This window comes from Theropithecus gelada, chromosome 10, assembly GCF_003255815.1.
Source record: "Theropithecus gelada isolate Dixy chromosome 10, Tgel_1.0, whole genome shotgun sequence".
NCBI classification, from domain to species: domain Eukaryota; kingdom Metazoa; phylum Chordata; class Mammalia; order Primates; family Cercopithecidae; genus Theropithecus; species Theropithecus gelada.
The window spans coordinates 74,503,155-74,566,827 of NC_037678.1; the positions used below are offsets into that span (position 1 = coordinate 74,503,155).

At 53.5% G+C, this 63,673-nt stretch overlaps 3 protein-coding genes across 10 annotated transcripts; 1 reads left to right on the forward strand and 2 right to left on the reverse strand.

Annotated features, from left to right (window-relative positions):
- Nucleotides 1-4,918: 4,918 nt before the first annotated feature.
- On the reverse strand, nt 4,919-18,072 carry DDRGK1 (DDRGK domain containing 1). Of its 2 annotated transcripts, XM_025400373.1 has the most exons (9): nt 17,901-18,072; nt 16,583-16,786; nt 14,035-14,147; nt 13,695-13,796; nt 9,807-9,929; nt 9,407-9,445; nt 6,337-6,393; nt 5,753-5,801; nt 4,919-5,382 (listed from the first exon to the last, which is right to left on the reverse strand). In XM_025400373.1, exons 1-9 carry the CDS (start codon nt 17,989-17,991, stop codon nt 5,216-5,218), a joined length of 945 nt encoding a protein of 314 aa, XP_025256158.1. In that variant the 5' UTR covers nt 17,992-18,072; the 3' UTR covers nt 4,919-5,215. The 2 variants fall into 2 exon arrangements, with proteins under 2 accessions (XP_025256158.1, XP_025256157.1); XM_025400372.1 differs by lacking the exons at nt 4,919-5,382; nt 5,753-5,801; nt 6,337-6,393 and having other exon boundaries at nt 7,954-9,445.
- Nucleotides 18,073-22,102: 4,030 nt separating this feature from the next.
- On the forward strand, nt 22,103-42,735 carry ITPA (inosine triphosphatase). Of its 5 annotated transcripts, none has more exons than XM_025398596.1 (8): nt 22,103-23,218; nt 27,073-27,130; nt 27,224-27,288; nt 27,881-27,954; nt 30,017-30,048; nt 33,021-33,140; nt 36,757-36,833; nt 38,275-38,762. In XM_025398596.1, the coding sequence occupies exons 1-7, from the start codon at nt 23,153-23,155 to the stop codon at nt 36,816-36,818; spliced, it is 477 nt and encodes a 158-aa protein (XP_025254381.1). In that variant the 5' UTR covers nt 22,103-23,152; the 3' UTR covers nt 36,819-36,833; nt 38,275-38,762. The 5 variants fall into 5 exon arrangements, with proteins under 5 accessions (XP_025254381.1, XP_025254378.1, XP_025254379.1 ...); XM_025398593.1 differs by having other exon boundaries at nt 33,021-33,136; XM_025398594.1 differs by having other exon boundaries at nt 22,103-23,167; nt 33,021-33,136.
- On the reverse strand, nt 42,672-55,932 carry SLC4A11 (solute carrier family 4 member 11). 3 transcript variants are annotated; one of them, XM_025398590.1, is made up of 20 exons: nt 54,442-55,932; nt 52,873-52,917; nt 50,077-50,250; nt 49,903-49,952; nt 49,432-49,663; nt 49,271-49,352; nt 48,864-48,987; nt 46,533-46,751; nt 46,352-46,445; nt 46,121-46,246; nt 45,920-46,033; nt 45,703-45,835; nt 45,376-45,449; nt 44,723-44,975; nt 44,545-44,651; nt 44,294-44,462; nt 44,037-44,210; nt 43,711-43,906; nt 43,458-43,627; nt 42,672-43,109 (listed from the first exon to the last, which is right to left on the reverse strand). In XM_025398590.1, exons 1-20 carry the CDS (start codon nt 54,482-54,484, stop codon nt 43,040-43,042), a joined length of 2,649 nt encoding a protein of 882 aa, XP_025254375.1. In that variant the 5' UTR covers nt 54,485-55,932; the 3' UTR covers nt 42,672-43,039. The 3 variants fall into 3 exon arrangements, with proteins under 3 accessions (XP_025254375.1, XP_025254374.1, XP_025254376.1); XM_025398589.1 differs by lacking the exon at nt 54,442-55,932 and adding an exon at nt 53,223-53,394; XM_025398591.1 differs by lacking the exon at nt 45,920-46,033.
- Between the last annotated feature and the right edge of the window lie 7,741 nt (nt 55,933-63,673).

The following is a 63,673-nucleotide window of genomic DNA, read 5'->3' on the forward strand; positions in this document are numbered from 1 at the left end:
TACCACTGCACTAACCCCTACTTGTGGCTGGGGCCGTGTTTTGCTCACTACTTCCCTAGGGTGTTCAAAATCATGCCTTGTACTCACTAAGCTCCCCATAAATTACATTATTTTTTTATGACATATTTCAGATGTGTTTAAATAATGTTCTGTTATAAAGATTCTCAGTACAGGCTGGGTGCAGTGGTACATGGCTATAATCCCAGTGCTTTGGGAGGCCGAAGTAGGAGGATCACTTGAGCCCAGGAGTTCAAGACCACCATGAGCATCATAGTGAGATCCTGTCTCTACCAAAATATATATTTATTAGCTGGGCATGGTGGAGTGCTCCTGTAGTCCTAGCTATTAGGGAGGCTGAGGTGGGAGGATCCCTTGAGCCCAGGAGTTTGAGGCAGCAGTGAGCCATGATCATACCACTATACTCCAGCCTGGGCAAAAGAGTGAGACTTTGTCTCAAAAAACAAAAATCCAACATGCATCTGGTATCAGTATCACTGTGGTAGCCTGGGGGAATCACTGAACTGCCACCATATTACTGGTGGCTTCACATAACCCAGCTATTTTAGCCCATTTTCTCAAGGTTTAGCATGAGCCAAGGATACACAAGGCCGTCTAGGGCTCTTTATGTTTTGTTATAGAAAAGTTTAAACATGTATGAAAATAGATGGTTGGCTGCGGTGGCTCACGCCTGTAATCCCAGCACTTTGGGTGGCCAAGGCAGGTGGATTGCTTGAGCTCATGAGTTCGAGACCAGCCTAGGCAACATGGCAAAACCCCATCTCTACAAAAAATTAAAAAATTAGCCGGGCATGGTGGTGCACACCTGTAAGTCCTCAGCTACTCAGGAGGCTGAGTTGAGAGGATGGCTTGAGCCCATTGAGTTGAGGTGCAGTGAACTGACATTGTGCCACTGTACTCCAGCCTGGGCAACAGAGCTAGAGCTTATCTTAAAAACAAAAAAGAGCCTGTAATCCCAGCACTTTGGGAGGCCGAGACGGGTGGATCATGAGGTCAGGAGATCGAGACCATCCTGGCTAACACGGTGAAACCCCATCTCTACTAAAAAGTACAAAAAACTAGCCGGGCGAGGTGGTGGGCGCCTGTAGTCCCAGCTACTTGGGAGGCTGAGGCAGGAGAATGGCGTAAACCCGGGAGGCAGAGCTTGCAGTGAGCTGAGATCTGGCCACTGCACCCCAGCCTGGGCGACAGAGCAAGACTCCGTCTCAAAAAAAAACAAAAACAAAAACAAAACACAAAAAAGAAAGAAGAGAGAAAATGAGTACAACCTCCATGTACCCATTCCCAGTTTTTCAATAATTTTCAGCTCCTGGTTAATCTTATAAATAACTATTTTTTGAAAAACTGTGTAATATAACTCCAATCTAGAACCTGTCAATAATAGGCCTTGAAGATCCAAAAGAAAGAGAAGTTACTGGACTCTATAGGGCACGAGTGGTATCAAAATAGACCTGTGTTGGGCTGGGCTGTGAGTCAAGGGTTCTAAAATCTAACTATGAAAAAGGCACCACCAGGCTGGGCACAGTGGCTCATGCCTGTAGTCCCAGCACTTTGGGAGGTCAACATGGTGAAACCCCCGTCTCTACTAAAAATACAAAAATTAGCTGGGCGTGGTAGCATGCACCTGTGGTCCCAGCTACTCGGGAGGCTGAGGCAGAATCGCTTGAACCCTGGGGATGCAGGTTGCAGTGAGCTGAGATCCCGCCACTGCACTCCAGCTTGGGTGACAGAGTGAGACTCTGTCTCAAAAAAATAACAATACTAATTAAAAAAAAAAAAAGAAAGAAAAGAAAAAGGGACTACCCAACAAGTAAAAGACTCAGGTGAGAATTACAATGACGTTGGCTGGGTGTGGTGGCTCATGGCTGTAATCCCAGCACTTTAGGAGGCCAAGGCGGGCGGATCATGAGGTCAAGAGTTCAAGACCAGCCTGGCCAACATAGTGAAACCCCATCTCTACTAAAAATACAAAAAATTAGCAGGGCGTGGTGGTGGGCATGTGTAATCCCAGCTACTTGGGAGGCTGAGGCAGGAGAATCACTTGAACCCAGAAGATGGAGCTTGCAGTGAGCCAAGATCATGCCATTGCACTCCAGCCTGGGCGACAGTGTGAGACTCCATCTCAAAAAAATAAAAATAAAATAAATAAAAATTTAAAAGAATTACAATGAAGTCTTGAGTCCTTGGTTCTGAATCATCATCCATCAGTCATATCTATGTCCTCAGCTAATACAGTAATCCTGGTGCTCCAGAGTAATTGAAAACTACCCTCAGACAAAAGTAAAAATTAAAAGCCAGGCATAGGGGCTCATGCTTATAATCCCAGCACTTTGGGAGGCCAAGGCGGGCGGATCACCTGAGGTCAGAAGTTTGAGACTAGCCTGGCAACCATGGCAAAACCCTGTCTCTACTGAAAATACAAAAAATTAGCCAGGTGTGGTGGAGGGCGCTAGTAATTTCAGCTACTCAGGAGGCTGAGGCAGGAGAATCACTTGAACCTGGGAGGTGGAGGTTTCAGTGAGCTGAGATCGTGCCACCGCACTCCTGCCTGAGGGACAGAGTGAGACTCCCTCTCAAATAAATAAATAAAATTTAATTAGAGCTAGCAAGGCCGGGCACAGTGGCTCATGCCTGTAATCCAGCACATTGGGGGGCTGAGGCGGGGGGATCACTTGAAGTCACGAGTTTGAGACCAGCCTGCCCAACATGATGAAGCCCCGTCTCTAGTAAAAATACACAAATTAGCCAGGTGTGGTGGTGCATGCCTCTAATCCCAGCTACTCGGGAGGATGAGGCAGGAGAATCACTTGAACGTGGGAGGTGGAGGTTGCAGTTAGCCAAGATTGCGCCAGTGCACTTCTGCCTAAGTGACAGAGTTTTCCATCTCAAGAAAAAAAAAAAGTAGAGCTAGTGAAGTGTTTATAATCAGTTTTAGTGTCACATGTACAGATCAGTAATGTAATCATTATAATACTGTCTGGTCTACAGCCGGGTGCGGTAGCTCACGCCTGTAATCCCAGCACTTTGGGAGGCTGCGGCAGGCGGATCCGTGGATCGCCTGAGGTTAGGAGTTCGAGACCAGCCTGGCCAACAAAGTGAAACCCTGTCTCTACTAAAAATACAAAAATTAGCCGGGAGTGGTGGCATGCTCCTGTAATCCCAGCTACTCAGGAGGCTGAAGCAGGAGAGTCGCTTGAATCTGGGTGGCGGAGGTTGCAGTGAGCCAAGATCACTACAGCCTGGGCGACAGAGCAAGACTCTGCCTCAAAAAAAAAAAAAAAAAAAAGCATTAAATTTCATTTTTTCATTTTTCCCTTTATTTTTTCATTTTTTAGTTGTGAAAGTAGTTTGTATATATTTAGAAAAATGTTTACTTTTATTTAATAAACTATTCATTTAATAAATGTATTAATTGAGCACTAAATAATGCTCAAAGGATCATAAGTTTTTTTCCTCCACACTAAGCCCATGGGACATGAAGAATATCTGGGTGCTTCCAGGATGTGAGGAAGGAATGTGCCTTTTCCCACTCCTGGCCTTCGGGTACTGTCCTAAGCACGGGATGCTGGGGCAGGGGCTACCTTGGCCATCTTGCTATCTGCATGGCAGTGGCAGAGGATGGCTGAGGGAAAGGACTAGACAGCCCTGGAGCTGCCGCCTTGCTCTGTGAGAAACCCCTTCCAATGGAGATTTGAATTACTTGCAACTTGTTGGCCTGCCTCTCCACCCCACCCCCATCTGTTCCCTAGCTCTCAACTTTGGCTGCACATTGGAATCTCCTACTGATGCTCCCTGACTGCGCCCTCGGAGATTGATTTAACTGGTCCTGGGTGCAACAGGGCTGGCATGAGACTACTAAAAACTCCCTAGGTGAAGCCAATGAGCAACCAGGCTAAGGACCAGTGATCTAACTGTAAGTCATCTCTTCTTTTTTTCCCTTTGTAATTTTATGTTTCCACCCCATACTGTGGTTGGCTACATCTGTTTCTTTCCTCTCCTACTAGAATGTAGGCTCCAGATGGCCTTCCAAACAATGCATGTGGCCCTTCACGCTCCAGGTGATGACAAGTACCCGTTGCTGATAGAAGTAGCAGAGTCATACCTTTCTTGGAATTTAGGTTCTACAGTCAACACTTATGGCACCCAATGAGTCAAAAACACCCTTGGCAACTCCTAAGGAAGGCTCTTCCCTGGAACCTGACGTACTGTTTCCCCATCGCCATCCAGGGAGAGTTTCCTCCTGGGCCAGAACAGCAAGCTGCCTCCTCCACCAGGCATCAGAGGAAGTAGGGGGCTTATGTTAGGGATCACTTTGCATAAATACACATTTAAACATGTGCCTCACCCTCAGCACAGCAGGATGCTCATGCCATGAACAGCCCACAGGAACCAGAGTGACCGACCCTCCAGGAGGTACACACCTCCCTCCCATCCCACCCACTCCTGAGCATATGGTTCTCACATCCACCAGTGGGTGGAATCACCCACACCATTTAAACTTTTTGTCAAGGATGTAGAGTTGAATTCATGTGATTTCCCATATGAGCAGTGTCCCTCTGCTGCACAATTATAGCCAGCTCAAGCAGGTCCTCTCCTTCCTTCTACCTGCCCTGCAAATGGCTCTCTCCTTCACTGACCCCCCACCCTGCCTCTTAAAGGCTGATGCTCCCTAGGACTCTATCCTTGATGCTTCTCATTAATTCTTCTCCCCACTGGCTCTCAGCCCTACTTAGGGCTCCTAATCTGTTAAAAAATACCCATAAGACCTCCCTTTCCCAGTTAACAGAGATGTGGCCCAAGAGGTTCCCCACTTCTAATTTGAGTGGGGGCAGAAGAAGAGAAAGACCTTATCTAGGTCTTGGGGGCAGGGCTTCCAGGGCACAAAGGAACAGAGTAAATGTGCAACATGCTATTTTCTTGAATGAATGGATTCATAAGAAGAATAGGACTTCACCAGCTTCCAAGGGACCCTCCCCACCTCTCAGATACATTCTGAGGCCTAAATTTCACGTGCTCATCTAGGATCCCAGGCCAAGCCTTCTGCCACACCAAGCCACACCAAGCTCAGCAGTACTCACAGGCCTTTAATCTATAACTGCCTGGCCACACTCTGTCACTTCCCCAGGATGGTGGGAAGGGATGAAGATGTACAGCCAGGTAGGCCACATCAACTCTGAGTCCGAGGGAAGGACTGGGGTCAGGTTGGGGCTTGGGCAGGGGGCTCCCGGCCCCAGGCGATGAGGGAGTTGCTGGCTTGGGCAAGCTCGGCGATGGACACCCGGCCCCGCTGTCGGATGAAGTTGGCCACGGCGGCCAATTCCTCTGGGGTTATGTAGATGAACTTGCCCCGGTCGTCAATCACACCTGTGGGGATATGCAGGTTGTGGGGCTGAGGCCTCCTGGGCGTTCCCCATCTGGCCTGAGAATGCCCACCTACTCCTTCACAGCTGGCTCAGGGCCCTTCAGGCCTCCTGCCTGCCTGGCCTTTCCCGGCTGCATCCAGTCCTGCTAGGAGAGTCGAATCAGGCTGCCCTGTCTGTCCTCTCCCACTGCCACCATCTCCAGGCCCTGGCACGTCCTCCTTGTAACTGCATCCAACTACTCAGTGCCCCTTGTTGCACACCCCTCCCCCGATCTTGGGTGGTCATCCTGCCTCTGCAGCACATCCCTGCAGCCCGTGTGGCTAGACACTCTCCAAGGCCAGGACTGCAGTGATTGGCTCTTATCCTCTCACCTGTTATAGTCCCCTCAGCCAGCAGGTCCTGGATGCGATTTATGGTGTCCTATGAGGAGAACAATTCTCAGAGTAGAGACAGGCACCAATGTCCCCAGAAAAAGCACTGAAACCTCCCTCCCACTACAGCCAAATCTCTTTATTTCCCTCTCATGCTAGCCCCTAAATGTGACTCTGTGCTTCGCCTTTGGAAGGGCCCTGGGTAGAAGGGGCTCTGGTCTTGGGCCCTGCAAGCCCCCAAAAGAGGATCTCTCCTGTTAGAAGCAGGGCAGTGGTGATGCTTGCAACATAGGCTGGTGCAGTCTGTGCAAGAGAGTTGTCAAGGTAACTGATTTGGGCTGCTTTGGTCACAGGGGCTGGCAGAGTGATGGGGTTTGGATTTTTTTTTTTCTTTCCTGCCTGTTCTTCCATCCATTAAAAATGCAGGATTCCTAGGGTGCCAGGAGACTTCTGTGCACTACTCACTCTTGGTTGGGGACAGGGTAGAGGGTGCATTAAGACTCTGTCTTTAGGGCAGGTCCTCTCTGCTAGCCACACAGACCCCTGGCCACACTGCACACAGCAGGGCACGTTCCAGGGCTTACCTGAGTACGCAGGCCCACCTGGGAAGCCAGGTCTTCCAAGAGCACAACCTTGGACTGCTACAAAAAGGAGGAGGAAAAGAGAGAGAGGCTGAGCTTGGGCAAATCCCTCTAGGCATGGGCACCGTCCAGGTTCGCATTCTGATCTGATCTGGGTGGCTGGATAAACACTGTACACACTCCTGTGGGACAGCCTTGCTCCCCTGACACACACACACACACACACACACACTCTGTCTCTCTCACAACCACCCATTGACAGAGACCTGCACAATCATAAACCCTCTCATTCCCCTTCTTGCGAGGAAGGAATCTACTCAAAACAACCACCTGCCTCACGGGCCCTGTCCTGGACTCCGAGACACGCATGAGTGGAAATCAGAGCACAGCTGCCACCATCCTCTGCATCCAGCCATCTCTTTTTAACATCATGGACAAGTTGAAGGGGATGCACCATAGGGAGGAAGGAGGCGGTGAGAGTCACCAAAAGCTATTTTAAATAACTGTCACCAGGACTTATGTTTGCTGAGGACTTACTAGAACAAGGCCCTAAAAAGGTATGAGGGACACATGCTGAACAAGCCATAGCCCCCGCCCTGGAGCTCGAAGTCTGGCTGGTGAGACAGGTGAGTACATGGACAAGAGGGAGAGCAGATAAAGGCCCGAGCAAGCCAAGGTCTCTCAGTAGAGGCCGTGGGGACCCACTCCTGCCTTGCCTTTGCTTGCCGCCCCACTGGCCTGGTCCCCCATAACCTGACACACCCACACTTTTTATCCATCCTCTTCATACCATCTGAGGCACTGAGCCCACCCTTAAAATCACTGTCACTAACACCGCTGAGTGCTTTCCAGCACAGCCGTGTTCCATGCTCCAAGTGCTTCCTCATGCCCTCAGTAGAAATCTGAGTTCCCAAGGGTGCGGTGAAGGGTCTGCTGCTGTGTCCACACAGGCACCTGCCCCCACTACCCCAACAGACAGCACAGGACTTGAGAAAAGACCGTTCTTTTGCATTTCTGTGAATCCTCCACCTCAAATGAGCTGGGGGAGGACTGACATGGTGACACCTCCCTGACTGCAGATAGCATGTGACTTGTTTGAAATGCCAAGCCGTATTTGCAAGCAGGAAGGCAAGCGAGAGGCAGCTGGGCCAGGATGGGCGAGGACAAGGTGACGTGGTCAGCTGGCCTCTACCTACAAAACAGGGATCAGGCAGTGGGCTCTCAGTGACAGTGTGGTGCAAGAACATGAAGTCACCCCAGGTGCTCCCCGATGACCTGGCCTGAGGTGCTGCTGGGGCCAAAACACGTTTGATAAAACAAGCTAGGTGTGGAGGCACACACCTGCAGTCTCAGCTACTCGGGAGGTGGAGGCGGGAAGATCACCTGAGCCCAGCCATGGTCAGACAGGAGAATGGAATAAGACCGAGTGAACCCTACACCTCTCATAAACAATGCTGGGTGCAGGCATGTTCCTCCAGTTCTGAAATCTTAAGGCAAAAAGGCCCATCCCTTTGGAGCAAGGAGGAGAGCAGACAGACTGAATTTCAGAAGTCCTCCTTTTCCTTGCAAGATAGCAGCTCTAGAAGAATTAGCCAGCACAGGCTGGAAAAACTTTTTTTTTTTTTTTTTTTTGAGATGGAGTTTCACTCTGTTGCGCAGGCTGGAGTGCAGTGGCACCATCTTGCCTCACTGCAACCTCCACCTCCTGGGTTCAAGTGATTCTCCTGCCTCAGCCTCCTGAGTAGCTGGGACTACAGGTGTGCACCACCATGCCTGGCTAATTTTTGTATTTTTAGCAGAGATGGGTTTTCAACATGTTGCCCAGGCTAGTCTCAAACTCCTGACCTCAAGTGATCCGCCTGCCTCAGCCTCCCAAAGTGCTGGGATTGCAGGTGTGAGCCACTGTGCCCGGACAAGCTGGAAAAACTTCTAAGCTCCAAAAGAGTTTGGAGAACTCCCAGAGAATGGTACCTCCAGGGAGCCACCAAAAGTGAGGGCTAGAACTGGGGACCTTTCTTCTGGTTTCTGCAGAGTAAAGAGAGATGCTGAAGCTGACCCCCTCCTCTAATTCCACCTGGGAAGGCTTCCAGGGAAGGGGCTTCAGGACCATCTTACTGCCTACTGGGTAGGCGGGGACAAGTTCCAAACAGCAGTAGGCAAGTGTGAGAGATATTCTGCCCGGTCGCAGCCCCTAATCAAGTGTGCCAGGGTAGAGAAAGGGCTCCATGAGCGGGGAGTGCACACAGCCTGAGCAGACAGGACCCTGTCAAAGCTGCCAGCATTTTCCCCACTTAGGAACCCCAGACTCAAGGCTGTGAGCCCAGTCCCTCACTGTCGGCAGGCGTCTAAACCCTGCTCTCTTTCAGGAGAGGTGGCGGGAGGATTATGCAAGCCCTGGGTCCTTGGCAGCCCCTAGTAGCACCCCCACCACCGCCCCCGCTCCCTCTGCACTCCTTCCCTCAGCCGCCTCTGCACCTCTGAGTTGCACTTGAAAACCTCTCCCCTCATGGCATCCTTCGTGGGAGAGAAGTTGCTTAGCAGCAAAGCAAAGTAGGATGTGCTTATGCAACCTGGAGCAGCATTGAGGCGGCCTGCGCAGTGGCTGCAGACAGAAGGGGACACACTGCCGCCCCACCCTAGACTCCAAAGGAAACACCATCCTGTTTCCTCTGAAAGACCCAAGTTCCCAGTCAGGAGCACATGGCAGAGGATGCTTGTTTCAACTCAGTGGAGCCTCAGTGTGACAGAACTGACAGAAAACACATGTGAAGAGACTTGAAAACACACTGACTCACTGAGCGTGGGGTCTGAAGAGCAGGGAAACTGTCAAACTGAGTGTGAGGAAGTGATCAAAGGCTTGCACCTCCCACACAGACCCAGGTCCTTCTCTACCTTCGGGGTCGGAGCGGGGAGAAACACTCCTGGCCAGGACCCTGCAGCTCTGCCCCTCTAGGCCCCCCTGCCCACTCTTGCATGAGCCTGAATGCACTGCCTGCAGCCCCTGCTGGAGGCAACCGACCTGCACACACCAGGCAGGGAGCTGACATTCAGGCTCTGTTCCGTGGCTGCTTACCTTGATGTAGTTGATGAACTCTGTCAGGAAGCTCTGGGACTAGAGAAGCAGAGAAATCAGGATGAGCACCCCCTATCAAGGCCACAGGGTTCTGTACTCATCCACCCAAGCACCACCTGCTCACTTGAGGGCCACCTGCCTGCAGCCTGCCTTGGGCCCACCCGACCACCTGCATGTACCACTTGCTTACACAAGCAGCAGAGCCTTCCAGGGTAAGGGTTTCGGAGGCACCAGCCTCTGCTGAGGACGAGGCCTCTGGCCGCTAAACCCTGCTGGTACTGACACCCACCCACCTCTCACTGCCTGGCCGGGACATCTGGGATGGGGTGGCTAGCCTTGGGTCTGGCACAGGCTGCACTGATGGGTACAGAGAGGGGCTTCCCAGGGGCAGCAGGCCCACCTGTTCCTCAGTCATGGTCTCTCCCACGCCTTCCTCCTCCACCACAAAGGCCTCCTTCAGTTTCAGGTACTCCTCATGCTCCCGCTGGGCCTGCTCCTCGCGGGCCTTCCTCTCCTCCTCCTCCTGTGGGCACAGGAGGCAAAAGTCAGGAATTGGGGGCAGGTTCCCACCCCATCCCTGTTCTGGTTGCTGCTACCCCTGCAGGACACCAGAGCATACAGCCCAGCGTTTTCCCAGAGACAGAGCTCCTTCAAGACCCCCATTCCTCCATCCCCCAAGCTGAACAATGGGCCGAGACCCCTCTTGTCATCAGTTTCATCATCACCTGGACAAATGCTGCTCAGCCCCTGCTCCTGCCCTTCATGCTCAGGGGATCTTAGCAAAAATCTGTTGAAAACCCCACCATGACCCCACTCTACAATACCCTCCAATCACCTGACCCATCCTTTCCTTGTGTAACTCATTAAGCATACCCCATCATGTCCAAACCTCATGAGCAAATGTGAACCCTGCATTTCCTCACCACCCACTCACCCAGTCAGCCCACTACAGTCTGGCTTCTGTGTTCCCAGTTCTATGAAACAACTCCTGCCACAGTCTCACCCATGCCCTCCACTCACCAAACTCAAGGCACAACCTTCAGGTCTCATATGCCTGTCCTCTCAGTGATCCTTCTTTCCTCCCTTGGCTTCCAGATCCCACCCTCTCCTGGATTTCCTCCTGCTCCTTGGGCCATTCTTCCCGCCTCCTTCATCATTCAGCCCTGCCTCTTCTCTCTCCTCCACATTCTCTGGGCCACCTCGCCCATGCCCAAAGCATCAACCCCTTCCTTGCCAGTGACTACCACACTTGTATCCCCACCCGAATCTCTTCCCCCAAACACACAACGGTCCATGTGACACACCTACTGGGCCATCTCACAGGCAGCAGACAGACCCTAGGACCTGCTCTTCTATGCTTAGACCTCCTCCTGGGTCCCTGGCTCCGTGAATTAACACAGCCAACTGGTCAGAAATGAGGTCCTACTGACCACTTCTTTCTCGAACTTCCAGGAAACTCCCTGGTCTTTTCTTTCTCGAACTTCCAGGAAACTCCCCGGTCTGTCAATGTTGCTCCATCACCACTACTGCCTGGTACAACAGCCTCCCTCAACCCATTTTCCAGAGCACTCAGAAAAATTTTCTTCAAACAGAAAGCTAAAGCTGGGGCAAGTAATATACAAGATGAGTCTGGGGCATCTTGCAGTGCCAGAAACTAAGTACTCAAAAAACAAAACAACGAGTGTGTGTTAAAGGTACACAGGAGCCAAATGAAACGGCTCCCAGTGGTCAAAGCTGGAACAATCTGAACAACACAATAAATAACATGTTGCCAGGCGCAGTGGCTCACGCCTGTAATCCCAGCACTTTGGGAGCCCAAGGTGGGCAGATCACAAGGTCAGGAGATCCGGACCATCCTGGCTAACATGGTGAAACCTCATCTCTACTAAAAATACAAAAAAATCAGCCAGGCATGGCGGGCGCCTGTAGTCCCAGCTACTTGGGAGGCTGAGGCAGGAGAATGGCGTGAACCTGGGAGGCAGAGCTTGCAGTGAGCTGAGATCGCACCACTGCACTCCAGCCTGGGCGACACAGCAAGACTCTGTCTCAAAAAATAAATAAATAAAATAAAGTAAAATAAAATAAATTAAGAAATAACATGTTACTGGATTACAACACAAAGTACAAAATAAATACTCATGAGTCTATACAGATATAAAAAATGGCTGGTCACGCACGATGGCTTATGCTGGTAATCCCAACACTTTGGGAGGCTGAGGCAGGCGCATCACCTGAAGTCAGGAGTTCAAGACCATCCTGGCCAACATGGTGAAACCCCGTCTCTACTAAAAATACAAAAATTAGCTGGGTGTGGTGGCGGGTGCCTGTAATCCCAGCTACTTGGGAGGCTGAGACAGGAGAATCGCTTGAACCTGCAAAGCAGAGGTTGCAGTGAGCCCAGATTGAGCCATTGCACTGTAGCCTGGGTGACAGAGTGGGACTCCATCTCAGGAAAAAAAAAAAGACTGCATTCATATGTAATGAATAGGGAAGAAGAGACATATCTCCTGTAAGAGATTTCCAAATAATTTATGTAAGAACTCCAAGGCCGGGCGCGGTGGCTCAAGCCTGTAATCCCAGCACTTTGGGAGGCCGAGACGGGTGGATCACGAGGTCAGAAGATCGAGACCATCCTGGCGAACACGGTGAAACCCCGTCTCTACTAAAAAATACAAAAAACTAGCCGGGCGAGATGGCGGGCGCCTGTAGTCCCAGTTACTTGGGAGGCTGAGGCAGGAGAATGGCGTAAACCCGGGAAGCGGAGCTTGCAGTGAGCTGAGATCCGGCCACTGCACTCCAGCCCGGGCGACAGAGCGAGACTCCGTCTCAAAAAAAAAAAAAAAAGAACTCCAACCCCCCAACCCTTAAGTGTGGGCTGTGCACAGTGACTTCTTTCCAAAGAAATACGGGAAGAGGGGAAAAAAGCAGTCACATTACAGTGGAGAAAGCTGGCAAACAAAACCGCAGCCAGGCGACCAAGGTTAACAACATTAGGGATAAGTGAAGGGGATAACCTGCGTGCTTAGTATGTTGCATTGAAGATGGAACTTCACTTATTGTCTTCTTCAGTCAGATCCATAACCCCAGTCTAACCATGAGAAAAACAACCAAACTCAAATTAAGGGACCTTCTACAAACTACTTGCCCAGGACTCCTCAAAATTGTTAAGGCTGGGCACAGTGGCTCACACCTGTAATCCCAGCACTTTGGGAGGCCAAGGGAAGAGGATTGCTTGAGTCTAGGAGTTCAAAAGCAGTCTGGGAAACATGGTGAAACCCAATCTCCACACACACACACACAAAATTAGCCAGGCATGGTGGTGCACACCTATAGTCCCAGCTACTCGTGGGGAGGGGGATCTAAGGTGGGAGGATTGCTTGAGCCTGGGAGTCAGAGGTTGCAGTGAGCCAAGATCGTGCCACCGCACTTCAGCCTGGGCAATAGAACAAGACTTGTCCTAATCAATCAATAAACAAAAATCTGAATAATGTTAGAGTTTAGTTACTAATAATGTGTCAATATTAGTTGTGAGGAATGTATTAAAGTGAGGTAAGATGTTAAGGATAAGGGAAACTGGTGACAGGGGAGAAGAGCCAGGATATTTAAGGTACATTAAGTGGGACAAATATTCAGAAAGGTAAAAAACCCTCTCTGCTAATTCCTCCCCTATGCTGTATTCTGGCTTATCAGCCACAGCACCCACATCCAGGATCCTGGGACAACAGGCCAGTCAGAGGTCACAGGTCTTCCCAGCTAGGGCAGCCCTGGCTCTAACCCTACATACCCAACGTTTTTACGCTGTTCCCTTTTTTGGAAACCTGGTTCTCCGAACAAAGGAAGCATCTGGCAAACAAATGTTCATTAGTCACCTTTACTGCAGTGGTCCCCATTCCCTGAGCACCTCCTCTATGTCAGGCCCTCAATGCAGCCACCATCTCTTACAATGATCTTTAACAGCCTCAAGGCCTTCAGGATCCAGACCCCCATCACCTCTCTGCCATCTCTTCCTCCTCTCCTGGCTTTCTTTGCCCAGCTGCCCTGCCTGCCTCGTGTTCCTCACATGCTCCCTGAAAGTTCAATAGTCACGTGCACAAGAATCCTCACTCTGGGCTCTGCTTTTCAGCAGCTGCTTTTCCAGGCTGTGCTGGAGCCTAGGGAACAAATAAACCAGAACCTGCCCTTGTGCCAGATCTATGGCCCACCTTCTATGTTGGAGGTGCCAAGGAGCTGCATAAGAAGCAAGGCTGCCTGGTCAAGGGTCAGAAGTCAGGGTCGGGGCTGGCCTCACCTTCTGCTCTTCCTCTAGGCGAAGCCGCTCCTCCTCCTTTTTCCACTCAGCTTCGCGCTGGGACTCGAGTCGTTTCCGCTCCTCACGTTCAGCCTCCTCTGCCTAGAGAGAGGTCTTCATAGGGGCACATCCCTCACCCCAGCTAGAGTGTGCCCACCTCCCAAACAGACTAGGGAAGGCAATGCCTGGGCCAGGACACAGACCCAGGCGGTAGGAGACAGAGTCAGGGAGGCAGCAAGCACCAGCCCAGCAGGCAAGGAGCCCTGAGTCTGCCTTAGGGGAAAAGGCAGGCAGGGCCCTTTCCCACTTCCCAGAGCTGCATCCCATCCCTCCGGCTTGCCTCACGCTGGGCCTTTCGTGCTTGTTTCTCCTCCAGCTTCCGCAGTTTCTTAGCTCCAATTTTCCCTGACAGGTGAGTTTCCGCTGACTTCTCAACGTCTTCTTCCTCCTGGGCTGGGTATGATCAAAGAAAGACAGTAGGTTCTGACCAGAGAGGACTGACGATGATGGATCCCCAACCCCTCGTCCCTCTCCTAATGGGGGGGTCCCCTTCCACCCACCTGCAAATGTCACTAGCCCAGCTCTGCCCTCCAGAGGCATCTGCCATAAGCACATGTGTGTGTACGGGTGCATGAATATGTAGGGATGGAAGAATGGTGAGGGGCCCACAGGGCAAGGGAAAAGATGAGAACTTTGGGCTAGGTGCGGTGGCTCACGCCTGTAATCCCAGCACTTTGGGAGGTCGAGGCGGGCGGATCACGAGGTCAGGAGATGGAGACCATCCTCGCAATCGTGGTGAAACCCCATCTCTATCAAAAATACAAAAAAAGGGCCGGGCGCAGTGGCTCACGCCTGTAATCCCAGCACTTTGGGAGGCTGAGGCGGGCAGATCACGAGGTCAGGAGATCGAGACTATCCTTGCTAACACGGTGAAACCCTGTCTCTACTAAAAACACAAAAAATTAGCCAGGCGTAGTGGCGGGCGCCTGTAGTCCCAGGTACTCAGGAGGCTGAGGCAGGAGAATGGCGAGAATCCGGGAGGCAGAGCTTGCAGTGAGACGAGATCACGCTACTGCACTCCAGCCTGGGCGACAGAGCGAGACTCCGTCTCAAAAAAAAAAAAAAAAGATGAGAACTTTAGATATTGCATAGTCATAAAAAGGGAGGTATCAGGTTAAAATATGCAAGTGTCTCGGGGTCACAGATAGGGATGCCTGGATATTTAAGGTACTGTGGCTGATGAGCCAGAATACAGCATGGGGGAAGCATTAGCAGAGAGGGTTTTTGTTTGTTTGTTTCTTTGTGTTTTGTTTTTTTTTTGTTTTTTTTTGAGAGGGAGTCTGGCTCTGTCATCCAGGCTGGAGTGCAGTGGCCGGATCTCAGCTCACTGCAAGCTCCGCCTCCCGGATTTACGCCATTCTCCTGCCTCAGCCTCCCGAGTAGCTGGGACTACAGGCTCCCGCCACCACGCCCGGCTAGTTTTTGTATTTTTCACCGTGTTAAAAATACAAAGCTTTTGTATGTTTCACCGTGTTAGCCAGGATGGTCTCGATCTCCTGACCTCGTGATTCGCCCATCTCGGCCTCCCAAAGTGCTGGGATTACAGGCTTGAGCCACCGCGCCCGGCCTTTTTTGTTTTTTTTTGAGACAGTGTCTCGCTCTGTCGCCCAGGCTGGAGTGCAGTGGCGCGATCTCGGCTCACTGCAAGCTCTGCCTCCCGGGTTCACACCATTCTCCTGCCTCAGTCTCCTGAGTAGCTGGGACTACAGGCACCCACCACCACGCTCAGCTAATTTTTTTTTTTTGCATTTTTAGTAGAGATGGGGTTTCACCGTGTTAGCCAGGATGGTCTTGATCTCCTGACCTCGTGATCCGCCTGCCTCAGCCTCCCAAAGTGCTGGGATTACAGGGATGAGCCATTGCGCCTGGCCCAAGGAGGGTTTTTTTACCTTTGAATACTGGTCCCACCTAATGTACCTTAAATATCCTGGCTAATGAACTACAGAGTTCTCTGGTTTCTGTCTCTGGTGCCAAACCCCCAGAGAAGGGAAGTCCTATGGGGAAATTTATCCTGCCTCAAATCTGAAATCCTCCTCACCATAGTCAGGAGTTGCTGAGGATTCTGGGCTTAGTCCCTGGCTAGGATTATCCCTTGCCCACCAAAGCCTGGCTGAAAAGACAGTCCCAACACCATGACTACCTCAGGGCCAGCTGCAAGTTAAAGACCCACTGACGCCTGTGCAGCAAGGGTCTTTGAACCCAAGTCTGAGCCAAAAGGTAGGCAAAGAAGGGGCCTCTTTGTGAGCTAAAGGGATAATCCCTAAGGGTACAAGGCAAAAGCCTCAAATGCCCCCAGTTTCTGAGAAAGACCCAGACGCCCCCTCCTCAGGCTCAAGCCAGCTGTCCAAGTACTGGAGAAGACAATCCTGAGGGCTCTCCTGGTCTCCCGGAAGCAGGGATACGGAGACCTCTGTGTCAACAGAATGTCTCCATCTTTAAACTGTTTTCCTGGGGTTGTGGGTGACCCCACTCCAGAACTGCAGAAACTCTTGGCCAGGCACTCTGCCTCTAGGGTGAAATCCTCAGGGAATGAGTGTGCCCATAACAGGAAGGGTGCGAGGATAGAAGGGGTGAATTGAGGAACATTCTGAATCAATCTGAAGACCCTTGCCCTCTGCTTGGACACTGAGAGCCAAGATGAAGGAAGAGGGGGGTTGACCCAGTGGAACAAATGCCAGGTCCCAAGAATCCCCCTACTCTACCGTGTGGCTCCCAGATGTCCCTCCTACCCTGAGGCTTCATATCCTACTCCCCCACTTAGTTTTGGGGGCCTCTCTATCTCCCCCTCTAACCCAGACCCTCTCCCCACCAGGCTGGGCTCCTCTCACCTAGGATGACAGCTTCCTGCTCATTCTCATCTGCTTCTGCCAAGGTCACCCGCTGGGCTCGACGCTGGGCCTGTAGGCGGCTGCCCAGGTCCCTCCGGCGCCGAGGCCTGCCTTCAGCTCTCGGCTCCTCAGGCTCCAGGGGCCTAGGCTGGGCCACCCGGCCTGCTCCTGCCAGCTCCTCATTGTGCAGTGACTCTTGGCTGGCTGTAGGGAAGACAGAAATGACAATGCTGCCTGGAAGCCCAGTCCGGCCCATGGCAGGAGGAGCGGCAGCCTGGAAGCCTCACCTCCTCTGCTCAGTGGTCTGCTGCCCACAGCACAAGGCCCCGACTTCTCAGTCTGACTGGCAAGGCCTTTTCCCCCAGGCCCACAGCTTGGTCCCAGGCGGTGGCTCAGCCCTTCCCTCGGGCCTGTATGAATACTCTTCTCTCCTCTCCCAGCTCCACCTTTCCAGCTGGCCTGTCAGGAGTCCCCTATCCTGATGTCCCCAGCTCTCATCGAGTACCCGCTGCAGGAATCCATTGATTTCTCGCCTAACACCACCTGTGGTTTTACCTGGCTCCCAACCAGAGAGTACACTTCCCGGCAGTAGCCGAGCCTTCCCCTGGAAGACCTGCTGGCTCTCCGCCTTTCCTCAGCGTGGTCCTCCCGCCCCTGGGAGCGCGCAGGTGCTCAGAGGCAGCTTGTGGGCCCAGGGAGCAGGAAGACACACAAACCCGCCCGCTGACCAGAAATGGGGGAAAAGAGGGAGGATGGGTGTATCTGTTCTGTGTCCTGGCCAGTGACACGGCCTTTTGATCGGGGAGCAGATTAGGGAGGGAGCGTGGGCGCTCTCTTTGGCGGGAAGGGATAGAGCTTCAGGAGTTTCCTGGAGCCGTCTCGCGCTTCTCCAGCTCGTGGGGGGCAGGCAGAAAATATTCAGATGCCCCCTTCCTGGCACCTGCTCTGGAGCCAGGCTGGGAGGAATGGGAAACCCCTGCGGCCACCTTAACAGGTGCAGAGGGAAAGGGCCCAGACAGTGACGGATGGGAGTGGGCGCCGGCCAGGGCCTGAGGCCTTTGGAGGTACGGAGCTCCCGGGAATGAAGAGAGGGATGAGGCCAGACTCTGGCTTGGGGTCGAGAGAAAGGGGTAGCAGCGCGGCCACCGGTTCCAGGCAGGGCACTACGGAGGCCCCAGTGGGCCCACGAAGCGCGCATGGATGCGCATGCGCCCCGCCCGCCCGGATGCGCACGCGCAGGAGCCGCGACGCGCCGGTCCACAAAGGCTCAGGCCAGAAAACCCGGTACCACCAGCCCTGGCGCAGCGGCATCTCCTACCTGATGCCGCCCGGCCCCGGCTGCGAGTCAGGAAGAGGATAAAGCCGACTAGCAGAGCCGCCGCTACCAAGTACCACACGGGCCCCACCATGACGAGGCCCTCCGTGCAGAACCACTGCGTCCACCCTAAGGCCGGAATCTCCTAGGCCCCGCCTCCATTTCCCATTCTAGACTCCGCCCACTATTCGGAGCCCCGCCCAGCCGCACTTCACAGAGAGGCTTTAATGTAAAACATTAAAATGAGTTTGGGGGGCGTAAAAAAACCCATAATGTTAAGAGGAAATTATTGCAGATGGTATGTCCAGTAGAAAACATCTATGTATTTTTTTTGAAACAGAGTCTCTGTGGCCCCGGCTGGAGTGCGGTGGCGCAATCTCGGCTCACTGCAACCTCCACCTCCCGGGTTCAAGCGATTCTCCTGCCTCAGCCTCAGTAGCTGGGACTACAGGCGCCCGCCACCACGCCGGGCTAATTTTTGTATTTTTAGTAGAGATGCGGTTTCACTATTTGGCCACACTGGTCTCGAACTCCTGACCTTTTGATCCGCCCACCTCGGCCTCCCAAAGTGCTGGGATTACAGGCGTGAGCCACCACGCCCGGACTCTGTATGTTTTAAAATCACTAAATTTTAGTGATTTAAAATCCCACATAGTGTTTATGGAAACAACCTTGGAAAAAGTACGAAGAGGCTTGGGACTGATGCACACCAACTTCAGGACAGCGATTGCCTCTAGGAGGAGGGAAGCGGGTTGGGGTTAAGCCCTGAGCTTTAGCTATATCTGTGACATTGAGTTTCTTTCCCTCCCTCCCTTCCTCCCTTCCTCCCTTCCTTCCTTCCTTCCGGAAGGGGAGGGGAGGGCAGTACTGGAATTTATGAAGCTTTTTGTATGCATAATAACAGAAGTAAAGATTTCAGGAGCCAGGCACAGAGGCTGGTCTGTTAACCCAGTACTTTGGGAAGTCTAGGTTGGGGGATCCCTTGAGCCTAGGAGTTCAAGACCAGCCTGGGCAACATGATGAAACCCTGTCTCTACAAAACAAAATACAAAAATTAGCCGGGTGTGGTGGCATGCACCTGTAATTCCAGCTACTTGGGAGGATGAGGTGGGAAGATAACCTGAGCCCAGGGAGATCGAGGCTGCAGTGAGCCATGATCATGCCACTGCACTCCAGCCTAGGTGATAGAGTGAGACCCTATCTCAGAAAAATAAAAAATAAAATAAATAAAAATAAAAATAAATTCAGGACCATTGAACAACAGTGAGAAAGGGGTTTGAAAAAATATGGGCCAGGCGAGGTGACTCTCGCCTGTAATTCTAGCACTTTGGGAAGCCGAGGCAGGCGGATCACTTCAGGTCAAGAGTTCAAAACCAGCCTATCCGACATGATGAAATCCCACCTTTACTAAAAATACAAACAATTAGCGGGGCATGGTGGCACACGCCTGTAATCTCAGCTACTTGGGAGGCTGAGGCAGGAGAATCACTTGAACCCAGGATGCGGAGGTTGCAATGAGCCAAGATTGCACCACTGCACTCCAGCCTTGGCAACAGAGCGAGACTCCGTCTCAAAAAAAAAAAAAAAAAAAAAGGAGAAACAGGTTCCTTATATGAGGATTTCCATCAAATGAATGTTTCTGCAGCTTCTGGAGTTCTCCTTAAAATGTGTTTCTCTAATTTGCCTTTTTTGGTTTTTGACTTGTACCACCTCTTGAGACACAGAAGCAGCTTCATCTGGCCTGGGATCTGAGGAGAAACTGCTTCTCGTCCTGAACGATCAATTCCTTGGCTTTAGAAAGTTAATTAGGCCGCGCGGGTGGCTCGTGCCTGTAATCCCAGCACTTTGGGAGGCTGAGGTGGGCGGATCACCTGAGGTTGGGAGTCTGAGGTCAGCCTGACCAACACGGAGAAACCCCGTCTCTATTAAAAATACAAAATTTTTTAGTAGACTGTGATGGTACATGCCTGTAATCTCAGCTACTTGGACGGCTGAGGCATGAGGATTGCTTGAACCTGGGAGGCAGAGGTTGCAGTGAGCCGAGATTGTGCCATTGCACTCCAGCCTGGGCAATGAGAGTGAAACTCTGTCTCAAAAAAAAAAAAAAAAGATTAAGGCTGGCACGATGGCTCACGCATATAATCCCAGCACTTTGGGATGCTGAGGTGGGCAGATCACTTGAGGTCAGGAGTTCAAGACCAGCCTGGCCAACATGGTGAAACCCCGCCTCTACTAAAGATACAAAAATTGGCCGGGTGTGGTGGCTCACGCCTGTAATCCCAGCACTTTGGGAGGCTGAGGTGGGCGGATCGTGAGGTCAGTAGATCAAGACCATCCTGGCTAACACAGTGAAACCTTGTCTCTACTAAAAATGCAAAAAAATTAGCTGGGCGTGGTGGTGGGCGCCTGTAGTCCCAGCTACTCAGGAGGCTGAAGCAGGAGAATGTCGGGGACCCGGGAGGCAGAGCTTGCAGTGAGCCGAGATTGCACCACTGCACTCCAGCCTGGATGACAGAACGAGACTCTGTCTCAAAGAAAAAAAAAAAGAAAAAGAAAAATACAAAAATTAACCGACCATGGTGGTGCATGCCTGTAGTCCCAGCTACTCAGGAGGCTGAGGTGGGAGGAGTGCTCGAACCTGATAGGCAGAGGTTGCAGTGAGCAGGGACCACGCCACTGTACTCCAGCCTGGGCAACAGAGCAAGACTCCATCTCAAAAAAAAAAAAAAAAAAAAAAAAGAATGAAAAAGAAAGTTATCTATGGAATTGTAATTATGGATGTCAGTTGTGATCTTTTTGTTTGTTGGTTTTTTGAGACAGGGTCTCACTTGCATCACGCAGGCTGGAGTACAGTGGCACACTTGGCTCATTGCAGCCTCGACTTCCCAGGCTCAGGTGATCCTCCCACCTCAGCCTCCTGAATAGCTATGACTACAGTTGTGTGCCCCCAAGCCTAGCTAATTTTTTGTATTTTTTGTAGAGACTGGGTTTCACCATGTTGTCTAGGCTGGTCTTGAACTCCTGGGATCAAGTGATCCACTGTACCCAAGCTAGTTGTGATCTTACATTACAGAACACCTACTATGTACCAGGCACTGGGATTTACGAATGAGAGGTGAGGTTGGGCGCGGTGGCTCAAGCCTGTAATCTCAGCACTTTGGGAGGCTGAGGTGGCAGGGAGGAATCTCCTGAGGTCACGAGTTCGAGACCAGCCTGGTCAACATGGTGAAACCCCCCACCTCTACTAAAAATACAAAAATTCACTGGGCGTAATGGTGCATGTCTCTAATCCCAGCTAGTGGGGAGGCTGAGGCAGGAGAATCCCTTGAACCCGGGAGTCAGAAGTTGAAGTGAGCCGAGATTGTGCCACTGCACTCAAGCCTGGGCGACAAGAGCGAGACTCCATCTCAAAAAAACAACGACAACAAAAAACGCAGTGGCTCACACCTGTAATCCCAGCACTTAGGGAGGCCAAGGTGGGCAGATCACGAGGTCAGGAGTTCAAGACCAGCCTGGCCAACATGGTGAAACCCCGTGTCTACTAAAAATGCAGAAATTAGATGGGCGTCATGGCAGGTGCTTGTAGTCCCAGCTACTTGGGAGGCTGAGGCAGGAGAATCGCTTCAACCCAGGAGACGGAGGTTGCAGTGAGCTGAGATCATGCCATAGAACTCCAGCCTGGGTGACAAGAGCAAGACTCCGTCTCAAAAAAAAAAAGAAAAGAAAAGAAAAAGAAAAAGAGAGGTGAGCAAAAACAGATGTGGTTTTTACCATTAGAATTTTTAGAAAACAGAATCACACAAATGAATATCTATTTGCAGTGGAGAGGTCAGTGGTATGCAAGCAGATGAAAGGGACCTCAGGGAAGCTTTTCCTGAGCTGGGGCTTGAACTGGCTAAGATCCAAGAAAGGTGTCCATGTAGGGTGGGCCGTTTTTCTTCTTTTCAGGCTCCTCAGGGTAACTGATGTCTTCCAGGCCCTCATCTGCCCCCAAATTCCCATGGCCACTCCTCTAGGTACTCTGCATAATGGTGTTTCTGCCTCAATAAAAGAAAACAGGTCACCACCCAAAGCAGTGGTTCCCACGCTTTTTTTTTTTTTTCTTTTTCAGAGGCAGTTTTGCTCTTGTTATCCAGGTTGGAATCCAATGGCACGATCTCTGCTCACTGCAACCCCTGTCTCCCGAGTTCAGGTGATGCTCCTGAATCCTGAATTCTCTGAACTGGGATTACAGGCATGCACCACCATGCCTGGCTAATTTTGTATTTTTAGTAGAGACAGGGTTTCTCCATGTTGGTCAGGCTGGTCTCAAACTCCTGACCTCGGGTGATCCACTCGCCTCAGTCTCCCAAAGTGCTGGGATTACAGGTGTGAGCCACTGGGCTTTCCCACACTTTGATGAGCATCAGAATGGCCTGAGGAGCTTGGTAAGAATTCAGACTCCCTCCTTTTCTTGTCCATGGGCAGAAGTGGCCATTCAAGAGGTACTGACCCAGGGTTCCAGGCCGCGGGCAGAAGGCTGAGTCTCTGGAGGAGCGAGTCAGATGACTTGCCGCAAAGAGAGTATCAGCAGAGGTTCAGCAGACACACCTTTGAGAGGGCACTTCCTACTTTCAGTTGTGTTTGGAATGCAAAGGTCTGGCTGAAACGGTGGCCATGGAGAAGGGGTGATGGATTTGAGAGGCTGAAGGGATGAGGAAGTGAGGGAGTCTAGATACTGAGCTCTCAAGCCTAGGTGTGAAACCGGGTGAGAAGTTTGGGCTTGTTTTAGGCTATGCCGAGTTTAAGTTCACGGTCCGGTGGATCAGAGCTGGCGGGTAAGGCTGAAGGTGAGAGCAGGATGAGGGTTTGGAAGCCCTTGCCTAGAAGGAGGCAGTTTTTTGAGACAGCGTAGGACAGCGCAAACCTCCAGGATCACAGGGCTGCAGTCTTCTCCTTTCGGAGACCCCATTGCAGAGAAGAGCGAAACCAGGCGCGGGGTGGGGGTGGTAGTGGTCTCTTCCGGTTCTTGAAGAGAGCGTCCCTTAGGCAGGAGGGACGGGTCTTGGAGCACTCAATCTCCAGGCTTGGGAGGCCCCCAGCAATTCGGACGCGGAGGGCTAGGCCGCCACCGCGAGCCCAGTCGCCCGATACGCGCCGCCGACCCGGACCCCTGGCCGGAAACTGAGCCGTTTACTTCCGCCACCAGCCGGAAGTTTTCTGTCACTGGACGCCAAGGAGTTTTCGGTGGCTCAGCTGGGTAACCGGGGCTCACCATGGCGGCCTCATTGGTGGGGAAGAAGATCGTGTTTGTCACGGGGAACGCCAAGAAGCTGGAGGAGGTGCCGGGAGGGTGTTGGGGGCTGACTGGGAGGCAGCTGGGAATACGGCGGAGAAGGGGCTTCCGGGTGGAGGGAAGCACGTGGGAGGAGGCATGGAGAGAGAAGAGAATTCAGCCCGGAAGGATGGGTCCTGACCCGGCTGTGTGGAAAGGCTGGGGCGCAAGAAGGGAGTGGCTGCGGAATCGGGGCGCCCCGGGGTTGGCGAAGGAACGAGGGTCTTGACAGATCCCGACACAGGGCTTGTGTGGTCAGCGACTGCGGGACCCGGAGGAGTAGCGGGGCCCTTAGCAACCGCCCCGAAGGTCACCTATTGAAGTAGACCCCAACCCAGTGTCCCAGTACTCTTCTGGGACTTATCCACATCCCGCTGCTGGGCCAGGGCTAGCAAGGACCCACAGAGGGCGTGGGGCGGAGTTCCACATTAAGCAATCCGTGCCCCACCACCGTCCTAAAATGTTCTAACCTCTTTTCGCGTGTGTGAAGTGGGGATGATGCAGGACATTTGCTTCACAGCGCTACAGGGAGGAGGAGTAAAGGAGGCAGTGGATCTGAAGTTTCTGTTTGCAGGGACTTTGTGGCTAGCAAGTAACAGAGACACACAGGGAGTTCATGTAAGCCACCAGATGACTCCTGTAGGAATATAGTGTTACCGTGTCCTGCAGGACCTGAGGTTCCCTCAAGAAGCTGACTTGTCCTTGTTCTCTCTGGATGCTGATCCCTATTCCTGTTCATATATTTCCCCTTTCTTCCCTGCTGGGGGATGGAACAGTGAGACTTCTACCAGATATCAGCTCCGACTGGCTTTGCTTGAATCAAGTGTTTGCCCCTGTTCAATCAGCCATAGCCATGGAGTGGGGGTCTTGTGTGGGGGATCAGGATGACACCCACTGGATATGTCTGAGTCAGACCAGCGGGGTGTAATCACTAGGGAAACCTATATTTGCCTGTAGCGTAGGGAGGGACTGATGTCACTTTGGTGCCAGGACAAAGTGGCCTTGTCAGGAACCAGAGCCTTCTGCTGAAAAAAGGTTTGGGATCCTGAGGCCAGACCAGTCAGGCAGTGCCACCCTGAACAGAGCCCATGCAGGACAATGGGCATGAGACCCCAAACCTCTGACTGAGAATATTGCCCTCATTTAAAGAAGGAGCTGGAGCCTGGGTGCGGTGCCTCACGCTTGTAATCCCAGCACTTTGGGAGGCTGAGGCAGGCAAATCATCTGAGGTCAGGAGTTCAAGACCAGCCTGGCCAACATGGTGAAACTCCATCTCTACTAAAAATACAAAAATTAGCTGGGCATGGTGGCACATGTCTGTAGTCCCAGCTACTCAGGAGGCTGGAACAGGAGAATCGCTTGAAGCCCAGAAGCAGAGGTTACGGTGAGCTGAGATGACACCACTGTACTCCATCCTGGGTGACAGAGTGACAGAGTGAGACTCCGTCTCAAAATAAAAAAAAAAAGAAGAAGAAGAAGAAGGCGGCGCTAGAGTAGCCAAGGGAGACTCCTTGGGGAACATGGACTTGAACTTGGCCTAAAACAGGTAGTCTTTTTTTTTTTTTTTTTTTTTTGAGACAGAGTCTCACTTTGTCACCCAGGCTGGAGTGCAGTGGTGTGATCTCTGCTCGCTGCAACCTCCGCCTCCCGGGTTCAAGCGATTCTCCTGCCTCAGCCTCCCGAGTATCTGGGATTACAGGCATGCGTCACCACGCCTGGCTAATTTTTGCATTTTGAGTAGAAACGGGATTTTGCCATGTTGGCCAGACTGGTCTCAAACTCCTGACCTCAGGTGATCCACCCTCTATCCGCTTCTGCCTCCCAAAGTGCTGGCATTACAGGCGTGAACCACCTCGCCCAGCTGTGGTTTTTTTTTTTTAGACAAGTCTCACTCTGTCGCCCAGGCTGGAGTGTATCTCAGCTCACTGCAACCTCCGCCTCCCGGGTTCAAGCAATCCTCATGCCTCAGCCTTCCCAGTAGCTGGGACTACAGGTGTGTGCCACCACACTCAGCTAATTTTTGTATTTTTAGTAGAGACAGGGTTTCTCCATGTTGGTCAGGCTGGTTGGTCTTGGACTCCCGACCTCAGGTGATCTGCCCGCTTCCGCCTCCCGAAGTGTTAGATTACACGCATGAACCACTGCGCCTGGTCGAACAGGTAGTCTTAACTAGTGGTATGCCATTGGCAGACTGAGGAAACCTATAGAATCTTTCTCAGAAAAATAGTTTCAAATGTACAAAATAAAATACATGGTATTACAGGCTGGGCACTGTGGTTCATACCTATAATCCCAGCACTTTGGGAGACTGAGGCTCAAGGAGGATCTCTTGAGCCCAGGAGTTCAAGACCAGCCTGGGCAACAAAATGAGACCCTAGCTCTACAAATAATTAGCCTAAACGTGGTACCTGGGCCACCTGTGGTTCTAGGTACATGGGAGGCTGAGGCAGGAGGATCTCTTGGACCCAGGAGGTTGAGGCTCTAGTGAGCTGTGTTTGTGCCACTGTACTCCAGCCTGGGTGACAGAGAGAGATCCTCTCTCAAAAAAAAAAAATAAATAAAATACATAGGATTACAAAGGAAATCAACTATAGTGAAGTACAATTATCAAAATGTTACAAATATTTGTGATTTAGTTATCTATACTTTCTTAATGCATTAAAGGATTTAATCTACCAATGTATGAGTAATTACCTTTTTTTTTTTTTTGAGACGGGGTGTCACTCTGTTGCCTAAGGCTGGAATGCAATGGTGTAATCTTGGCTCACTGTAGCCTCAATCTTCTGTGCTCAAGCAATCCTCCTGCCCCAGCCTCCTGAGTAGCTGGGACTTAAGGCGCATGCCACCATGCCCAGCTAATTTTTGTATTTTTTGTAAAGATGGGGTTTTGCCATGTTGTTCAAGCTAGTCTCAAACTTCTGGGCTCAAGCAATATGCCCACCTTGGCCTCTGAAAGTGCTGAGATTACAAGCGTGAGCCACAGCACCTAGCCCCTTAATTTTAAAATATCCAGATAAATGGTATTTTGAGATATCTGCAGCAGTTGTAATGAGTTATAACAACATTTGTGATTTTAGTAGGTTTAAAAGTCAGGAACTGCTAGTAATATTTTGGTTTGTTACCTATATTCATAATGGAAAAAGATACTAAATTTCTTTTTTTTTTTTTTTTTTTGAGACAGTGTCTTACTCTGTCGCCCAGGCTGGAGTGCAGTGGCGTGATCTCGGCTCACTGCAAGCTCCGCCTCCTGGATTCAAGCCATTCTCCTGTCTCAGCCTCCCGAGTAGCTGGTACTACAGGTGCCCGCGACCATGCCAGGCTAATTTTTTGTATTTTTAGTAGAGACGGGGTTTCACCATGTTAGCCAGGGTGGTCTCGATCTCCTGACCTCGTGATCCACCCGCCTCAGCCTCCCAAAGTGCTGGGATTACAGGCGTGAGCCACTGTGCCCGGACAAAGATACTAAATTTCAATTAAGGTTACTAAGACTAAAGATATTTTTTTTCCAATCCATGTTCACAGGCCTCCTGAATTCTGGGTATCTTCTGATAGAGAATTTCTGGTTTAGGAGGGTGGCTAGGGTTTCTAGGAGCATTGAGAAAAGAAGAGGGTGTTCTGGATGGGGGCTTAGCACAAGCAGAGACCTGATGTAGGAGAGACAGAGAAGTAAGGAGATGGAAGGGGCTGGCTTGCTGGGGTGGGACCCTGAAAGCCGGGGTGAGGCTCACGGGCCTGAGTTGGTAAGCTTTAGGAGATTGGCAGGAGAGTTATCGATGAGAAAGGTGGATGACAGCTCACGTGCTCACATAGTAATGGGGAATCATTAGATGGTGATAAATCTTCTCTTTTCTTTTGAAACAGGTCATTCAGATTCTAGGAGATAAGTTTCCATGCACTTTGGTGGCACAGAAAATTGACCGTATGTCTCTGTTTTGTTTTATTTTTAAAAGATGGTTGGATTTTATCTGTCTTCCTGTGACCTGACTCTCTGTGTGTCTGTTTCCCTGATAAGTGCCGGAGTACCAGGGGGAGCCGGATGAGATTTCCATACAGAAATGTCAGGAGGCAGCTCGCCAGGTGCTTGCCCTGCCCTTGTCCCACACTTGCTCCTCTTGTCCAGGTAGCTTCCAGGGCCTGTGCCTGCTGGAAACAATAGAGTAAACAAGTTTGTTGAGCTTTCTAGGACCGGCCCAGAGCCCTCTAGGGTTCAGTTAATATTGACTTTGGAACACTGCCTTCCTTTGCCAGCCTTGAATACATGGTATCTCCCCCAGACCATTACTATACACTCCTACATACACACAGACTCTCCTTCCCCCAAATGCTCAGACACATGCATTCCAGCCCTACATCCTCCCCACACACATCCACCGCTGCATTCACACTTGTTTGTGGAACTCAGAAAGCATGCTGTGGAGAGTCAGGCTGAGTGCGAATCCCAGCTCTCCCATTGCTGTGCCTGGAGCAAGCTTTACAATCAGCCAAAGCTTTGGTGTCTTCATAAGATAAGAGATTGGCCAAAGGTAAGAGATTGGCGGAGGGCAGCTCCCAGGGCGCTGTCTGCCACAGATCTCAGCTAGCTGAGGGCTGGCCCCAGCCTGGGGGACCTCGGTGTTCCAGGAGGGGATGGTGATCGTGTGTCTCAGGGCTGCATGTCTTTGTGCTGCAGGTACAGGGGCCCGTGCTGGTTGAGGACACCTGTCTGTGCTACAACGCCCTTGGAGGGCTCCCCGGCCCCTACATGTGAGTGCCCACCTCCACCCCCTTACAGGGCCCCAGGCCCAAAACCACCAGAACTGCAAAATGATGAGGCACCTGATACTGCAGGTCATTCCCTGTCTTCACATCAACAGCCTTTCACGTTGTCCCGAGGAACAATGGGATAGGAGAAGCATGTCTTTCTTTTGTAAAGTGTGAGAATGCGACCTGTAAGTGGAGACGGTAAAGGGGACCCCACGCATTTGAGAAGTACGTTCATAGGTAGATTAATTTCAGGAAAGAGAAAACAAGGAAGTTGGAATCTAAAACTTGATTTCTTTCTTCCTTTTTTTTTTTTTTTGGATACAGTCTCTGTTACCCAGGCGGCTGGAGTGCAGTGGCGTGATCATGGCTCACTGCAGTCTCCACCTCCCAGGCTCAGGTGATCTTTCCACCTCAGCTTCCTGAGTAGCTGGGACTACAGGTGTGCATCACCACACCCAGCTAATTTTTTGTACTTATTTATTTATTTATTTATTTATTTTTTGAGACGGAGTCTCGCTCTGTCGCCCGGGCTGGGGTGCAGTGGCCGGATCTCAGCTCACTGCAAGCTCCGCCTCCCGGGTTTACACCATTCTCCTGCCTCAGCCTCCCGAGTAGCTGGGACTACAGACACCCGCCACCTCGCTTGGCTAGTTTTTTGTATTTTTTAGTAGAGACGGGGTTTCACCGTGTTAGCCAGGATGGTCTCAATCTCCTGACCTCGTGATCCGCCCGTCTCGGCCTCCCAAAGTGCTGGGATTACAGGCTTGAGCCACTGCGCCCGGCCTATTTATTATTTTTTTTTGAGATGGAGTCTTGCTCTGTTGCCCGGGCTGGAGTGCAGCGGCGCAATCTCAGCTCACTGCAAGCTCCACCTCCTGCATTCACGCCATTCTCCTGTCTCAGCCTCCTGAGCAGCTGGGATTACAGGTGCCCGCCACCACAGCTAATTTTTTGTATTTTTAGTAGAGATGGGTTTTCACCGTGTTAGCCAGGATGGTCTCAAACTCCTGACCTTGTGATCTGCCCTCTTCGGCCTCCCACAGTGCTGGGATTACAGGTGTGAGCCACTGTGCCTGGCCTGTATTTATTTACTTTTGGTGTGTTAGACAGCGTCTCAGTCTGTCGCTGAGGTAGGAGTTCAGTGGTGTGATCACAGCTCACTTTCTTGGCTCAAGCTATCCGCCTGCCTCAGCTTCCCGAGTGGCTGGGACTGCAGGCACGTGCCCAGCCAGTTTTTTTGCATTTTTTGTAGAGATGGGATTTCGCTGTGTTGTCCAAGTTTTTCTCAAACTCCTGAGCTCAGCCGGGCATGGTGGCTCACACTTGTAATACCAGCACTTTGGGAGGCCGAGGCGGGTGGATCACGAGGTCAGGAGATCGAGACCATCCTGTGAATGGTGAAACCCTGTCTCTACTAAAAATACAAAAAATTAGGCTGGGCGCAGTGGCTCACGCCTGTAATCCCAGCACTTTGTGAGGCCGAGGTGTGCGGATCATGAAGTCAGGAGATCGAGACCATCCTGGCTAACATGGTGAAACCCTGTCTCTACTAAAAATACAAAAAAATTAGCCGGGCGTGGTGGCGGGCACCTGTAGTCCCATCTACTGGGGAAGCTGAGGCAGGAGAATGGTGGGAATCCGGGAGGTGGAGCTTGTGGTGAGCCAAGATCATGTCACTGCACTCCAGCCTGAGTGACAGAGCAAGACTCCTCCTCAAAAAAAAAAAAAATTAGCTGGGCGTGGTGGTGGGCGCCTGTAGTCCCAGCTACTCGGGAGGCTGAGGCGGGAGAATGGCATGAACCCAGGAGGCGGAGCTTGCAGTGAGCAGAGATCGCCTGGGCAACAGAGTGAGACTCCGTCTCAAAAAAAACTCCTGAGCTCAAGCGATCCACCTGCCTTAGCCTCCCAAAGTGCTGGGATTACAGGTGGGAGCCACCTCGCCTGGCCCCTGGAGGCATTCTTTTTCATTTACCCTTGGCTGTCAATAGGGAACAGCCAGGAAAAGGTGGTAAGAAGATCCAGCTGCTCCTGGTGTTCTGACTCTCCTTTATTTCTCTTGCAGAAAGTGGTTTCTGGAGAAGTTAAAGCCTGAAGGTATTCTGCTTTGTTTCTTCCTTGGATCTGTTGGGAATGAGAATCTGGGCTTGCTCTAGGGGAAGGACCCCAACTAGTAGTCAGGAGTCCCAGGTTCTAGCCCCCACCACGGAGCCTCCACCTCATTTTCCCCATCTAGCACCTGTAGTTCACACTTACCCTGTACTCCAGAGAGCACTGTGTGGGGGAGGGATGGTGGGAGCTGTAGGGTTGAGGAACTTTCAAGAGGGACTTGGCCCTCGTGACTGCTTTAGCCAGGGCCTGCCCTGGGAATTGGAGGACTGCCCCTCCTGGACCCCAGCAGTGCATATCCTGTCACCCACAGTTGCAAGCCAAAATGTCCCCTCTTTATGTGCTTTTATTTATTTATTTAGAGACAGGGTCTCACTCTTGCCCAGGCTGGAGTGCACTGGTATGATCTCGACTCACTGCAACCTCCGCCTCTTGTGTTCAAGCGATTCTCCTGCCGCAGCCTTCCAAATAGCTGGGATTACAGGCGCCCACCACCATGCCCGGCTAATTTTTGTATTTTAAGTAGAGAGGGGGTTTCACCATGTTGGCCAGGCCAGTCTCGAACACCTGACCTCAAGTGATCCTCCTACCTTGGCCTCCCAAAGTGCTGAGATTACAGGTGTGAGCCACTGCGCCCAGCCTATGTATTTATTTATTTATTTATTTGAGATGGAGTCTCACTGTTGCCAAGGCTAGGGTGCAGTGGCTCAATCTCAGCTCACTGCAACCTCTGCCTCCCTGGTTCAAGCAATCCTCCTGCCTCAGCCTCCCAAGCAGCTGGGATTACAGGCATGCGCCACCACGCTGGCTAAATTTTTTTTTTTTTTTTTTTTTTGAGAGATGGAGTCTCACTCTGTCACCCAGGCTGGAGTGCAGTAGCACGATCTCAGCTCACTCCAACCTCCACCTCCTGGATTCAAGCGATTCTTCCGCCTCAGCCTCCTGAGTAGCTGGGACTTCAGGCGTATGCCACCATGCCCAACTAATTTTTGTATTTTTAGTAGAGTTGGGATTTCACCATGTAGGTCAGGATGGCCTCAATCTCCTGACCTTGTGATCTGCCTGCCTCAGCCTCCCAAAGTGCTGGGATTACAGGTGTGAGTTACCACGCCTGGCCTTCTTTTTTTGGAGACAAGTTTCACTGTTGTTGCCCATGCTAGAGTGCAATGGCACGATCTCAGCTCACTACAACCTCTGCCTCCTGAGTTCAAGCGATTCTCCTGCCTCAGCCTCCCGTGTAGCAGATCTCGAACTCCTAACCTCAGGTGATCCACCCACCTCGGCCTTCCAAAATGCTGGGATTACAGGCATGAGTTACCGCACCCGTCCTTATGTGCTTTTAAAAACACTTCACATTGGCCGGGCGCGGTGGCTCACGCCTGTAATCCTAGCACTTTGGGAGGCTGAGGCGGGCAGATCACGAGGTCAGGAGATCGAGACCATCCTGGCTAACACGGTGAAACCCCGTCTCTACTAAAAATACAAAAAATTAGCTGGGCATGGTGGCGGATGCCTGTAGTCCCAGCTACTCAGGAGGCTGAGGCAGGAGAATGGCGTGAATCCGGGAGGTGGAGCTTGCAGTGAGCCGAGATCGCACCACTGTACTCCAGCTTGGGTGACAGAGCGAGACTCCGTCTCAAAAAAAAAAAAACAAAAAACACTTTGCATTATAGAGCATTTCAAATCTGCGCAGTAGAATATCATAATAGGATAATGGGCATAAATATATACAGTTATTGTTTGTCAATTAAAAAAAAACAGTAGAATAATGAACCTCAGTCGCCATCAACCAGCTTCCAGGGTTATCAGCACAATGCCTGTTTTTGTGACATCTATAACCCCTCTTATTTTTCCTAAGTCCAGTATTTTAAGGCAAATCACAGACACCATATCATCAGTAAGTTCTTCAGCTTGTATTTATTTTTATTTGTTTTAATTTTTTTTGGAGACAAGGGTCTCCCTCTGTTGCCCAGGCTGGAGTGCAGTGGCTCAGTCTCGGCTCACTGCCCACCATCCGGGCTCAAGTGATCCTCCCACCTCAGCCTCCTGAGTAGCTGGGACTACAGGTGTAAGCCACCATGCCTAGCTAATTTTTGTGTTTTTTATAGAGGTGAGGTCTCACTATGTTGCCCGGGCTGGTCTCAAACTCCTGAGCTCAAGCGACCCACCCGCCTTGGCCTCCCAAAGTGTTGGGATTACAGGTATGAGCCACCAAATGAAGCCACTGTATTTCTAAAAGGTGAAAAGTTAAGAAACTGTTAAATAACTAAAATATAATCATTTTTAATATTACCTAATCATTTTTTGGATTTCCTTGGTTGTAGAAAAAGTGCCTATTAAAGTTGGTTAGTTTTTTTTGTTTTGTTTTGTTTTGTTTTTTTGAGACGGAGTCTTGTTCTGTCGCCCAGGCTGGAGTGCAGTGGCCTGATCTCGGCTCACTGCAAGCTCCGCCTCCCGCGTTCACGCCATTCTCCTGCCTTAGCCTCCGGAGTAGCTGGGACTGCAGGTGCCCGCCACCACACCCGGCTAATTTTTTTGTATTTTTAGTAGAGACGGGGTTCACCGTGTTAGACAGGATGGTCTCGATCTTCTGACCTCGTGATCTGCCCACCTTGGCCTCCCAAAGTGCTGGGATTACAGGCATGAGCCACCGCGCCCGGCCTACAGTTGGTTAGTTTTGAATCAGGAATCAAACAAGGTCCACACTGCATTGGCTAGTTTTCTGACTTTAAATAAAGCCTTGTGTCGTCAGCCTGTGCTAGAGGGAAGCGAGAATGCCCAGAGACTTCCATTTCAAGCCTAGTCCCACTGCCTTGGGCTCTGCCGCCCCCGTTACCCCATTTGAGACCTAATTTCCCTTTTTAGGGAATTCCTGCCTCCCCACCCTTAGTGGGCTTCTTGGGAGTGGGGGTGGGAGTTAGCCAGCAGGGATGCCCTGAGCCCTCACTGCCCACCCGCAGGTCTCCACCAGCTCCTGGCTGGGTTCGAGGACAAGTCAGCCTACGCGCTCTGCACGTTTGCACTCAGCACCGGGGACCCAAGCCAGCCCGTGCGCCTGTTCAGGGGCCGGACCTCGGTGCGTAACCACCTTGATGCAGTTCCCGCCGCACGCCGCCAGGGGGTGCCGCGACAGAAGCCGACCGCCCCGGGTCTGAGGGAGGGTAGTGGGAAGGGCGCCTTGGGGCCAAAGATATCTTGCCTTGCTGAGAGGCTCCCCTGGGTAGCATAGGTAGAAGTGCTGTCAATCCTAGGAGGGTGGTGGAAAGGGTGCCCTGGGGCCAGAGTAGTTACCTTCGCCTTGCTGAGGGGCGCCCCTGGGCAGGACAATGGAAGTGTTGTCAATTCTGAAACCTGTTTGACCCCTGAGGCTGTTGTTTCAGGGAAAGGCTTGGCTAACAGCTCCTGAGGCCTGATAGACCCAGAAGAGCAAACTGAAGGTGACAACTCCCAAAACTACTTTTTTTCTTTCTTTCTTTTTTTTTTTTTTTTTTTTTGTTGTTGTTAGTAAGAAACCACACTTGGATCAAAGCTACATGTATAGCCCAGACTTCTCCAAGCTCAGATTTCCTTATCCAACTGCCAAGGTGCTTGACTATCTCTCAGCCTTTCCAGCTTTTCGTGTTTATGTATAATAGAATCTTAATTTTTTTTTTTTTTTTTTTTGAGACAAAGTCTTGCTGTGTTGCCCAGGCTGGAGTGCAGTGGTGTCATCTCGGCTCACTGCAACCTCTGCCTCCAGGGTCCAAGTATACAATGTGAATTCTTGGCCAGGTTTGGTGATTTACACCTGTAATCTTGGCACTTTGGGAGTCCCAGGTGGGAGGCTTTCTTGAGCCCAGGTGTTCAAGATTAGCCTGGGCACCATAATAAGACCCCATCTTTACAAATAATCTAAAAATGAGGCCAGGCGTGGTGGCTCACGTCTGTAATCCCAGCACTTTGGGAGGCCGAGGCAGGTGGATCACCTGAGGTCGGGCGTTCAAGAACAGCCTGGCTAGCATAGCTAAACCCTGTCTCTACTAAAAATACAAAAAATAGCTGGACCTGGTGGCAGATGCCTGTAATCCCAGCTACTCGGGAGGCTAAGGTGGGAGAATCGCTTGAACCCGGGAGGCAGAGGTTGCAGTGAGCCGAGATCCCGCCACTGCACTCCAGCCTGGGGGTGACAAGAGCAAGACTCCGTGCTCCCCCCCCCTAAAAAATGAGGCTGAGCACAGTGGCTCACACATGTAATCCCAGCACTTTGCAAAGCGAAAGCAGGAGGATGGCTTGAGGCCAGGAGGTTGAGACCAGCCTGGGTAACATAGCCAGACCCTGTCTCAAAAATAAATAAATAAATAATTAGCTGGGCATGATGGTGCACACCTGTAGTCCCAACTACTTGGGAGGCTGAGGTGGGAGGATCACCTGAGCCTAGGAGTTTGAGGGTACAGTGAGCTATGATCGCACTCCTGCACTCCAGCCATGGAGTAATGGAGTGAGACCCAGTCTCAAAAAATAATAATAATAATAATAATAATAATAACACCTTAATTATTTGCCCAAACTTATTCCTTCCGTGAGATGTATTCCACACCCCTTACCTGCCTATCAGATTCTGAATTACAGCTGCTTCTCCCAGGGTCCAGACTACCCTCCAGGCTGGCTGCTGCCCCTGTGCCCACCTGCTCTCTCCCTGTGCAGAAGCATGCCTTCTGCCACTTCACTCCTCTGCGCAGTTCCTGCTGCTCAGGAGAATGTCCAGAGATTCCACTGGGAGCTGTTCACAGATGTCTTACCTTGTCTGGTAAAAGTTTTTGGTGGTGGTGGTGATGGTTTGAAAAAAAAAAATTACTATCGTGACCATTTTTTTTTTCTTGGTACTCACTGGTTATAGCTTTTTTGTTTGTTTGTTTGAGACGGTGTCTTGCTCTGTTGCCAGGCTGGAGTGCAATGGCATGATTTCGGCTCACTGCAACCTCCACCTCCTGGGTTCAAGCAATGCCCGGCTCATTTTTGTATTTTTAGTAGAGATGGGGTTTCGCCATTTCGGTCAGGCTGGTTTCGAACTCCTGACTTCGGGTGATCCACCCTCCTTGGCCTTCCAAAGTGCTGGGATTATAGGCATGAGCCACCGTGCAGGCCCCCATACTTTCATTATTGAACTTAACACCTTGTTCATTCCCTTTAAGGCACTTTGCATTGTATAATCATTACTTTTATTAATTTGTTTACTGGTGTAATGCCTGTTTGGCTTAAGAGGTCTATTGTATGAGGGCAAGGCTAGGCCCACTGTGGGTGCACAAAACACATTTGTTGTATGGTTGAGGTTCAGTAACTGGCCTTGGTCACGCAGCCTCTCATAGCGGAAGTAGAATTTGCCTTTGGGTTTAAATTACTTGGCATTTATGTGACTAATCCCAATCATGTACCACCTCCACTGTAGTTTTTAAAAATTAAAAAAAAAAATGTTTTTAAGACAGGGTCTTGCTTTATCACCCAGGCTGGAGTGCAGTGGCATGGTTACAGTTCATAGCAGCCTTGATCTCTCAGGCTCAAGTCATCCTCTCACCTCAGCCTCCTGAGTAGCTAGGACCTCAGGTGCGAGCTACTACATCTGGCTAATTAAAAAAAAAAAAAAAAAAAAAAATTGGTAGAGATAGGGTCTGACTGTGTTGCCCAGACTGGTCTTGAACTCCTGAGTTTAAACCATCCTCCCTTCTCCGCTTCCCAAAGCGCTGAGATTACAGGCATGAACTACCACACCTGGCCCCTTGTATTTTTTCAGTTAGAATTTTTTGGGTTTTTTTGTTTGTTTTTTGGAATGCTTGTATGTTTGTTTTGAGACAGGGTCTCAGTCTGTCGCCCGGGCTGGATCACAGCTCACTGCAGCCTCGACCTCTTGGGCTCAAGCAGTCTTCCCACCAAGTATCTGGGACTACAGGCTCACACCACCAGGCTAGGCTAATTTTTGTATTTTTTGTAGAGATGGGATTTCGCTTTTGCCATGTTGCCCAGGGTAGTCTCAAATTGCTGGGCTCAAGTGATCTTCCCACCTCAGCCTCTCAAAGTCCTGGGATTACAGGCATGAGCCACCGTGCCTGGCCAGATTGTTTTTTCTTTTTTTTTACTTTGATAACAACATGACATTTCATGTCACTGGATTACAATTTGTTCTTTTTTCTAACATTTTCACTGTGGAATTTCCCTACTACAGCCAGTATTTACTGTACTCACTTATGTGTTCATGAAGTGGGGAGCTGGGTGCCTGCTTCTGGTTGCAGTGTTTCATCGTATGGTTAAAGTCTTCCTTGCATTTTCAGGAACACGGTCATAGTGGCAGGCATCTGGCTTGTCCACAGACTTCAGGGCACTTAGCTTCCTATTAGGAGAAAACGTTTTCTATCTATCAAAGTAGCCTCATTGTTCTTCAGTGATATCCCAATTTGTCCCGGGTGTGGCGAGGGCACGTGGCCTTGGAGGTGCCAGTGGGCCCATCGGGTGCATGCCTCCTCCCTGTGTGAGGGGAGAGCTGCCCCACTCTGCTTTTTATTGTATTCAGCAAACATTTGCAGGTGCTATAGAGGCCTTGCAACTATTTTGCATAAGTTGGGTCAAATCAAATTCACAAACTCACCAAACTCCTACTGGCCACTGCCCTCCTCATGCTTGTCCTCTGGACCGAGTTACACACCAGTACCCCCTTTCCTTTGGCAGGGCCAGATCGTGGCACCCAGAGGCTGCCGGGACTTTGGCTGGGACCCCTGCTTTCAGCCTGATGGATATGAGCAGACGTAAGGAGCCCTGGTTTCTTCCCTGGGGTGTGGGGTTGGCATAGCCATGGTTTGGGTTGGGCCAGTGCCCCGCCCAAGTGCAGGCATGCGGATATGGGCTGGGGAGGCTCTGAGGGTGCCGTTCCAGCCAAAGGCAGCTCTGCTGGGGTGGACACTAGGAATCTGGGTGGCCTAGTCCATGGTCGGGAAGGCAGCCAGATGGCACTGGGAGTCCTGGGCTCTAAGGCTCCAGGTCACCCCACATCAGCTGTGTAGCCAGTGGTTTCGCCTCTCTGGCCTTGGCTTGTAAGCTGTACCTCTGACTTTTTTTTTTTTTTTTGAGACGGGGTTTTGCTTGCTGCTGGAGTGCGGTGGTGCAGTGGTGTGATCTCGACTCACTGCAGCCTCTGCCTTCCGGGTTCAAGCGATTCTCCTGTCTCAGCTGGGATTGCAGGCACGCACCATCATGCCCAGCTAATTTTTGTTATTTTTGGTAGAGACGGGATTTCACCAGATTGGCCAGGCTGGTCTCAAACTGACCTCAGGTGATCCACTCGCCTTGGCCTCCCAAAGTGCTAGGATTACAGGCATGAGCCACTGCGCCCGGCCACATCTGACAGTTTTATGGCGTCATTTTCTGACCCCCATCTAGGTTGGGAAAATGTCCAGGGTTTTGCAGCCTCTTGTGGGCACTATTTTATGCCCTCAAAGTACCAGTTGTTCTCAGTAGTTCGCACGAATCCCCCCTTATTCACACAAGGCACGGGCCATTGTTGGAATCAGGCTTTCCAGGCTGGAGGGGCCCTGAGGGAGCGCAGTCTGAGGCCCCACAATGGCCCCAGCAGGGGTGAGGACATTGTGGAACCAGCCACTAGCCATATGGGGCTGTGGAGTACTTGCATGTGGTGAGACCCAGAAATGGAATATTTTTATTCAGTGTTAATTCATTTAAATAGCCACACCTGGCTAGTGGCTACTGGCTGCCATCTTGCACAGAGCAGTCTGCAGGCCACAGGCGGGGTATGGGATTCTCACCTCACTGCCGTGCTGGCACAGAGGTCAGGCCCCTGGCCAGCTGTTCAAGTGCTCCCCCGCCCTCCGCGCATTAGAGGAGACTGCTGTGTTTGCTCTGTCAGGCCCCACTGCTTCCTGTCAACAGATGACAAAGCTGATCAAACATGCAGCTCATCCCCCCTGTCCCCAGCTTCCCTTAATGACTTTTGGGCACACTAGAGCAAGTTTAATATCTCTCCATGCTCATTCATGGGGGTTTCTGCCCCAGGGGAATTGAAAACTTGATCCGATTTTTAAAAGTTAACTGGCTGCCAGCAACTGCTGGGCCCCTCTGCTTTTCTGGGGGTCTGTGAGCTTTGGACTCCAGGGATGAGATGAGGTAGGGTAGGGAGGGGGTGCGTTTCCTCCCTGAATCTGGGCTCCCTGAGCTGTTACTGTCATCCCTCAGGTACGCAGAGATGCCTAAGGCAGAGAAGAACGCTGTCTCCCATCGCTTCCGGGCCCTGCTGGAGCTGCAGGAGTACTTTGGCAGCTTGACTTCTGCGGCTGGGGGAGGCCCCTCAGGCCGGGGATCTGGGGAGGGCTAGCCTGAAACCTCCCGCATCAGGCAGGCACCCCTGGAAGTACTTCCTTCAGGGTTTCCCCTTCCTGGAGGTGTCGAGTAGCCTCACCAGCCTGTCTGGAGGAGCAGCTGGCTCTGCTCTGAGAAACTCTGGGCAAGTGGATGCCATTCTCTTGCCCTTAGGATTCACTGCTCTCTCCTACAACCTCCAGGCCTGGGATCCTGCAAGGACCTTGGGTGGTAAAGCTGGACTTGGTGGGAGTGAGGGCTTGGGGAGGAACCATGGAAATCACCTCCCATGTTTTTTAAATGCAATAAATAACACTTCTGGATGAGACTTGTTTCCAAAATAAACCAGCTATATCTGTTTTGAACCCTGCCCCAGGCAGGTGTCTGTCTCAGTCTCCTTTGGCAGGTGCAGGAAGCCTTTTAGGTGGGGGTGGGGATGGGGACACGGGCAGCACTCTGTGGAAGGCGTTCGGATGCCACTGTGAACTGGAGTGTTACATCTCCACTCGCGTTCTTGCCTCACTCAGTGGCATGGATTGTGGGCTGACCTCCACCCTGGATCCATGCTGCCCCCTACGTGCAGGTAGTGCCAGGGCCTCCATGAAGCCTTACTGGGTTGGGGGCTGGGCGGTGTGGCACGCCCAGTGCTTTTGCCTTATGCTGTTACACAGCAGAGCCGCTAAAATGTTGGTTTACAATTACAATGCCCAGTTCATTTTTATGGTGAGGAGGGGCTGGAGTCCTCGACCCCAGTTGGCTTGATAGCCACAGTTCAGCCTGCTGGCTGCAGACCCCTCAGGAGACCTCGCTCACGCCACACACCCTTACTCTGTGCCCTGGAGAAGTCATTGCCTGGAAGGGACTTCCCCAGGTGGCTGCCTTGTCAGAGTGTCCAACCCAAGGACATTCAAGGGGGGCGTGGTAGGCTCAGGCTGGTGGGGCACCTCCAGGCTTGCTTCTGTGCCCACAGGCAGCTCTGGAGAGACCCCTGCAGTCCCTGTGACTCCATCCAGCAGGATGGCCCTGGGTCAGGACAGTGTCGTTCCTTCACTCCCCTCTTGCCTGCAAGCTCCGGCTGGGTTAAATCCCCAGGAGGTGCTGCGTCCCTGCCCAGTCTCCTGAGTCTCCTTGATGGGTGGGAAAAGTCTAGCTGGGCCTCAGACATGGGGTGCTGGGGGCCTGCCTGCTCCTTGCCAGTTGATCATGGATGCAGCCCCCCTGTGCAGGGAACACCCAGGCTACTGATGAGGGTACTCCAAAGAAGAATCACATGCTGCCTGGGTGGGATGGGGACATAGGCGTGGGGCAGGGCACCTCTCTGTATTGCCTGTTCAGCTCCTCCAGAATTCTGTCCTGGGTGTACATGACACTTTCTGCCCATTTTTTTTTATTTTAGCTACCTGTGATACTCTGAAGTATGTATCTAGTTCCAGGCAAGGTGGCTCATGCCTGTAATCCCAGCACTTTGGAAGGCCAAGGTGGGAGGATCGCTTGAGCCCAGGACTTCACGACCAGCCTGGGCAACATGGCAAAACCTTGTCTTGGGCCGGACGCAGTGGCTCAAGCCTGTAATCCCAGCACTTTGGGAGGCCGAGGCGGGTGGATCACGAGGTCAGGAGATCGAGACCATCCTGGCTGACACGGTGAAACCCCGTCTCTACTAAAAAACACAAAAAAAACTAGCTGGGCGAGGTAGCGGGTGCCTGTAGTCCCAGCTACTCGGGAGGCTGAGGCAGGAGAATGGCGTGGACCCGGGAGGCGGAGCTTGCAGTGAGCTGAGATCCGGCCACTGCACTCCAGCCTGCACTCCAACCTGGGCTACAGAGCGAGACTCCGTCTCACAAAAAAAAAAGAAAAAAAAAAAAAAACCTTGTCTCTACAAAAATACAAAAATTTGCTGGGCATGGTGGTGCGTGCCTATGGCCACAGCTACTCAGGATTCCGAGGTGGGAGGATCCCCTGAGCCTAGGGAAATCGAGGCTGCAGTGAGCCACGATCGCACCACTGCACTCCAGCCTGGGCAACAGTGTGAGACCCTGTCTCAAAAAAAACATATATGTATTTGGTCTTTGACCCCTTTCCTAGCAAACAACTTAAAAACCCTCAGAAACTCCACACTGATGTCTTCTTGTGTGCTAATGAGGTGGCTGGCAGCATCTAGGTAGCTTGGTTATGGAAAGACCAAGACAGGACAAGAGGACTGGGACTTTCGGTCTCCACCCCCCGCCACACCTCCAGGGAGGGGCAGGGCTGAAGGTTCAATTGATCACCAGTGGCCAGTGGTTTATTCAATCATGCCTGCGTAATGAGGCCTCCCTAAAAACCCAAAAGGCCAGGGTTTGGGGAGCTTCTGAATAGCCGAACATGTGGGGGTTCCTGCAGGGTGACACCCCGGGGAGGGCACACAAGCTCTGTGCCCCTTCCCCCACACCTCACCCTGTGCCTCTCTTCATCTGAATTCTCTGTAATAGCCTTTTTAATAAGCCAGTAGGGTGGGGGGCAAGGCCCTGGGTCCATTAGCTCTTATTCATCACTGGGAACTCCATCAATGCCCAACCCTTAAAAAATAATTAAAAAAAAAAAATTTAGGCAGGGCATGGTGGCTCATGCCTGTAATCCCAGCACTTTGGGAGGCCAAGGCAGGCAGATCACTTGAGGTCAGGAGTTCAAGACCAGACTGGCCAATATGATGAAACCCCGTCTCTACTAAAAATACAAAAATTAGCCAGGCGTAGTGACATGCACCTGTAGTCCCAGCTATTTGGGAGGCTGAGGCATGAGAATCGCTTGAGCCAGAGGTGGAGGTTGCAGTGAGCCGATCAGGCCATTGCACATTAAAAATGAGACTCTGTCTCAAAAAGAAAAAAAAAAATTAAAACCTGCTAAATATAAGTAAATGTTTCCCTGACTTTTGTGAACCACTCTAGCAAATTAATTGAACCCAAAACAGGAGTCGTGGGAACCCCAAGTTGAAGACAGTGTCAGAAGTTCTGCAGGCCCAGACCTCAGACTGGTGGGAAGGAAGTGGTGGTCTTGTGGGACTGAACCCTCAACTTGGGGTTTCTGAAGCTATCTCCTGGCAGGTAGCAGTTGGGTTGAATTGAATTGAATTGGTGGGCACCCAGCAGCTGTCCTATGAGAAATCCCTTACTTGGTCACAGAAATCTTCTGTGTTGACTGTTGTGCACAGTGAGAGTAGAGGAAAACGGTTTGAGTTGGTTTTTCCACACTTGCTACCCGTCCCCAAACAGCAGGGTGGAGAGCATGCGAGCATGCAAGTACGCTCATACTCACCTGGATTAGTTCTCCGGGCCCTGGGGGCTCCTGATCTCCCACTCAGCACCAGGCTACCCAGTGTAAGGTGGCATCTCATGTGAGCTTGCGGTTCTCTAATTACCAAGCGGTCTGAGCACCTCTCGCTACTCCTGTTACAGTTGGGCCTCCTTCCCCTGTTCACGGCCTCTGCCTCTTCTGTTGGGGCTGCTGTCGTTTGTTGGTTTGCAGGAATTCTTTGCATATTTCAGATATTTGCATATTTCAGATATATTTTCAGTTTTAGACGGAGCCAATCTCTTCTGTCTGCTTAGTCCATGGGGCATTTGTCAAGCTAGTCCAGGAGGCGATGTGAGCCCCAGGTGTTCCTGCTGACCACTGTTGCCACGCACAGGGCGCTCCCCTGAGCCAATATTCCCTGTTGTCGGCTGCCACTGTGAGACCCTGACCAACAACAAATGACCAAGCCAGAAACACTGCACCTTCTCCCTCCATCAAACCACTCCCGCCCCGTGTCCTCCCATCGGCAGTCCTCCCACCTCCCTCCATCCACACCAGTGCTGCCCCCGCCCTATAAAATCCAGGATCCGCACAACACATGGGATGGTTCATAAGTGCTCCACACGGGGCCTCGGCCTCCCGGCAGGCAGCTTTCATCTGAGAGTCACAGGGCCCTTTGCTGTCACCCTGATGGTCCCTCCCGCCCCACTGCTCTCCACCAGCCACAGCGCCTCAGTGGCCCCAAGCCCTCGCTCCTCTGGACCCTCGCATATGCTATTCCCAGAACGCTTTCCCTGCAGGTCCTGGAAAAATGGCCATGCAAAGGCCTCCTGGATCTTCCATGTTTCACTGTTGGGCCAGTACCCACTGTGTGACGTTGGAGGTGACAGCCCACAAGAGGCATTCCATAGACTCGGTCCCTTGCATTCCACTTCCCCAGGGAGGGCTTCCCCCCACCAGAGTGTGGGTGGGGTGGCAGTAGCAGAGACAGAGGTAGCACATAGGAGCCTAGAAACAGGAGCTTTATTCTCTAATGTGCGTACGGCAAGTTCCTTACACAATCAAGGAAATGGTTTCTCTTTCAGGCATCGACTCTTTTATCAAAAGAAAATCCATCCTGCTCAGTCCCACCCACCCTGGGCAGAAGTTGCCCTGAGCAATGCTCTTGGCACAAAGCTAAAGGATAATGGGAGGGGTGGGCACATACCACTGCACCCCTACAATGCCCAGATGCCCCAGGCCTGAGTCAGCCATGAGAAGGTGCAGCACAGAGCAGTCACCCACACACCTACACCTCCCCTCACAGCCCCAGAGCCAGCCTGGGAGGACATGGGAAGCTAGCGAATGGGGCGTGGCTAGGGCCTGCCAGTCAAGGCCTGTGCTCAGCATCCATGACATCCAAGTACTTGGCTTCAATGATTCGGGGCAGGAGGATATAGCTGCGGGGAGGGAGGGACAGGAGGATGAGCCTGGATCAGAGAGAAGGCAGTGGGCACCCATCCCAGCCCACCCCAGCCCACCCACAGGGCGAGGCTCTAGGCCTCTCCTCCCCGCCTGCCTATCCCAGCCCGCCCACTCTCCACTCCTAGACCGGAGCCGCTCCTATCCACTACCCCCCCCCACCCGCCCCCTCTACCTCTAGGCTGGGCGCCTCCTGCCCACCGGCCACCCCAGCCCACCTACTCTCCACCCCTAGGCAGGACCCCTCCTCCTGGGCACCCAGCCCAACCCACCCATTCTCTGCCTCTAAGTGGGACCTCTCCTGTCCACCGCCCACCCGCCTGTACCGGATGGGGATCATGGCGATCATGATGAGAGGAAAGATCATCTTCATGTAAGGCAGGGAGCTCATGCCGAAGGCGCACAGCAGCAGCAGCTGCAGCACCTGCAGGCCTGTGAAGTAGTGGATCTTCCTCTGGGGCACCCTCCGGATGTAGTGTGTCGGGGGGTATGTAGTCTGTGGGCAGCAGGGACCGGGTGTGGGCAGGCATGGGGCTGTGTCCCCACCCACACCGCTCCCTCACAGGGCCAAGCGCTCACCTGCTCCTTGAGCAGCAGGGCCACGCGCTGGACAAGCTGATTGCCATCGAGAGAGGTGAGCGCGATATAGAGGAAGAGGCCATAGAGCACGGGCTTGGGGATCCACTGAAGCGGGACCGGCAGCAGCAGCAGGGACAGGCCCACCAGGACGCTGGCGCCCAGCGAGGTCAGCCGCGTCTCCTTCACGTTCACAATCCTGCAGCGCCCCGAGCCACCAGCGTCACCTCTGCACCCCTGTCCACAGGGCCTCATCCCTCCCTATGTCCCATGTGGTCAGAGGCTCCCCACTCCTCAGGGTCCATGGTTCTTGCCTGCCTCACACTCACGTGTCATAGATGTGCCCGTTCTCCACACGCTCCTCCACTAAGGCCAGGGCTCGCACATGCAGTGGGGAGTGGGGGTAGGCGGCATGGATCCAGGGCAGCCCAAACAGAGACAGCCCCGTGTTGATGATGGCGAGGAGCAGGAGGTCCCAGTGGTAGGCAGTGCCCTTCACCAGCCTGCAGCAGACGGGCACTCGTGGACAGAGCCCCACAGCAGGGGCCCAGGCCCCACCCACCCCACCCTTGCCCACCCTCCACACCTGTTCTCCGGTGCATTCACCAAGGCGGCCACCAAGTTCTGCTCGATGAAGAAGAGCATGGACAGCAGGAAGCCGAGGCCCATGGCGCTGCTGATGGCCCTCAGGGACAGCGACTGGATCTGCGCCATCGCAAATGGGCTCTCGCTGGGGTTGTAGCGGAACTTGCTCACTGCAGCAGGCGACAGGCTACTGCTATGCCTGCAGCGCCTGGGGAGCTACCCCACGCCACCCGCCGCCCGGCCCCAACTCACTCTCAATTTCCCGGAAGCCGTGGGAGCTGATGAGGGAGAAGGCGAGCACCGCGATGGGCAGAGCGCAGTCGGACAGGATCTCGCGCACGCAGGGGTGCAGGTAGGGGCTGGGGACAGCAGGTGCATGAGCACAGCCTTTGGCCCATGTGGCCCCTCCCCTCCCCACGCAGCCCCTCACCTCTTCTTGAATTGGTAGAGGGTGTAGCCCAGCCAGAGTGTGCCCAGCATGATGAGGAGGCTGAGCACAGCGGTCGCCTGGCCTGAGTGCGTGGCCAAGGGCAGCTCCGTGGGGCTGGTCCGGAAGCTGGCGTTGAGGGCAGTGTGGAGGCTGGCGTTGAGGCTGGCACCGAGGCCTGACAGGCTGACCAGGGATGAAGTCCTTTTTGCCTGGTAGTCGTCCAAGTGATGCCCATAGTAGTACTTCCAGAAGACTGTGGACACAGACCCACAGGCCTCAGCCCTCTCCAACATGTGGCCCTGGAGGGAGGGGATCTCAGGGAGAAAGGGCTTCAGGGGGAAGATGAGGGGACCCTGCCGACATGCCCATGCACCCACACTCCTGCCTACTGTCCCTGTCCCATCTCTGACACCTCATCACAGTCGGCCCAGTGCCTCTGCCCCCACTGCTGATCCCACCTGCGGTGGCCCCATCACCCTCCAGCGTGAAAGCCTCTGCCTTCTACCAGCCCAGGGCTCCCAGAGCACTGCACCCTTGACCACGGGCACACACTCAGCTTGAGCCGGTCCTGTCTGCCCCCAGCCAGGGGCAGTGCAGAACCTCCCATCTTGCCTGAGCGCCCTGTGCAGCAGGTGGCTCCCAGACGCACTCACTTTTAACCATGCCCTTGACAGCATCCAGCACAAATGTGATGGAAATGAAGAGAGCAATGATCTCCTCCGTCGACCTGCCAGGAGGTGATGAGCCTCATCAGAGTGGATGTCATCAGGGGGCAGGTAGGGGAGGCCTCCCTGAGCCCCTGCACAGTCCCCTGCCTCCTCCTGCCAGGAAGAAGACCAGGGCCCTAGGCCTTGCCTGAGTCCACCTCTGCCCCTTGGGGCAGTGATATGGTGGGGGCACCCCATCACCCTGGGGTTCCAGGGGGCTGAGCCAGATCCCAAGCTTTAAGGGTCCCAGAAGCTCACAGAAGGGCCAGTCACCTCTTGAAGAGACTCATGACCAGGCTGAGGTTGAAAAAGGCATAAAGTGTGAGGAAGAAACTATTCCACAGGCCTGTCCACGCGTAGAAGGAGCTGAAGTCCAGGTCATAATCATCACAGATGACACGAATCACTGCGGGCAGGGGGCAGGGCGGGTCAGGGCCTAGCAGGAACCAGGGGTCTCAGGCACCATCTCCCGCCTCAGCCCCCACTGCACCCTGGATGTAGAGCGCCAGGGGCGCGGTGGTCAGCAGAATCACCAGTGGCTGCCCGGAGAAGAGCGCGTAGAGCAGGCCCCCGATGCTCTGCCCGGCTATGGTCTTCTGCACATCTGTAGGGGTGGGGAGGTCAGGCGGGCGCTGCAGCCCAGGGCCCTGCCCAGCATACCCCCACCCACCACCTACCGCCAGCCCCTCACCAATGGCCCCGTCTGTGTTCTCGTCATTGAGGGACCCGAAAGCGATGGTGGGCAGGAGGCAGGCGAAGTAGAGGAACAGGGTGGTGGTGATGTATTTGCCCACAGCCTTGTTTTTCCCAATAATGCCTAGGAATGGGGGACGGGAGACAGGGTTTGCTGGGGATGCAGGACAGGCACACGTGTGGGCCCGAGGCCTGGAAAGCAGAGGCCCAGATGGCTCTGCTGACGTACCGTCAGTGAAATCCAAGGGGTACAAGGGGAACCTGCGTGCGATGTCCTCCCGGATGCCCTTCCCGAAAGGGACAAAGTCCTTGCACTTTGGGGGCTGGAGGAGAGGACAGAGCGCCTGTTAGCCCTGTCCGGCCCAAGCCCCCGCCAACCCTGCCGGTCCATACCGGCCTCCACCCTGTACCTCTGGGTGTCTGTGGGCAGGGAAGGAGACTGTGCTGTGTTCCTTCATTCTCAGCGCCACTGGACCGTGGCTCACCATGGTGAGCAGCTGTCTCTGATGCACCAAGGCCTCCTTGAATTCCTCCTCTGTGCGGGTCTCCAGGAGCTTCTGGCGGAAGGCGATATCCGAGAACATGGTGGCAAATGTGCGCGCCACCTCCATGGCAGTCTTAGTGCTTTTCTAGGGGTGGAGGACGAGAGTCACATCCACCACCCCTGTGGAACAGAGGAGGCCCTGCCCGGGCCCAGCAGCTGGAGGTGCTCTCCCCATCAACTGGCAGTAGGTTTTCTGTCTGTTTGTTTTTTGTGTTTTTTTGAGACAGGGTCTCACTGTCACCCAGGCTGAGTGCAGTGGCACACTCACGGCTTATTGTAGCCTCCACCTCCTGGGCTCAAGCGATTCTCCCACATCAGTCTCCTGAGTAGCTGGGACCACAGGCACACACCACCATGCCAGGCAATTTTTAAATTTTAACTTTTTGTAGAGACGAGGTCTCACTATGTTGACCAGGCTGGTCTCAAACTCCCGGCCTCAAACAATCCATCTGTCTAGGCCTCCCAAAGTGCTGGGATTATAGGCACGAGCCACTGTGCCCACATGCTGGTAGCAGGTTTTATTCCACAAAGTTCAGGCATTAGTGTACTCTGCCATGATTTCAACCAGGTCGGCAGAACACCACAACTATCATCGATCTATATTTTTCTTATAAACTCCTGATTTCTTATAAACTCAAGATATTACTTTTGTCCTAAGCAACAAAAGTCTGTGTAATCACAGATAATGAAACCACAATGGAGAAAAATGTTTACCCAGCTACGTTTCCCCAGTGGTATTTGCACTGTCTGCAGGTTTGACTTTCAGAGAGGATCCAAGCCCATCAGGCACTCTGTCTCTCGCCTGGCCAAGGTGAAGCCTGTCCATGAACCATGAACTCAAGAACTCAGTGTACGGCCCTCATCACGGCAACCTGCTCACCTAGGGGCAGTGTCTGCCCGTCTGTTGCTCAAACTATAGTCCTGGGGCACTGTACATGTTTGCTTTAGAAGAGGGCCATGCTTGGCAGGGCATGGTGGCTCATGCCTGTAATACCAACACTTTTGGGAGGCTGAGGTGGGCAGATCACTTGAGGTCAAGAGTTCAAGACCAGCCTGGCCAACATGGTGAAACCCCGTCTCTACTAAAAATACAAAATAATTAGCTGGCTGCAGTTTTTTGGTGGTGGTGGGGGGCTGTAGTCCCAGCTACTTGGGAGGCTAAGGTGGGAGAATCACTTGAACCTGGGAGGCAGAGGTTTCAGTGAGCTGAGATCATGCCTCCGCACTCCAGCCTGGGCGACAGAGCGAGACTGTCTCAAAAAATTCCAGCTACTCGGGAGGCTGAGGCAGGAGAATGGTTTGAACCCGGGAGGCAGAGCTTGCAGTGAGCCGAGATTGTGCCACTGCACTCCAGCCTGGGCGACAGAGTGAGACTCCGACTCAAAAATAAATAAATAAATAAATAAATATAAAAACAAATAAACAAACACAAAACCCCCAAAGAACAGGTCCATGCTGCTGAGGAGGAGCCCAGTGTCAGGGGCTGGGGGATCTGCCTCTAGGCACCAGGCTTTAACTCAGCTCTGAGCTATTGCTCCTTCTGTCAGGGCACCCTGCTGGGGGCCACTCCCTCCAACCCAGGGGCTGCCCTTCCTCTCACACCAGCATAGCAGCATCTGGGGAGGTTCCCGCCATGTCTGAGATCCCTGAGCACCCCATTTTCACACAGAAGGCTGGGGCAGAACCACGAGAAGCTAAGGGAAGTTGAAGCTGAAGACCCTGCCAAGGCCTTGGGAGGGGTCCTGGCAATCATCTGTTGAGATTTGTTAAATCCTTTTCCTTAAAAGACTCCCGAAATTGTATCAGTTCCGGCTCCCACAAAAATCACAGTGTCCCAGCCAGGGGGTGTGTGGCCCAGGAAGGAGTAGGGCCCTCAGCCAGCAAATCACGAAGTCAGCCAAGTCAAAGAAGGGCTGAAGGGGCAGGCAGGCCAAAGGAAGGCCCCATGTTGGCATAAGGATAATGGTCAAAAGCATTTCCTTTCAGTCAAGGAAATAGAAACTTTTCACCAACCCCTGGGGAAATGAGGACTTGCTAGGCCTAGCAAGATGTTTCTGACACACCCACAGGGCCCAGGTGAAGGGGAGGGGAGAGGACCAGGCCTTCAGAGGCCAGGACATGTGGGAGGGGCCCCCAAGGAGAGGGCGGGTAACCTGGGGCCCTCCTTCTTCCCCAGGACGTGGCACTACCCACTCACCATCTTGGGTGGGGCCAGCACCAGGATGACGAACCGAACCTCACAGGAATTCTCCCCCCAGTTCTGTGGGCGAACCAGGCGGCTGATGCACACATGCCGCTTCTGTAGGGCCTTCAGGGTGCAGCTGGCGGGCGGGGGAGGACACAGTGCACAGTTGCATCCTGGGGAGCTGGGGCTCCCCCACCCAGAACCCCCTCGACCTTGACCCCTGGTAACCTCTGCTAGGGAGGGCAAAGAAGAGCAAATGGGATGGTTCGTGGCAGTGCTTCAGCCCTCTTCTCCAGAGTTGGTTGGGCCACCAGAGCCCCAGGACTCACAGGTGGGCCAGCCTCTGCAGGGCACAGGGGACATGGGATGCCCAGTTCCACTGTGACAAGAAGCGGGGGCCAAGTGGCCCGGCAACTCACATGATGCAGAGCCACGACTGCTGGTAGCGCACCCCTGTCACTGTGGCGGTGACCCCTTGGATGGTATCTGACAGCAGGTGGACTGCGGAAAGAGTAGGCGGAGGGCGGTGGGTCAGCAGCCCCCACCAACGTCCCCGCCCGGGCTGGGAGACCGGCCTCACCTTTACCCTGCATGGGTGCCCCGGCATCGGTGAAGAGCATGGCCATAAGCAGGTCTAGGTTGCAGTCTGGCTCGGTGTTGTCAGGGTCCTGGGCAAAGCGGTGAAGCATGGACCGCAGCACGTTATCCAGGGAGGTGGCCGTCTCGTTCAGGACGATGCTGGCCTGTGCCAGGAAGCCATCTAGGTCGCGGTGTGCACGGATCTCTTCCTTGAAGTTCTTTAACTTCAGGTACTAAGGGGACCCCAGGGACAGAACCACACGGGCCCATGTATGAGATGCTGTCACTGCTTGGTCCCTCCCACCCAGCCAGCTGCAGCAGCCCAGCCCTCAGCCCTGGGCTGGTGTGGGCTCCCTGTTGAGCTGCTCCTGGAGGCGTGGGAAGAGGTGAGCAGCAGGAGGACTCTCAGGGAAGCCACCACCTCAGCCCCTAGGTAGAGGCCCCAGGGCCACCTGCAGGACAGGCTGCTCACCTTTCGGGAGGTGTGCAGGAGCACACAGCCACCGGAAGTCGCTTCATTCTCTGCTGGAGAAAAGTGGGGAGGGCTCAGGGTGCCACCCTTTCCTCAGGTCTTTCTTAGTCAGGCAAGTCACACCTGCCCAGTCCCGTGCCCTCCCCCAGCCTGCCCCTGCTGCAGCCCCCGTACCAGTGTTGGCGGCCTGCATCTTGAGGTTGACATTGACAAAAAAACGGATGCTCTCGCCAGACACAATGGAGGAGTTCGCAGTGTCGAAGGCCTCATCCCCCAGGATCTCCTCTCGGGCTTCGAAGGTGTCATCTGTGCCACACGTGTCACACTTGTAGTAGCGTAGAGACCCAGCTGCTCCCAAGAGAGACCCCCAAGAGCAAGAGGGCCTGGCTGTTAAAGTGCCGCACACAGGAAGGAGGGGCTCCAAGCTCAGGGAGCAAGGACCTCTGGACTGTCCCACTCTCGGGCCGTGATGGGAGAGGCCATCCCACGGGCCAGGAAGGCAGCTTCTAGTCCTGCTCCAGCCTACACAGGACATGGCAGCTGCCACACAGGGACTCTCCAGCATTCCCCAGCCGCTGGGACCAGGACCCTGCGCGGCTTTGATCCTTCAGTGTGAGAAAAACATGTCCACTCCAGACACGCTGCGGCAGGCACGGAGTGCAATAATGCAGGTGAGACTGCCTGGACCCTGCCCTCCCAAAGTAGGGGACACAGGAAAGATAGAGAAGCTGCCGTATCCACGTGGCACTCTCTCTCTCTCTCTCTCACACACACACACACACACACACACACGCACACACTGCCTTGTGGGCACAGGGTCTTAGAGGTCCCTCTCCACAGGAGGGCAGGTGGGGAGAAGCATCGAGGCTGAGGGACCCAGTACACGTATCAGACAAGGTCTAGGAAGCAGGAAAGCCAGGGAAACAGAGCCAAGGACTGACAGAGGAGAGGACCCCGGGGCCTCATGTCAGCCCTGCCCCCATCGTGCCCCTCCTTCATGTCCTGGGGGCCCTGGGTAAGGGCACATGGAGAGTGAGGATGTGTTATGGCACCTGTGGGATGTGGGACCCCAGAGTTGACAGCCTGCTTCCCTTGGTCCTCAATTCCTGCAGCTGGCCCGCAGCGTACCCCCCTGCCTACAGGAAGATTTCCTGGTAACATGCAAATATTCCTCTGCCCTGAGCCCTGCGGGGGTTCCCTGCAGCCTACAGGTCACAGCCTGAGCCAGCTCTGCTCCCCTTGCCCTGACCACTGGCTCCTCAGGCCAGTTGGTCAGCACCCTAGGCATGCCAGGTCCTGTCCTCTAAGCTGAGGGCTTCCCTCCCTGGAGGGCCTTTTTCAAGACTCACTTGGAACCTCCTCCTCCAGGAAGTCCTCCTAGGTCCCTGCCTCACTCCTAGCCACTGGCAGCCCTTCCTGTCTTGTGGGTCCCCTAAGGTTCCTCATTTGTAGGTACTTCCAGGAAAGGGGCCCTTGTAGTTCAGACCCCACTGATGCCTGACAGACACCTGTGCAGAAACAGAGATGGGTCAGCAGCACGCCTGCCCCTGCCAGGGAGTGACTCACCCTGACTCATTTCCACTCCTGCCACCAGTTTCCTTGGCACATCCCAGGCCCTGTTCCCCCAGTGTCCTGAGTTTAGCTTGGGCCCCTTCTGGGCAAGAAGCCCCAGTACCTCCTGCATCAAAGTCCCCAAGGACTGGTGACCCCAGGCCCAGGCCTGCACTACCTCCAGAGCCCAGAGAAGAACTATTAGGTCAAAAGACACCCTTGCGTTTGGCCAAGGCAGGTGAATCACGAGGTCAGGAGATCGAGACCATCCTGGCTAACACGGTGAAACCCCGTCTCTACTAAAAATGCAAAAAGAAAAATTAGCTGGGCATGTGGTGGGCGCCTGTAGTCCCAGTTACTCAGGAGGCTGAGGCAGGAGAATGGCGTGAGCCCGGGAGACGGAGCTTGCAGTGAGCTGAGACTGTGCCACTGCACTGCAGCCTGGGCGACAGAGCGAGACTCCGTCTCAAAAAAAAAAAAAAAAAAGAAAAGAAAAGAAGAAAGACATCCTCGCTGCTTTGGTTCTGGAGCTCATGACAAACTCCTTCCTCCCCGTATTAGGCTTGCCTTGTTTAAACTGTCTGGTTCCCCTGGCCCGAACTGGTCCTCTGCCCCTCAACCAGCACCCACTAGTCCCCTCCACTGCCCTTCACACAGCCCCATTCTTCCCCCATTCTTTCCCTGATGCCCTGAGCTCTACCTTAGGCTTAGTGCTCAGGTCCCCTAGATTAAGGAAATGCCCAGCTGACACTACCAGGTCCCTGGAGGGCTCCTGCAATGCCAAGTCCTAGTCCCAGCCCCATATGTAACCTGCCCACCAGCAGCCTAGCACACAGAGCCCCCACGTCCTGGGGGCCCTGGGTAAGGGCACATCAGCCCTGTGTCTACGCACTGCTCTACAAACACCCCTCGAATGGTCAGGCCACTCATGGGGCTGGGCACAGGACACAGCCTGAAGCCAGCCCAGAGACATGGGGAGGAAGACAGCTGGACTGGTACAAGCAGGGACAACAGGAAGGTGCCCGAGGGACTGTGCAGCACAGAGGCCTTATATTTCTTTAAAGAGACAACAACAGCCATTCCCTCCAGGGCTGGGTGAGGACAGAGGGATAGGGGCATACAGAATTCCTGGCCCAAGGCTAGTCAGATAACAGGCCATTGTCACAGAAAACCTTGGGAAAGAACCCCAGAGGGTCCACCTGGCCCAAGTAGCCCAGGAGAAGGGGCAGCCTGCCCTCTCAGGTCCACGGGGGATCCGTGTCTAGCTTCCTGGAGAGTGGAAGCCAAAAGCATTCCAGCACTAGAGTGGCCCAGACAGGCGACCAAAGCCACAGGACTCTGGTGGGTAGGCTACACGCCCTGGAGGCGTTTGCCCGACAAGCTCTCTCTGCACACACATGCTCCCGGAGAGGTACTCACTTGAATCCTCGAAGTATCCATTCTGCGACATGCTGGGAGAGTTTTCTGCAAGGGAAGCCAAAAGGTCACCAGCCCCATGGACCAAGCCCTGGACCTCCTGTGTACACCTGTCTCCCCGTCCCCCAACCTGGCTGATTCCTTCACTCTTCCCAGGGATGCAACCCAGGCCACCCTAGGGAGAAAGGGAAGCAGGGGACAGTGCTCGGGAGGGAGCCTCATGGGGAGCAGGGGAAGCCAGCCTTAATCTCAGAAATTCAATTCCTTAGCCCATCTGCTAGGGGCTGCCCAGGTGGGTCAGAGGCGAGGAGAGACGTTCTAGGGATGTCTTTCCACCGAGTTGGTACCAGTACCATGTTCGCTAATCCAGGCTTTCCTGACAAAACCCTGCCTCGCTGCAGCGGGAGGAAGAGACAGGGCCTGAGCGCTCCTCTCCCCCTCTCTCCTCCGCTGCCAAGGCAGGGGATCTCTCTGCACATCCCTCCTCTCACACTCAGACCGGTCCTGACGGCCATAAACGCCCATTGCAGGCGCAGTTCCCCCGACCCCCGTCACGCGCCCTAAGTCACACGGGGGCCGACAGGCAACGGTCTCCAGCCCTGGGACCGCGTCCCGACAGCCTGGAAGGCAGAGCAGTTGGTCCAAAAGGGAGAACAATTAGGGGTGGGAGGAGAGTCTGAGGGACACTGGGGTCGGGGGAGGCTGCGCCCTCCCTGGGCCGGGCCCCGGATGGTCCCGGCTGTTTCTGCCTCGCGGTCGGAGGAAGGAAGCGACAGGGGGGGGCCGCGTGCACTAGAGGAAAGCGCCTCCAGACTCGGAGACCTGGGGGGTCGGGGCGCAGGATGTGAATGTTGGCGTGGGGCGGGAGCCGGTGCGGCATCCGGAGGGGGGGGCGGGGGCGCTGGGGCGCGTCCCAGGCCGCGGGAGGGACAGCGGCCGTGGGCGACGAGGGTCTGGGAGGGTTGGGCTGGTGCACACTCCGGCGGCCCACGTGCAGGTAAAGGGTCGTACAACCTGGTCCTGGCCGGGAGCCAGGGCTGGCCCTCCGGTGTCAGAGCAAGGGAAAAACTGCTGCGGCCGCGTAGGGCACGGTCAGGGGTCCCGGGACTCTCAAGACCGGGCGGCCCCCACCACGGCGCCGGGCGGGAAGATGCCCGGGCGGAAGGTAAAATGAGACCTTCCGAGGTGGCGGCCCGCCGGGCTCCCAAAAGCTCGGCGCTCGGGGCACTAGGAGCCCCACAGCTCCGCCCTGCCCACTTTCGAGCTCCCCGCCCTCGACCCGCTGCATCATCTGCTCAAACTGGGTAAGAAATTCAAGACGGCGACAGCAGAGCTCTAATGAAACCAAGAGCGCAGTGGCCGCGAAGCCGCGCCCGGGCCTCCCGCACCGGTGCCCTCCTCCCCGCGGCTGGGAACTCCGCAGCCCTCTCGCCCACCGGCCCCGGCCCGCGCAGGCCGACGGCATCCGCGTTCTCCCCGGGGTCCCCGACGGCTCTGCGTCCCCGCCTGGCCGGCCTCGGTGGCGGAGACCTGGGCGGCCTTTCCGCCGCGCCCCCGGGTTCAGGCACCCACCGCACGGCTGGAGATGGAACACGCGCCTAGTGGCCGCGGCCATGGCACACTCGCGCACTCACGCCGCGCTCCGGCGTTTCTGGACCCCAAACTCGGCGACTCGGGCAGGCCAGCAGCGGGAGCCGGCGACACACCCCCGCGCCGCGCCTGGGTCCTAATGCCGCTCAGACGCCACGCCCGGGCGCGGGAGGCAGAGCTGCCGAGGGCTGGGACCCGGCCGCCCGCCCGCGCCCTCACCCGCGGGAGGCTGGTCCAGCCGGGCCGGGCTGCTCCCCGCCGCCCGCAGCTGCTGGGCCAAACCGAGTAGACCCGGTTCCTTCGAGCCTGTGCGCACCGGACCCAGCGAACCCAGCGTCGCGGGGTTATGGGCTGGACAGGGCTGGGAGCTTCTGGGAAGACGCTCGACTAGCCCACGAGCCCACCGAGCTGTGCGACTGAGGCAGACCCCGGGAGGGCTTTCCCCGCGTCCGCTTTAAGTACGCGGCCGGCCCCTGTCTCCTCCTTTCGACCGGGGACCTCCGCAGGGCCACGCCCGCTGGCTGCCCCGCCTCCTGCATTTATCCCCGTAGCTCCGGCGGCAAGTCCTCCTCCTCCTCCTCCTCCAGGAAGCGCGCCCCGACTGACTAGACGGACCTCCGTGCAATCCCCGCTACGCCCTGGCCTGCTGAGACGGCGCTCTCCGAGCTCGGCTGCTTTGGGTTTGCTCGCTGCGAGCCTCGCCAGCTTCTCTACCGGCCTCTTCGCGTCCTCCGGCCTTCTATTAGGTGAAGGTCATGGTTCGCCGCCTCTTTCCTTCCCAAAATGGCCCCTGCGCCCTGTCTCCTTTCCTGGACCGGCTGCACCCCGGCCGGGGACGCGCCTATTTGGATGCTTAGTCTCCTGCGAATAGGGCGTGTTCGCGTGTGGCTGCGCGCGCTGCGATGCGGTTTAGCAAATGCAGCTGATGAACCCCTGGCCTGATCCACGGTGGCTCCCAGTAGAAAGCTCCACAGCCCTCGGAAACGGAACACGCGGCTCCGTAAAGCGCTAACCAACCTCCCGATCCCTCCGGCCGCCAGCGCTTTCCGGCTCAGCAGCTCTGGGACGGAGTCCTCGGCCACTGTGCCCCAGCCATGGCAGAGGAATTGGGTCAGGCTGGGGCAAGCCCACCTCTGCGAAGGAGGGGCTCCTGGCGCGTTGGGGAAGCCTCATGCATAGATTGGGTTAGTAAGGCCGGCCCAGTTCCCCTCCCGGCAAGATAAGAACGCATTAGGAGGGAAGCACTGGAGTGCTCCTCTGGGCGACGGATGGCCTGGGGCTCCGAGACGGCCCGAGTACACCACCCTCCTCCAGCGCCACTCCAGGAGGCCTTGTGGAAGATCCCAACCCCATGACCTGCAACTGACTTGGGGCTGGCCACATACTATTTTAGCAGGGGTAACTCTGGAGAAACACCAGGTCATCCTGCGCATCCCTTGGGACCTTTCCTAGGTGACCTCTAGCTAGAGCTCCAGTCCAGGCACTGACTCCCGGGTGTGGCCGGTGGAGGCTGAGGAAGAGCTGAAGGACACAGGCGGATGTCGCCCCCGGAGCATGGCTGCATACGTGGCATGCAGACTGGACCCCTGAAAAGCCACCTTGCCAACCCCAGCCTCTCCCATCTGGGAATGCCTTGGCTTCTGCACCTGCTCCCAGTAGCTCCCAAACACCTGGTTCTTCCAACCCACTTGTTCCAGGAAAGCCTCTAGAATGGAGGGTGCTTCCCCTCCCACAGCCTCCTCAGTGCTCCTCAAAGGACCTAACCCCTCAACCCACTGAGGAAAGAGGAGCCCACAATCAAGTCTCCCCTAGTCGGCTATGGACCCACTCTGTTCGCTCCTGACCGTCTCTCAAAGGAGCTGGCACTGAGCCCTTCTCTGCTACACCTGTGCTCCTCCCCTGCGTTTCTGTTCCCTCGGCCCTCCTGTAGGGAACCCCTGAGGCCCACACCCCTGCTGCCTCCAGACTGACCCTGTTTCAGAGGCTGTTTCCTTCAGTTCTCCCACCTGCCTCCTGTCCTGTGTAGATCAGATGCTGAAGGCAAATACAGGTGCCCTGGATCTCCTGTCCTGTGCCCCACTGGGTCCTTAACATAGGCAGGCAGGTTGAGGGACCCAGATGCAGGCACCTACTTTCCCTCTCATTCCCTCCCTTGGGGTCTCAGACTTCACTGGGCTGTGGACTTGAACTGTAACCACTGGGTTTCACAAGGTGCACTTAACAGTTTTCTGCTGTCCTCCCCTGATGTCACTTATCTTGCCTGTGGATTGTGGAATCTGGGGTCTGAAGTAAATATATAACATCTCATTTTTAGGCTGGGCTTGGTGGCTCACACCTGTAATCCCAGCACTACGGGAGGCAGAGATGAGAGGATTGCTCAAGCTCAGGAATTTGAGACCAGCCTAGTCAACACGGTGAAACCCTGTCTCTACTAAAATTACAAAAACTTAGCCAGGCATGGTGGCACACGCCTGTGGTCCCAGCCACTCAGGAGGCAGAGGTGGGAGGATTGTTTGAGCCAGGGAGGTCAAGGCTGCAGTGAGCCAAGACTGCATCACTGCATTCCAGCCATGGTGACAAAAGGAGACCCTGTCTCAAAAAAAAAAAGGGCTCATTTTAAAAACAAAACATTCCCTGGCCCGGCGCGGTGGCTTACTCCTGTAATCCCAGCACTTTGGGAGGCCGAGGCGGGCGGATCACAAGGTCAGGAGATTGAGACCATCCTGGTAAACCAACATGGTGAAACCCCATCTCTGCTAAAAATACAAAAAAATTAGGCCGGGCACAGTGGCTCAAGCCTGTAATCCCAGCACTTTGGGAGGCCGAGACGGGCAGATCACGAGGTCAGGAGATCGAGACCATCCTGGCTAACATGATGAAACCCCGTCTCTAGTAAAAAATACAAAAAACTAGCCGGGTGAGGTGGCGGGTGCCTGTAGTCCCAGCTACTCGGGAGGCTGAGGCAGGAGAATGGCGTGGACCCGGGAGGCGGAGCTTGCAGTGAGCTGAGATCCGGCCACTGCACTCCAGCCTGGGCAACAGAGCAAAACTCTGTCTCAAAAAAAAAAAAAAAAAAGAATTAGCTGGGCAAGGTGGCGCACACCTGTAGTCCCAGCTACTCGGGAGGCTGAGGCAGGAGAGTCACTTGAACCCGGCAGGCGGAAGTTGCAGTGAGCCAAGATTGTGCCACTGCACTCCAGCCCGGGTGACAAAGCGAGACTCTGTCTTTAAAAAAAAAAAAAAAAAATTCCCTTAAAGCCCCTTCCCCTCTGGGTGCTGCCTTATCCCTCAGCTACATTTAAGAGGAAGTTTCTCCAGAGCTCCATGCCCCTCCTGCTATGTCTCTTCAACTGACTCATACCTGTCTTTTGTCCCCAGCACACCGCTGAAACTGCTGCTGCACAGGTCACCCCACCTTGGCTTTCTTGCCCTCCCTCCAACAATACCTAGTATCACACAGGCCTCTTCTTTCCATTTTATTTATTTTTTTATGGTATCAGTGTCATTTGCCAAGGGATCCCCTTTTTCTTTTTCTTTTCTTTCTTTTTTTTTGAGACAGAGTCTCGCTCTGCTGCCCAGGCTGGAGTGCAGTGGTACAATCTCGGCTCACTGCAACATCCACTTCCCGGGTTCAAGTGATTCTCCTGCCTCAGCCTCCTGAGTAGCTGGGACTACAGGCGCTCACCACCACGCCCAGATAATTTTTATATTTTTAATAGACACAGGGTTTCACCAAGTTAGCCAGGCTGGTCTTGAACTCCTGACCTCAGGTGATCTGCCTGCCTTGGTCTCCCAAAGTGCTGGGATTACAGGTGTGAGCCACTGTGCCCGGCCAGCTGACTGTTAAGTGTCATATCTCCTGCCCACACACCACAGGCTCTTTAGCCCTCCTCCCCCCATGGCTAATAGACAATTCAAATGAAATTCAGGGAAAATAGGGCTTCTGGCCCAGCGCAGTGGCTCACACCTGTAATTCCAGCACTTTGGGAGGCCAAGGCAAGTGGATCACCTGAGGTCAGGAGTTCGAGACCAGCCTGGCCAACATGGTGACACCCTGTCTCTACTAAAAATACAAAAATTAGCCAGGCATGGTGGTGCATGCCTGTAGTCCCAGCTACTAGGGAGGCTGAGGCGGGGGGATAGCTTGAGCTCGGGAGGCGGAGGTTGCAGTGAGCCAAGATCGTGTCACTACTCCAGCCTGGGTGACAGAGTGAAACCCTGACTTTAAAAAAAAAAGAAAGAAAGAAAATCGGGCTTCTCAGTCTGCTGTCCACCCAGCAGCCCCAGACCTGGGGGTCAGCCCAACTCATCCACATCTAATCCATGAGCAAATTTTGTTCAAAACAGAGTTGGAATCTGCCCGCTTGCACCTCCAGCTTGGTCTATCATCTGTCTCTGACTGGCCCATTCTTTACCTCCAGTGGCTTCTCCAACACAGAAAAGAAAAATGCCAGCTGGGCGCAGTGGCTCACACCTGTAATCCCAGCACTTTGGGAGGCTGAGGCGGGCGGATCACCTGAGGTTGGGAGTTTGAGACCAGTCTGACCAACATGGAAAAACCCCATCTTTACTAAAAATACAAAAAATTAGCTGAGCTCGGTGGTGCATGTCTATAATCCCAGCTACTCAGGACACTGAGGCAGAAGAATCGCTTGAACCTGAGAGGCGGAGGTTGCAGTGAGCCGAGATAGTGCCATTGTACTCCAGCCTGGGCAACAAGAGCGAAACTCAAGTCTCAAAAAAAAATAAATAAATAAAAAATAAAAAGAAAAATGCCAAACTCCCTGCTGTGGCCTACAGAGGGGGCTGCTGTACAGCTGCCCCCTGCCTAGTCCCCCACTTCATATCACACCTCTTGCTCCCAGGAGAGAGCACTGCTCCAACCACAGTGGTTGCTGGGGGCTGTTCCACCCACCAGCCTGCAGCCCCTGCCTGCTTCCAGACCTTGATGTCTGTAGGCCAGGAATTCATGAACTCTTACTGAAGCTCGTTTAATTCTTCAGGTCTCAGAGGCCTTCCATGGCCACCCCATCTAAAGCAGGTTCCTACTGTCCTTCTGCCACAGACCTTCATGGCCTTTAACTCTTTGGCAGGGCCACCTTCATCCTTCTTACTGTACTGCTGGGTCCTGTCTCCCTGGCTAGCCTATGAGCTCCCAGAAAGCAGGACTGTTTTTCTCCTTGGCCAGTGCAACTCTGCATATAGTAAGTGCTCAATAAAAACAAAAAGTAGGCCAGGCACGGTGGCTCACACCTGTAATCCCAGCACTTTGGGAGGCTGAGGCAGGCAGATCACCTGAGGTCGGGAATTCAAGAGAAGCCTGGCCAACGTGGTGAAACCCCATCTCTACAAAAATAAAAAAATTAGTTGGGCATGATGGCAGGTGCCTGTAATCCCAGCTACTCGGGAGGCTGAGGCAGGAGAATCACTCGAACCTGGGAGGTGGAGTTTGCAGTGAGCCAAGATCGCACTATTGCACTCCAGCCTGGGCGACAGAGTGAAACTCCATCTCAAAAACAAACAAACAAAACAAAACAAAACAAAAAAGCAAAAAGTAAACCAGGTGCGGTGGCACATACCTATAATCCCAGCTACTAGGGAGGATGAGACGGGAGGATGCCTTGAGTCCAGGAGTGTTGAGACCAACTTGGGCAACATAGGGAGACCCACTCATCTCAAAACAAAAACCCACAGGAGTGTTAAAGGCAGATAGATACCTCCATGGAGGCATTTCAGGCCTATGATGCTCTCCCAAAGCTCTCTTCTCCATCCTCCATCCTCCATTCCACTCAGGCTTTCTGGTCTGGCCTAATGGGCATCCCAGCCAGATACTCCCGATTCCCTCTGCCTCCTTCCTCTCACCCTGGATGCCCAGATTTCACTAAGCCCTTTTATTTCTTTGATTTTTATTTTGTTGAGACGGTCTCGCTCTGCCAGCCAGGCTGGAGTGCAGTGGCACAAACACAGCTCACTGTAGCCTCGAACTCCTGGCCTCAGGTGATCCTCCCACATCAGCTGGTACTACAGGTGTGCACCACTGTGCCTGGCCTTTTTTTTTTTTTTTTTTTTTTTTTTTTTTGAGAGAGATGGGGTCTCACTCTGTCTCACAGGCTGGAGTGCAGTGATGCAGTCTTGGGTCACTGCAACCTCCGTCTCCCGGTTCAAATGATTCTCCCACCTCAGCCTCCCCAGGAGCTGGAATTACAGTCATGCACCACCATGCCTGGCTAATTTTTTTTTTTTTTTTTTTTTTGAGATGGAGTCTTGCACTGTTGCCCAGGCTGGAGTGCAGTGGCGTGATCTCAGTTCACTGCAAGCTCCACCTCCCGGGTTCACGCCATTCTCCTGCCTCAGCCTTCTGAGTAGCTGGGACTACAGGTGCCCGCCACCATGCCTGGCTAATTTTTTGTACTTTTAGTAGAGACGGGGTTTCACCCTGTTAGCCAGGATGGTCTCGATCTCCTGACCTCGTGATCCGCCTGCCATGCCTGGCTAATTTTTGTATTTTTGGTAGAGGGGGTTTAGCTATGTGGGCCAGGCTGGTCTTGAACTCCTGGCCCCAGGTGATCCACCGCCTCGGCCTCCCAAAGTGCTGGGATTACAGGCATGAGCTGCCGTGCCTGGCTTTTTTTTTTTTTTTTTAAATTTTTTGTAGAGATGGAGATCTCACCATGTTGCCCAGGCTGGTCTCAAACTCCTGGGCTCAAGTGATCCTCCTGCCTCAGCCTCCCAAAGTGCTGGGATTACAGACGTGAGCCACTGTGCTGAGCCTTATTCTTATTTTTTATATTTATTTATTTATTGAGACAGGGCTTGCTGTGTCACCCAGGCTGGAGTGCAGTGGTGAGATCACTGCTCACTGCAGCCTCTAGCTCCCAGGTTCCCGCAATCTGCGCACCTTGGCCTCCCAAACTGCGATTACAGGTGTGAGCCATGGCACTCAGCTGAGTCCTTTTATTTCTACCTTGGGTCTGCAGCATCCTGGCTGCCATAGCCTTCCTTGGACCCTTGGCAGGCATGGCTTCCCACACCTCGCAGCCAGCAGCTCTCTCTCAAGTCACTGGGATTTTACCAGCCTCTTGGGGTCCGCTGCCTTGACCAGCATTCCCAGCCCCTGGCAGCCCTTCTCCAGCTGCAGTTGCTCCGCCTCCTCGCTGTTCCTGGGGACCAGAGGTGCTGTTCCCACGCTATCTATCTATGAGTGAGGACTTGTCATCTGTAATGGTTAGTTATTTATGGGAGCCCTATGTCCAGCTCTGAACCAGGCCAAGTGACTGGGCTCAGCTGCCCACTGAATCAACTGCCTGATATTCCCTGGTGGTATCAGGACCCCAGCAATCATGCCAGTCTCCCGTTCACCTCCAGATCCTTTTTAATTTTTTTTTTTTTGAGACGGAGTCTCGCTCTGTCGCCCAGGCTGGAGTGCAGTGGCGCGATCTCGGCTCACTGCAAGCTCCGCCTCCCGGGTTCACGCCATTCTCCTGCCTCAGCCTCCTGAGTGGCTGGGACTACAGGCGCCCGCCACTGCGCCCGGCTAATTTTTTGTAGTTTTAGTAGAAACGGGGTTTCCCTGTGGTCTCGATCTCCTGACCTTGTGATCCGCCCGCCTCGGCCTCCCAAAGTGCTGGGATCACAGGCGTGAGCCACCGTGCCCGGCCCCCACAGGGTCTTTCTCTGTCACCTAGGCTGGATTACAGTGGCACAATCACAGCTCACTGCAGCCTTGACCTTGCAGCCTTGGTGGGAGGGCTCAACTCATCTTCCCACCTCAGCCTCCCAAGTAACTGAGACTACAAGCAGGTGTCATCACACCCGGCTGATTTTTTTATTTTTACAATTTTTGGAAGAGACAGCCTTGCTTTGTTGCCCAGGCTGGTCCAGAACACCTGGTTTCAAGAGAGCTCAATCTTTGTTTAGATTGTCTTCCGCCACCCCGTAACTCTTCCCATCCTGTCAGCTTTTGTTTTCTATCCATGGGAGCCCAGCATGAGACTGGCTGTCCAGGTAGTGCAGCAGGGTGCTGGGAGGGGGAACATAGCTCCACTGGCTTCCTCTCTTTCCTGGGGGGCATCTCCAGGCCCCTTGTGTAGGTGGGAGGATAACCCTTTGGTGCTCAACAAACACAGCAATAAGCCCTCTCTCAGTTGCCATCTACCCCTACTGAGAGAAAGATCCAGGCTCCTATAACATAAGGGAATCCAGGAGGGCAAGGAGCCCCTGCCCTGCGGAGGGTCAACAAGGACCTGCTGCCCTCAGGATGGCATCCGTCTGCCCCTCTCCTCAGTCCATACTCAGAGTCCAAAGCTAGCATGGGCAGGAGTGGGCTAGGGCTCTTGACTCACTGATTGTAAGAGCTCATGGATTCCAGGCATACAGACTGTCAAGGTCTTGCGGCAGGCAGGCAGCAGACCACTGGGCAGGAAGATTCCAGGGCTGCCCCACTGCCCTCCTGTCAGGCCTCTCTGCCCTCCACAGCCCGGCCTCTCATGACCAAACTCTGGCTTCCTTCCCCACCCTCATCTACCCCCAGGCCCTGCTCCATCAAAATCCCATCACCGGCTACCCAAGGAAGAATTCTACCTGGTGACCCTAAGGTTCTCTGGGTAGCCTGTCACCTCCTGGCCGTCCTTGGCCGATCTGTGTCCCTCATGTCTTCCTCACCCATGGCTCTCCTTCTCGCTGGTCCCCATCCTGTTCAGGGGCCTGGATGTCACCATCGGGGGCTGATGTGGCCTGAGGCCCCATCCAGGTCACCCTCCCCTTCAGCCCCAACTCCTCCCGGGAAGTTGGAGGCACAGGGGAGAGAGAGGTGGTGGGGAGGCCCAGGGCGACACCCTGGAGCAAGACCTCCAGCGTCTTTAGATCTCTGATCATTGTTATCTATAAAACGAATAAGTTGGAATGGAGTTTTCGTAACTAGAAAATTCCATGAATTTTGTCTCAAACTGAAATAATCTTATCAAACTATCTTTCCATTTCCTGTTGTCCTTATTTTTCTATTTGTACATTCATGCCGGCATGACATTTCAGAATAGAGATGTAAAGTTTCTTAAACATGTTCAGTCATGAGAGGAAAACAAAAACCAAACTTTATTGCTGCAGGAAAAGCAGTAGTAATTTGTGGGATAAAATGAAAATATATTCACACTTTATTTGGTTAATTTCTTCCTTTTTTTTTTTTTTTTTTTTTTTTTTTTTTTTTTTTTTTTTTTTT

Excerpts from the sequence above, each read along its gene's own strand:
- DDRGK1 (XM_025400372.1), bottom strand. The coding sequence starts at position 17,991 with ATGGTGGGGCCCGTGTGGTACTTGGTAGCGGCGGCTCTGCTAGTCGGC. Across the intron at positions 16,787-17,900 it reads CCGGGGCCGGGCGGCATCAG|CCAGCCAAGAGTCACTGCAC; the intron begins GTAGGAGATGCC and ends TCTTCCCTACAG. Across the intron at positions 13,797-14,034 it reads CACGAAAGGCCCAGCGTGAG|GCAGAGGAGGCTGAACGTGA; the intron begins GCAAGCCGGAGG and ends ACCTCTCTCTAG.
- ITPA (XM_025398593.1), top strand. The coding sequence starts at position 23,153 with ATGGCGGCCTCATTGGTGGGGAAGAAGATCGTGTTTGTCACGGGGAAC. Across the intron at positions 23,219-27,072 it reads ACGCCAAGAAGCTGGAGGAG|GTCATTCAGATTCTAGGAGA; the intron begins GTGCCGGGAGGG and ends CTTTTGAAACAG. Across the intron at positions 27,289-27,880 it reads GTCAGGAGGCAGCTCGCCAG|GTACAGGGGCCCGTGCTGGT; the intron begins GTGCTTGCCCTG and ends TTTGTGCTGCAG.
- SLC4A11 (XM_025398589.1), bottom strand. The coding sequence starts at position 53,394 with ATGGGCGTTTATGGCCGTCAGGACCGGTCTGAGTGTGAGAGGAGGGAT. Across the intron at positions 45,836-45,919 it reads CCTGGCGCTCTACATCCAGG|TGATTCGTGTCATCTGTGAT; the intron begins GTGCAGTGGGGG and ends CCCTGCCCGCAG. Across the intron at positions 43,907-44,036 it reads AACGGGCACATCTATGACAC|GATTGTGAACGTGAAGGAGA; the intron begins GTGAGTGTGAGG and ends GGGGCGCTGCAG.